Source organism: Gopherus evgoodei, chromosome 9 (assembly GCF_007399415.2).
Source record: "Gopherus evgoodei ecotype Sinaloan lineage chromosome 9, rGopEvg1_v1.p, whole genome shotgun sequence".
Lineage (NCBI taxonomy): Eukaryota > Metazoa > Chordata > Testudines > Testudinidae > Gopherus > Gopherus evgoodei.
This window is the reverse complement of record NC_044330.1, coordinates 8,298,952-8,356,658: the sequence shown is the minus strand read 5'-3', so window position 1 is coordinate 8,356,658 and position 57,707 is coordinate 8,298,952. Positions and strand designations below refer to the sequence as shown.

The 57,707-nt window shown below is 55.7% G+C and overlaps 2 protein-coding genes across 4 annotated transcripts; both read left to right on the top strand.

Moving 5' to 3' along the window:
• Positions 1-10,823: 10,823 nt before the first annotated feature.
• On the top strand, positions 10,824-33,279 carry ECE2 (endothelin converting enzyme 2). 2 transcript variants are annotated; one of them, XM_030576024.1, is made up of 19 exons: positions 10,825-10,928; positions 15,670-15,756; positions 16,855-16,999; positions 17,601-17,816; positions 18,904-19,028; positions 19,970-20,116; positions 20,739-20,804; positions 21,472-21,660; positions 23,637-23,779; positions 24,063-24,177; positions 25,117-25,227; positions 25,732-25,830; positions 26,240-26,317; positions 26,712-26,815; positions 27,746-27,856; positions 28,957-29,024; positions 30,648-30,838; positions 30,964-31,059; positions 31,652-33,279. In XM_030576024.1, the coding sequence occupies exons 1-19, from the start codon at positions 10,884-10,886 to the stop codon at positions 31,826-31,828; spliced, it is 2,313 nt and encodes a 770-aa protein (XP_030431884.1). In that variant the 5' UTR covers positions 10,825-10,883; the 3' UTR covers positions 31,829-33,279. The 2 variants fall into 2 exon arrangements, with proteins under 2 accessions (XP_030431885.1, XP_030431884.1); XM_030576025.1 differs by lacking the exons at positions 30,648-30,838; positions 30,964-31,059; positions 31,652-33,279 and adding an exon at positions 29,482-30,641 and having other exon boundaries at positions 10,824-10,928.
• A 4,683-nt stretch (positions 33,280-37,962) lies between these two features.
• LOC115657318 (mitochondrial ubiquitin ligase activator of nfkb 1-A-like) lies at positions 37,963-48,175 on the top strand. 2 transcript variants are annotated; one of them, XM_030575016.1, is made up of 5 exons: positions 37,963-38,047; positions 38,160-38,299; positions 39,315-39,402; positions 39,838-39,958; positions 40,339-48,175. In XM_030575016.1, the coding sequence occupies exons 2-5, from the start codon at positions 38,183-38,185 to the stop codon at positions 41,057-41,059; spliced, it is 1,047 nt and encodes a 348-aa protein (XP_030430876.1). In that variant the 5' UTR covers positions 37,963-38,047; positions 38,160-38,182; the 3' UTR covers positions 41,060-48,175. The 2 variants fall into 2 exon arrangements, with proteins under 2 accessions (XP_030430876.1, XP_030430874.1); XM_030575014.1 differs by lacking the exon at positions 37,963-38,047 and having other exon boundaries at positions 38,089-38,299.
• Positions 48,176-57,707: the final 9,532 nt, after the last annotated feature.

Here is a 57,707-nt window from a genome sequence, read left to right as displayed (position 1 = left end):
CTTAAAAAGAAGGCTCTTAATTAAAGAAAGAAAAGTAAAAATCATCTCTGTAAAATCAGGATGGAAAATAACTTTACAGGGTAATCAGAGTCATAGAGCCCACAGGAACCCCCTCTAGCCTTAGGTTCAAAGTTACAGCAAACAGAGATAAATCCTCTTAGCAAAAAGGAACATTTAGAAGTTGAGAAAACAAAGATAAAACTAATGTGCCCTGCCTGGCTGTTACTTACAAGTTTGGAATATGAGAGACTGGTTCAGAAAGATGTGGAGAGCAAACAACCCCAAAACAAGGAACACACAAACACAATACGTCCCCCCACCAAGATTTGAAATTATCTTGTCTCTTTATTGGTCCTTTGGGTCAGGTATCAGCCAGGTTACCTGAGCCTCTTAACCCTTTACAGGTAAAAGGATTTTGGTGTCTCTGGCCAGGAGGGATTGGATAGGATTGTACACAGAAGGGCTATTCCCTTTTCTTTATAGTTATGACAGTGCAGCATGGGGGCTCTTGAACTGCTGCCTCCCCATGTGCATTTACACTCCTAACAAATACCAACTCACACCCCAGACACATTGTGCACTTACACAGCTACACTCGCTGCTTTCACTTGTACATGCACGCATGCATTTGCACACTCACTCTTGCACATGCATCCTCACTGCTCACACGCGCACACTCACCCTGTCCCTGCAGGAGAAAATCCAGCAGGTGTTTGTAGCCCCCAGGAGGTATGAGCAACTCCTCAGTTCAGACACCAGCATGCAGAACATGTCTGGACCAAAAGCAGAGCCTAAGGAGGTAGGTCCCACCTGCCTCCAGTGCATGGCAGCTGGCTCCATGTTGGTCCTAATAGACAGGGATCGAGCCTCTCCGAGCCCCTAGGCTGTGTCTGAATGTGTTAGTGCGTGTGTGTGCATTGCAGGGTAACTGGGGTGGAGCAATAGACGGCACAATATCCCGATTTGGACACCCGAGCACCTTGTCACAAAGTACATCAGCAGAAAGGGCTACTTTTCTATGGCTGCGTAAGAGTTGATGGATCTCTGGAGATGCTTTCCCGACATCAGTGTCGGCAGCTCAGAGAAGGTGAATGATGCTGACATCTTTAAGCACTTAGGACTGTTCAGAAAGCTACAAGCAAGGACTTTCTTTCCTGACCAGTAGATCACCATTGGCAATGCTGAAATGCCAGTAGTGATTCTGGGGGACCCAGCCTACCGTTGGTTCTCTGGCTCATGAAGCCGTACATTGGACACCTTGGCAGCACCAAGGCGAGATTCAGCTACTGGCTTCGCAGGTGCAGAACAATGGCTTGAATGCGCTTTTGGTAGATTGAAGAGATGATGGCGCTGTTTACTCAGAAGATTGGATCTCGGTGGGAAAAACAGTTCAATGGTTATAACTGCCTGCGGTGTCCTGCAAAATGTCCATGAAGCAAAAGGGGAAGAGTTGCCTCCAGGGTGGAGGTGGAGTGGCTGTCTGCTGAGTTTGAACAGCCAGATACAAGGGCTATATGATGGGCTGCTCCACTTGCTCCTAGGATGGCGCCTTTTGCTGGTCATTCTGGGGAATAGCAACCCTTCCCACAATTGCATGCTCTCTGCAGCACCTTTCTCGCTCCACAAGCTTCTGCTGCCTCTTCGTGTCTCAGGCCTCAGACCAGGTCACTCTACGTGTTTCCCTCTTCCAGGGTACCAAAGCCTTCCTTCAACAGCACTGGGTAGCCTTCTCATTCACTGCCTTGTAGTGCCACTCCCTCAGTGGCAGGCAGGGACACCTGAGCCCATCCTCTTTGCCGGGGCTGGCTCAGGGACCCTCTGGCCAGGGACCCTCTGGCCTTCTAGATCCTACTGCCTTTCCCTGAGCCCCCCACTCCTCCCTTTCTGGCCCCCCCTCCCCCGCACTCTCTGGGTTTGCCAGCCCAAACACACCTCCCTCCTCCCAGGGAGCGACTGCAGACTGCCTCCCTGCAGCCCTCTTTCTCCTGCCAAATTCCCACCTTAACAGCCCCAGCCCAGCTGGTTCCTCCTCAGCGGGGCTTCCTCGCTCAGTTTGGGGATTGCTTAGCCTCCTGATTCCTCTCAGCTGTGGCCAACTCAGTTAATTAGCCCCTTTCTCAGTCTGCATTAACCCTTTCAGAACGAATGTGGGGTGAATACCCCATCACACGCCATCAGAAGAGCTCTGTGTGGAGCTCAGGGAGGCTTTGAAAGGACACTTTAATGGTCAGCCACAGTAAAGCATTGTGGTGGCCTGGGAGTTTGGCAGCCTGTTGGGAATTGCATGGGGCTTGGTACACATCTATGAGCATAACACTGACAATGCACCTATTCGTTTTATGATATGTGCTGTACACCAGTGGCCTCTCAACCTTTCCAGACAACTGTACCCCTTTCAGGAGGCTCATTTATCTTGAGTACCCCACGTTTCACCCCACTTAAAAGTGACTTTCTTACAAAATCAGACATAAAAATACAAGTGCCAGCATGCTACTACTGAAAAACTGCTGACTTTCTCATTTTTACCATATAACTATAACATAAATCAATTGGAACATAAATAGTGTACTTCCATTTCAGTGTATAGTATATAAGGCAGTATAAACAAGTCGGTGTCTGTAGAAAATTTTAGTTTGTACTGACTTCGCTAGGGCTTTTTATATCGCCTGTTATAAAACTAGTCAAATAGCTGGATGAGTTGATATACCCCTGGAAGACATCTGTGGGATGTCTGTGGGATGTCTACCCCCAGTTGAGAACCACTGCTGTACATCGTGATTATTACACTGTGTTTGTCACTGATCCTATGAGTTGTGTCACACTGTACAATAACTTAAGTGGATGCTTTCACTACCACTATGCATTCTGCACCACACGTTGGGAACTAATCAAGATGAATGATTTTCCAAACAGCAGAGTTTTATTAAGCAACAAAAGCACTTCAGAAAATGTGGTGCAATTTAAATGCAAATACATTAAAAATTAATCACTTGATGGTGCACAGCTTCAGAAGGGGAGGGAACCTCTCCCCGTTTTACCGACACATACATTAGCCATGGTTCTCACAGGTCAGCATCTGGGAAGCTGTGCTTGTCTCCCAGGGTGGAGCAGTAAGGGTAGGGATGTGGGCCCCACTGATGCCATGTGGAATGTTGGGGTGGGGTGCAGGAAGGTGCTATAATGGAGTTCTCCAGGGAGTGCAAAGGGAGAGAAACCCTTGATAGTTGAACCTGTAGGTCCCCAAGAGTCTGCAGCATCTGTGTTCGCTGCCAGAGAAGCCCCATTACGTCCTAGTGCATCTCCCTCTCCTTTTCCTGGACCTTTCTCCTGTGTGCTCTGTTCTTCTTCATACTGTCTGCAATATTCACCCTCCGGGTCCTGTGCTCATGGGCCGATGCAGCCCTGGCTGGCAGGATCTCACTGAACATGGCATCCTGAGGGCTCTTCTTCCTCCTCTGTACCTGGCTCAGGTATTCAGTGGGAGCGGAGGGGAAACCCCTCAAGGCTACAATGGCAACAGCTGCAGATAAAACACACAAAAGCAGCAGGTCAGCAGCTGATCGTTGGCCTCCCTGGCTTTCTGATATGCCTGCTGCAGTTCCTTGGCTTTCACGCGGCACTGCTGCTGGTCCCTGTTGTACCCTTTCTCCTGCATCATCCATCCAATCTGCTCAGAGGTGTCCACATTCCTACCACGGGTCCATAGCTGGGCTTGCACCCTCATCTCTCCACTGGCCCAGATCCAATATTTCCTGTCTACTCCAAGCTGGAGCGCATCTGGAGCATGTAGCTGGCATGGCTGGCTGGGCAGTTGCACACAACAATGGAGAGCTGCTAGGTGCTTGCCAAGCTGGACAATCAGGAAAAGGCATTTTAAAAAGATGTGAGGTTTTAAAGTGTGGGTGGGTCTTCCCATCTCCGTGACCCATGGGCAGTGGAGTTCACAATTGTGACCAGAGCAGTCAGTTTGGGCATTGTGGGACGGCTGCTAGAGGACAGTTAGGGTTGACATAAGTAACGTGGTGTCTGCACTCACACTGCATTGACCTCAGTACACCAACCATGGCTCAACACGGGCCAGGGAGGTGATGTTACTCCGTCAACATAATAGAGCACGTATGTTGGTGGGAGACAAAATTAAGTATGGACACATGCACAAGTAGGTTGACCCAAGGCAGCTTACATTGACCAAACTTTGTAGTGGAGAGCAGGCCAGAGACCATCCCCAAGCCGGAAGCCCCTGCATGCTTGTGTCCCAAATACAAGGGGACAGAGTGGAGTGATTTAAATGAAAGCAATTTAAATCACCAATTTTAATAATGATTTAAATCAGCAAACAGGAAACCGCGATTTAAATCATCAGTTTTAATCTTGTTTTGCATTTGTACTGTTTAGTTAGTTTCCCATAAAAAGAAAGATTCTTGTGGTTGGTAACCATTAAAATATGTTGACCCTCAACTAAATACAGGCTTTGACATGAAATCTGTTGCTAAGCATGAAGATACACTATATCTAAATACATTTATTTAAACAATGATAGACCTTAACATACACTTATTCAGATTCTTAATTTTTGCCGTTTCTATTGTTAGAAAATAGGGACTGACATATTTCTTATTTATTAGCTGGTAACTAATCGTTTACTTCTGATTTGTAGATGAAAACTGGAAGTCAATTAAAAGTGCAGAAAAACAGTGCTTTACATTTCTTTTGTGATTAGTTAAACAAAACGACCTCAAATGTTCTGTATACATTTTTTTCATATCAAAATATGTTTTGCACTTAAAACTAACCGTTTTATTATTAGCTGTAGCTAATGAACTGAACGGATAGTTTCTGATCCCTGCGTCCTTCAAGATTTTAGAACTAGTAGATCTCATTCTCTCACACCTAACTTTTATTAATAGAGTGGAAGAGGGAAACAAGCTTTTCTGCTTTTTCAACTCCCAATAGGTTTCTTAATGTTGAACGAACTAGACATCCTGAGCTCGTTAAATCACCTGAAATGCAGACAATATTTTCTCTGCACTTGCAGAAGTGACTACTGCTTTCCAAAGCTGGGTTAGCACTTCAACAAACTCTGGTTCCAGGTGCTTAGTCAGTGCCTTCCACTAGTTCAGTGGCTTGACTTTCTTTGAAACTTCAACAGCCACATGCTGCTTGGATAGTATTTATTTTATTTAAATGACTTTAATAGATTATACTAAATGTATGGTTTAATGGATGTCAGAATTTCAAATTTAATTTGACAATTGTTTATTTTTAAATAGAAAAATGTATTTAAATGAAATAACTAGATTTAAATTTAAATCTGATTTTTTAAATGACGTTTTATCCACCCTGCAAAGGAGGAGAAGGGGGAGCGGGAGAGATCCCCTCAAGGATCAGCAGTAGCAACAGCCCTCCTCCCCCCACCCCATGCCTGGCCCTGGGAGCAAGAGAGAGACACCTCCACTTAGGAAGGAACAATCAGTTTCACACATACAGAATGGGAAGAGACTGTCTAGGAAGGAGTATGGCAGAAAGGGATCTAGGGGTTATAGTGGACCACAAGCTTAATATGAGTCAACAGTGTGATACTGTTGCAAAAAAAGCAAACGTGATTCTGGGATGCATTAACAGGTGTGTTATAAACAAGACACGAGAAGTCATTCTTCCGCTTTACTCTGCACTGGTTAGGCCTCAACTGGAGTATTGTGTCCAGTTCTGGGCACCGCATTTCAAGAAAGATGTGGAGAAATTGGAGAGGGTCCAGAGAAGAGCAACAAGAATGATTAAAGATCTTGAGAACATGACCTATGAAGGAAGGCTGAAACAATTGGGTTTGTTTAGTTTGGAAAAGAGAAGACTGAGAGGAGACATGATAGCAGTTTTCAGGTATCTAAAAGGGTGTCATCAGGAGGAGGGAGAAAACTTGTTCACCTTAGCCTCCAATGATAGAACAAGAAGCAATGGGCTTAAACTGCAGCAAGGGAGATTTAGGCTGGACATTAGGAAAAAGTTCCTAACTGTCAGGGTAGTTAAACACTGGAACAGATTGCCTAGGGAAGTTGTGGAATCTCCATCTCTGGAGATATTTAAGAGTAGGTTAGATAAATCTCTATTAGGGATGGTCTAGACAGTATTTGGTCCTGCCATGAGGGCAGGGGACTGGACTCGATGACCTCTCGAGGCCCCTTCCAGTCCTAGAGTCTATGAGTCTATGAGCTCAGGCAACAAAGTGACCGGCCCGGGCTTTGCTGAGGCAGATGACAGAGGTAGAGGGGAACAAACCCCACATGTGTTGTAGAAGCCCTGAACCGGGCAGGTTGCTCCTGTGCCTGGCAGAGCCCTGTCCCTCGACACTGGCACTTCTCACCTCAATATGCTAGCATGGGATTGAACCAAGTGTCTGGGCTTGTGCATGTGATTGTATGTCTGTGAGACTATGTTAGTGTGATTCTGTGTTTGGGTGAGTGCGTGGGTCTGTGTGATTGTGTGTCTGTGTTGTTTGTGTGATTGTGTGTGATTCTGTGTGTTTGTGAGACTGTGTGATTGTGTATCTGTGTGCATGCAATTCTCTGTGTTCGTGAGACTGTCTGTGTGAATCAGTCTGTGCAGTTGTGTGTCTGTGCAACTTTGTGTATGTGATTGTGTGTGTGAGAGAGAGACTGGTCTGTATGATTATATGTGATTGTGTGTCTGTGTGATTCTATGTGTGATTGTATGTCTGATATTCTGTGTGTGACTATGCAGTCAGTGTGCCTGGGTGTCTCTGTATTTGATATTTTGTGTGTGTGTGAGACTCTGTGTGTGTGTGACTTTGTGACATATTGCAGTCAGTGTGCCCCTGTAATTTTGTGTGTGTGATTGTGCAATTGTGTGTGTGTGTGAGTATTTGTGTGTGTGTAAGAGAGATACTGGTCTGTTTGATTCTGTATGTGACGACTGTGTGCAGGGGCGGCTCCAGGCACCAGCATGCCAAGTGTGTTCCTGGGGCAGCAAGCCATGGGGGGCACTCTGCCGGTCACCGCGAGGGCGACAGGCAGGTTGCCTTCGAGGACTTGCCTGTGGAGGGTCCGCTGGTCCCGTGGCTTAGGCGGACCTCCCGCAGGAGTGCCACCGAATCTGCGGGACCAGGGACCTCCCGCAGGTAAGCCGCCAAAGGCATCCTGCCTTCCATGCTTGGGGCGACAAAATCCCTAGAACCGCCCCTGATTGTGTGTCTGTGCAATTCTCTGTATTATTGTGTGTCTGGCATTCTCTGTGTGCATGTGTGTGAGTGACTGTGTTGATAGATTGTGATCAGTGTGCCTGAGTGTCTGTGATTGTGTGTCTGGCATTCTATGTGTGTGTGACTCTGTGTGTCTGTGGCTCTGACAGATTGCGGTCTGTGTGCCAATGTGCCTGTGTAATTGTGTGTCTGGCATTCTCTGTGTGTGTGTGACAGATTGTGGTCTGTGTGATTGTGTGCCTGTGTGATATTGTGCGTGTGTGTCACTGCATGTGTGTGTGTGTGCGCATGTGACTGTGTGTGTGACAGCTTGCAGTCTGTGGGATTGGGTGTGTGTGTGTGTGTGTGATTCTGTATGTGTTACAGATTGGGGTGTGTGTGACAGATTGTGGCATGTGTGTGCGATTGTATGTGTGCGTGACAGATTGCAGGGGGGGTGACTGTGTGTGTGCCAGATTATGGGTGTGTGTGTGTGTTTCTGTGTGTGACAGATTGTGGTGTGTGTGTGTGAAAGACAGAGAGATACTCTGTGTGACAGATTGTGGTGTGTCTGTGTGTGACAGATTTTGGGTGTGTGTGTGATTGTGTGTGACAGATTGCAGTGTGTGTGTGTGCGCATGTGACTGGGTGCGAGACAGATATCGGGTGTGTGTGTGTGAGACAGATATCTGGGTGACATATTGTGGGGTGTGTGGGTGTGGGTGTGTGTGATTCTGTGTGTTACTGTGTGTGTGACAGATTGTGGTGTGTGTGTGACTCTATGTGTGACAGATATCGGTGTGTGCGTGACAGATTGCGGGGTGTGTGTGACTGTGTGTGTCACGGAGATCATATTGGTGTGTGTGACAGATATTGGTGTGTGTGTGACAGATATTGGGGGGGTGACAGATTGTGGTGTGTGTGAGACAGATTGAGGTGTATGTGTGTGACTGTGTGTGTGACAGATATCGGGGTGTGTGAGAAACAGATATCGGGGGGGGTGTGCGAGAGAGAGAGAGACAGACAGACTGCAAGTGTGTGTGTGACAGATTGTGGTGTGTGTGTCTGTGTGTGTGTGACAGATATCGGGGGTGTGTGTGTGTGTGACAGATTGTGGGATGTATGTGACAGATTGCAGTGTGTGTGTGTGAGACAGATATCGGTGTGTGTGTGTGACTGTGTGTGTGACAGATTGTGGGGGGTGACAGATTGTGGTGTGTGTGTCTGACAGATATCAGAGTGTGTGTGTGTGTGTGTGTGTGTGTGTGTGTGTGTGACAGATTGCGGGGTGTGTGTGACTGTGTGTGTGACAGATTGTGGGGTGTGTGTGTGCGACAGATTGCAGTGTGTGTGTGACTGTGTGTGACAGATTGTGGGGTGTGTGACTGTGTGTGTAACGGAGATCATATCGGCGCGTGTGAGATTGTGGTGTGTGTGTGTGTGTGTGTGACAGATTGTGGGATGTGTGTGACAGATTGCGATGTGTGTGTGCGTGTGACAGATTGCGGGATGTGTGTGACAGATTGTGGTGTGTGTGTGTGAGAGAGACAGATTGAGAGGTGTCTGTGTGCATGTGTGTGTGTGTGTGTGAGACAGATTGCGGTGTGTGTGTCACTGTGTGACAGATTGCGGGGGGTGTGTGTGTGTGTGACAGATTGTGGGGTGTGTGTGACTGTGTGTGTGACAGATTGTAGGGTGTGTGACTGTGTGTGTGACGGAGATCATATCGGTGTGTGTGAGATTGCGGGGTGTGTGTGACAGATTGCGGGATGTGTGTGACAGATTGCAGTGTATGTGTGTATGTGTGTGAGAGACAGATTGCGGTGTGTGTGTGACTGTGTGTGTGACGGAGATCATAGCGGTGTGTGTGAGATTGCAGTGTGTGTGTGAGAGACAGATTGTGGTGTGTGTGTGTGTGCAGATATCAGTGTGTGTGTGACAGATTGCGGGATGTGTGTGACAGATTGCGGTGTATGTGTGTGTGGACAGATTGCGGTGTGTGTGTGACTGTGTGTGTGACGGAGATCATAGCGGTGTGTGTGAGATTGCAGTGTGTGTGAGAGAGAGACAGATTGTAGAGTGTGTGTGTGTGCAGATATCAGTGTGTGTGTGACAGATTGCGATGTGTGTGTGACAGATTGCGGGATGTGTGTGACAGATTGTGGTGTGTGTGTGTGAGAGAGACAGATTGAGAGGTGTCTGTGTGCATGTGTGTGTGTGTGTGTGTGAGACAGATTGCGGTGTGTGTGTCACTGTGTGACAGATTGCGGGGTGTGTGTGTGACAGATTGTGGGGTGTGTGTGACTGTGTGTGTGACAGATTGCAGGGTGTGTGACTCTGTGTGTGACGGAGATCATATTGGTGTGTGTGAGATTGCGGGGTGTGTGTGACAGATTGCGGGATGTGTATGACAGATTGCGGTGTATGTGTGTGTGGACAGATTGCGGTGTGTGTGTGACTGTGTGTGTGATGGAGATCATAGCGGTGTGTGTGAGATTGCAGTGTGTGTGTGAGAGACAGATTGTGGTGTGTGTGTGTGTGTGCAGATATCAGTGTGTGTGTGACAGATTGCGGGATGTGTGTGTGGACAGATTGCGGTGTGTGTGTGACTGTGTGTGTGACGGAGATCATAGCGGTGTGTGTGAGATTGCAGTGTGTGTGTGAGAGAGAGACAGATTGTGGTGTGTGTGTGTGTGCAGATATCAGTGTGTGTGTGACAGATTGCGGGATGTGTGTGACAGATTGCGGTGTATGTGTGTGTGTGACAGATTGCGGTGTGTGTGTGACTGTGTGTGTGACGGAGATCATAGCAGTGTGTGTGAGATTGCAGTGTGTGTGTGAGAGACAGATTGTGGTGTGTGTGTGTGTGTGTGCAGATATCAGTGTGTGTGTGTGACAGATTGCGGGATGTGTGTGACAGATTGCGGTGTATGTGTGTGTGTGACAGATTGCAGTGTGTGTGTGACTGTGTGTGTGATGGAGATCATAGCAGTGTGTGTGAGATTGCAGTGTGTGTGTGAGAGAGAGACAGACTGTGGTGTATGTGTGTGTGCAGATATCAGTGTGTGTGACAGATTGCGGGATGTGTGTGACAGATTGCGGTGTGTGTGTGTGTGTGTGTGTGTGTGACAGACTGCGGGATGTGTGTGACAGATTGCGATGTGTGTGTGTGTGTGTGTGTGACAGACTGCGGGGGTGCGCCTTGTGTCTGTGCGCTCCTGAGTCACGGTGGCCGCGCGTGTGCCAGTGTCGCGCAGCGCGGCCGCGTCCCTGCGCCCGTGGCCAGGCTGTTGGTGAGTCCCGCGGAGCCGGAGGCGCCTCCATCCCCGCTGACCTTCGCCATCGGGCTCCGGGGCTCCTGGGCGTCCCGCCGCCGCAGCCCCCGGGCAGCAGCCGATGCCGCCCGCCCGCCCTGATGGACACACCCGCCGGTTCGCCCCAGTGACGGTCCCAGCTCGGAGCGCGGGGAGCCGCCTGCCCCTCGCCCCGCCGGCCCCCGCAGCCGGGGCCTCCGCTGCGCCCTTGCGGCTCCGGGAGCTGCCCTGAGCTGCGCGGCTCCTGCAAGGGAGGGGGCCGCCGGGTCCGAGCCCCCGAGCACCATGGCCAGCCCCGGGGCCGGCGCGGCGGCTGCAGCCCCGCTCGCCCCAGGCTGGGAGCGGAGCTAGGCGGCGGGGGCCGTGCCGGGAGCCCCATGATGTCCAGGATGAACGTAGCTCTCCAGGATCTCAGCAACAACGTGAGTAGCCGGGCTGGGGGCTCGGCCGGGGGCTGCAACCCGGGGCGCCTGGGGCTGGAACAGGGCGGGGCTGGGCAGCCAGCACCTGGCAATCCCGGAGCCATACTCAGGCCAAGCCCCTGGCTCCCGGGTCCTGGCTCCCTCCACACCCTGGCGACGACCCCCACGCCAGGCAAGACTATGGCAGCTGAGGGTCTCCAGAGGGACCCTTAAAACTCACTGTCTCCTGCTCCCCCGCGCAGAGCACGGGAGAGGGGGGTGCCGGAGCCCTGGGGAGCGCTAGGTGCCCTGTGCAGGGGTGCCAGGTGTCCCTGAAGCTCTGAGAGGGAGGCTGCTGCTGGGCTGACCTTGATACCATGCTGGGGGAGGGGTAGTCCATTGAGGGGTATAACCCTTCCCCAGACTGAGCCCACGGGGCGGGAGGGGATGAATGGGAGCCAGCCACGTGGTCTCGGCCCCCTCTGCAGCCTTCCCCAGAGTCCCAGCACACTGTGGGCTCCCTAGAGAAGGAACTCAGCCCTCCCAGGGCTCTAGGGAGGAGGCTGGGAGTTCATTTTTCCTGTTCAATGAGGGGTTAGAGTAAAGCCCTGGAGGTGCCCTCCAGTGGCTGGGGGTAGTGGAGGGGAAGGGCACCTTGTGACCACAGAGGTCAGGGCTGCCCCCATCCCCTAGCAGGACATTAGGTCCGGGGCTGGCCAACCCCTTCGCAGGGTGCCGCAGGGTTGGCAGAGAAGTCAGGGCTGAACCTAGGGCCTGCAGCGCTGCTTGGCCCTGCCTTCCTGCCTGGGTGCCTAGATCCTGTGGCTCACCCCGCCCGACACCTCGAGAGCCCTGAGCGTGCAGCTCAGCCACCCCACTTCTGAGTGCCCAGACCTGAGGCTGGGCCCCACCCAGAGGAGCTGGGGTCCTGCAGCATGGCTGTGCTGCCCCCTCTCCAAACGCCTGGATCCTGCAGCTTGGCCCCACCCCACTCACCCTGATCTGGTGACCCAGCCCAACCCCACTCCCTGAGTACCCTGGGGCTCTGCCTTGCCTGCTGTCCTGGCCTCATCCTGCTGTGCTCTGGACTTTGGAACCATCACTTGCTCGTCACTGCTGAGGGCTCAAGCTTCTCCATGGTGATACTCGGAGATGTCAGAAGCCCCAGGGTCTCTGGGCAGCACAGCTGGGATTTGGCACATCCTAGCACCCAGTCCCATGGGGAGCAGTTCACAGTCAGGCCCAGTGACCTGGATGGATACAATCCAGCTGCAGGGAGCTGGTTGGTGTTTCTTGCTCCAAAGGCCACTTCCCAGGGAACCTCTCTTGGACTCTGAGCACCAGAGACCCAGCTGCAGCATGGTCACCTGTAGCCCAGAAAGAGCACCTCTACTCTCGGATGACCTCCCTCCTCTCCTCTTACATCGCTTGCATCTCCAGAGGCATGGGGAGATGTCCCTGGGGGGCAGTGCAGGGAATGCCAAGGCCAAGAGCAATGCAACTGGAGGCTGGGGTCTGTATTGCCATGACAACATACACCTGGAGGGTCTCACTGTGTCAGGAGAGGGCCTTGGAAAGGAGAATGCCTGTGATGGGGTGTGTGGGGCCTGGGCTTCCCCCACAGGCCTGCGTGGCCAGGTGGTTACCAGAGTTGTGGGCAGGAGGCTGGAGGAGCCAGTGGGAGCTGCCCGTCTTCCTGCTAGGCAGGTTGTTGGGGCATTGTTTGGCAGAAAGGAGCAGGTCTCCGTTGTAGGGAGCTGTGTTTTCCCAGGCGCAGGGTCTCCCTGAGCTGGAGGGGTGGGTGGGGGGAATCCCTGGCTCAGACGAGGTTGCCAGCAGGATGCTGAGACATTTTCACAGATGCCAGCAGCTCCCAGGAATCCTTCCCCAACTGGGGAATTTCTGCCAAATGTTTTTTTTCTGAAGAGGCTCGTGCCTGTTTCCTGAGCTGGCAGCTTTTGTGCAAATCCTAGCACTCAGTGGCTAGCGGAGAGCGCTGCCTCTTGACCCTTTGTGACTCGGGCCCTGGTGCTCACACTCCGGGCGCAGCCCGAGCCACCCCTCACTGTGAAACTGGGCTCCCCAGTCTTAACTCTGATTTCCCCAAAACTCCCTTTCTAGCCCTCTTGGCTGTGAAGGAAACCTTGAAAACGGTAGCCAAGTATAAGCAACACAGCAGTGTTGGCCCAAGTCTGGAGACAGCCTCAAACAGGAGCGGAGACGGGTGAACTGTCCCCATTCAGCTCACGGCGTTAACCCTGAAACCTAATGACAATCTCAATGGAACTGTCATTAACTATTTAACCATTGGTCAATGAGCAAAATCAGCCGGCTTATGTGCTTAGCACATAATCCCAAACCCCCTCCCCAAGGGCCAGATGCCCAGCTGCTCAAACCCGCAAATTTTCCCCTCACCTACGAGGCCATCTAGCATGGGCAATGCCAAAGACGTCCCAAAGAAATGTCCAGCTAACCAGCCGAGGGGCCCATGCCCCTGCCCAGCGAAGTCATCTCGCTCACAGTCTTCATTTCTAATGGAAATGAAGCTTCACACTTGAGGCCTTGTCTGGACCAGGCTCAAAGCTGCATTAGTAAGGCCTGATCTACACTTGGGATTTGACTTGCCGCCCTCTGCCCCAGTGTAGACGTGCTAGCACGACCTAGCTACCATTGCTTGGGGAAGTGGTGTTCGGACTGTGATGGAACACCCCTTCTGCTGCTGTAGGATACACCATAGCTATACAGGGCTGGCGCAACCCATTAGGCGACCTAGGCGGTCACCTAGGGCACTAACATTTGGGGGGCGGCGACCGCAGCGGCCGGATGTTCGGCTGCCACGGTCGTCGGCAGTATTTCAGGGGTGGGACCTTCCGCTGCCTCTGTTGGGGGTGGCATTTTGGGGGTGGGACCTTCCGCCGCCTAGGGCGCGAAAAAGGCTGCCAGCGCTCCTGCCCCTATAGCTCCCCGCAGTGTAGACAAACCCTAACCCCATTGAAAATCTACTGTAGACAAGGCAGAGGTGATTGAAAGGGCCGACTCCCTAGTCTAGCCTTTTTTTAAACTTTGTTTGCCAGTCACTTGAGGGATCAACCTGGTGGAAAGACTGAATGTTTGTAGCCTGGAACAAACGTGTGGCAAGGGCCCACACCAGCCTCTGGAAGCGAGGGGCAGGGACACCTGGAAGGCAAGGCGTCCTGTCTACACTAGAGCGGGTTAGCTAACACTGCTGTCATCGCAGCTTTGCAACCCAGTCCAGACACAAGCCTTGCTTCCTACTAGCATATTGCACTGTCTTTAGTAGCCTGGCCCCCATCTCTCTGCAGCACGGGGTAGCATTAGGGCAGGGGTTCTCAAACTGGGGGTTGTGACCCTGCAGGGGATCACAAGCTGGTTACATGGGGGTCACAAGCTGTCAACTTTGTGGGGCTGGCAGCCCTGAGCCCCGATTAAATTAAATTACCCTCCCCCATTTTAAATTTCTAAGGGAGGGTCATGCTCAGAGGCTTGCGGCATGAAAGGGGGTCACCCATACACAAAGTTTGAAACCCCCAGTGTTAGGGGCTGCAGGGCTACTGCCCTCCACGATTTGGCTGTGGCCCATCTCTCACTACCCTCGCTTGGCTTTAGGGGGCACGGTGCTGCCTTCCTTGGCTATCCCTCATCTCCCACCTCAGCCTGGCGGTAGGGAGAGCTGCACTGGGTATACTCCCTGCCCCATCAGAAAGGAAAGCTCAGGATCAAGGATGATGCCTGAGTTATGGGGCACCAAGATAAATGGGAGAGCTGCGCTGAGGAGGGGGAGGGAGCAGGGCAGGTGGAGGGAGCTGGATGTGAAGGAGCTGGGCTGGATGGGAAGGGGGAAGGAGCTGGACTGGGGGAGTCTTCTCTCACCCAAGAGAATGTCTCTCCAAGGTCAGTGGAAGCCCATTGGGCTGGGCAGATATGGCTGCTACACTGAGGTGAGTTCCCCTCCTGAGCTCCATCCAGGCTGCTGGTGCCAGCCTGCCAAGGCAGCCCGTTCCAGATGTTGCATGGACTGACCACATCTACGTGGGAAGTCCCAGCGCCATGCAGAGAGGAGGCGGTGGCATTGCTAGGAAATGAAGCTGCAGGTTGCCTGGGAACCAAGGACTGTCTCCATGAGGCAATCTGACACCTGTCAGGAATGCTGATGTCAGAGCGGCTTCTGCAGAGGCAGCCATGGCAACCCACAGAGGGCGAAGGGATGTATATGTTGCTCGGGGGCAACTGCTGGTGCAGGAGGGGGCAAGAGCTTCCCCTTATCCACAGTACAAGCCTGGAAGCACTGCCTGGTCCTGCACTTGAGTCGTTCGGGGGCCCAGCAGGGAAGGAACATGACCCTGTAAAGTTGCAGGCAGAGGGAAATGCATTTGCCCACTCTTGGTTGGCATCACCAGGACCTGCACCCTGCGTGCACGGAGCCCCCGGGTTCCCCTGGAGATGATGCAGGCTCCCTGATTCTCAGAGCACAGGATCAGGGTTTTACGTAAAGGGAAGGCAGGCAAGTCCCACTGTGGTACACCAGCCAGGAGACGCCATAGAAATGGAGTGCTTCAACCTGAGCGAGATGAAATTGTCCTGCCGTTGACAGCTCCATGGCCCCTCAGCTGTGCCTCGTGTCTCTGGGCCCAGCGCCCCCTGCAGGACCCTGGCTCTGGGTCAGCTGGGACCAGCACCCCTTGCGGATCCTGGCACAGCCCTCTGCGATGTCATTCCTAGCCTGCTTTCTCTCTGTGTGCAGATGTCTGATTACAAACGAGCTACTTTCCAGGATGAGGAGGGGGCAGATGCGGCTGGGGATGGAAGCGCCTCTCCTGATAGTGTGGAGGTAGGCTCATGCTCCTGGAAGGGGCCCTGATGTGGAGCCTCTTTCAGACCAGGACAGGGCGCGGCTTCTTAGTGGCCAGGGCCAATGCGCTGTGAGGGAGGACACGGCCCGGCTTCTGGGCTGTTCTGGGTTCCCATGGGAGCCCCGCCAGCGCGTGTTCAGCAGCAGAGCTATTAATAAAAGCTGTCTCTAGAATCTCTGGGGCAAGATAACGAGCTGGTTACCGAGCACTGGACTGGAGAGGGAAGGAGGAGGAAAAGGGGCTGTCTCCAATGGGAACTAAAGCTGATTTTGCCACCTTTTCCCAAAAGCCACACACCCATGGCTCTACCAATGCCTCTGTCCTGCTCTGCATCCTCTCTTCATCCACTGTTCCAGTCCTGGGCTCCCCACACACAGCTCTGCCGCTGCCCCTTAGTCCTGCCCCACAACCCCCCTTGTCTCTCCTGGCCCGGGACTGCCTATCACATCAACTTGCATGGACCTGGGTGGCAGTTTTTAGAGGCGATTAACCTCCCCGCAAGCCCTTTGGGAGCCACAGCTTCTCTTTCCACCTGGATGGGCCCCAGTGCCAGCCTGGCTCCCAGGAATGTAGCTGCAAGGGAGGGCAGGCCTTGTGGGATCTCCAGGGGGCCAGATCCAGCTTTTCCCACTGGTTCTTCCTATCCCAGCCAGCTCATACAGATTGTGGCCAGAAGGGGGGAACTCTGACAATGCTTGCCCCCTGCTCTTCCCTCCCACCCTCCAGCAGGTGCCATCCAAGTCCAGCCACGGGCAGGAGCCGTTTGCAGTGCTGGATGGGATCTGCTCCCAACAGAATTACGGTACACTGGCGCTCAGGGCTGGAGAGGGGTCATGGCATCTCTTCACTCCCACGGCAATGGGGCAGCCCAGGGGAGGGTCTCAGGCAGGGCTACATGAGGGAAGGGTAGAGTGGTACTGTCAAGGGGGAAGGCCTCAAGGTCCCCCTGCAAAGCTGATTTGTGGCTATTTCTGATTGTGTGTTTGGGTTTAATCCACCAGGTGCCCCTTAATATGCTTGTCCCTTCTGTTTCCTCTCTCCCCCCCCCACACACTCCCTTTCTCTTTCCCTTCCAGGTGGGGTTCAGGAAAGGACCCCCTCCCTTGCTGAGCCGCCTGGGTTCACGGACCCAGCTGGAGCTGGCTCTCTGTGCCATCTGCCTCGTCATGGCTCTGCTGTTGCTGGGCTCTATGATTGCTCTGGGCATCCAATACAGCAAAGGTAGGAAGGGGGTGGGGCTCACACACCTTCGCTGCACCCCCCCCCCCCAGCTCATCTCCCTCCCTGCAGATCCAGCTTCTCATCAGGAACAGGCTGAAACAGCTGGGGCTACTCACTAGCGGAAAGATCCTGGGCCTGCCCCAGGGAGTTACAAAAGCCTCTGTGGTGTACAGGGAGGCTCCCCTGGGCTGGAATTATCCTGGGGAACAGGATTCACTGCCAGAGAGCAGGGGAAATACAGGGAAGAGATTCTCCTGGGACTGTCCAGCAGGAAATAAATACTAAATATTCTAAGGGACCACGTAGCCCCAGCCCAAGGCCTCACCATGCAGCTGAAGAAGGGTGCTGCTGCAGGACTCAGTCACCCATCTCCTGAGGACCGTGGGGGCCACCTCCTGCACCAGCAATCACATTCCCAGTGCCCCCTCTCACGGGCATCCAGGCACCAGTGCAAGAGTGGTCAACTGCAGAGTTGGGAAGCAGGGCTCCTGGGCTCTGTTCCAAGCTCTACCACCAACGTGCTGCAAGGCCCTGCCACTCTGTGCCTCGGTTTCCCTGCTTCTTGGCTCTGGGCCCTAATGGCTACATCTCTCCCACACAGACCCTTCCCACACCACGTGCCTAACGGAAGCCTGCATCACCGTGGCCAGTAAGATCTTGGAGGCCCTGGACCGGGAGACTAATCCCTGCGAGGACTTCTACCAGTACTCCTGCGGGGGTTGGATAAAGCGGAACCCGCTGCCCGATGGGCGCTCCAAGTGGAGCACCTTCAACAGCATCTGGGACCAGAACCAGGCCATCATGAAACATCTCTTAGGTGGGTGTAGCTCTGTGCTGGGGTGCCCCCTTGCGCACAGGCACAGAGAATCGGGGAGGGCGGCACTGGAGGAGGGCGCCTGGTGGGTTGTATGGACAAAATGTAGCCCAGGCTGGGCCAGGGAGAGACCTGGGTCGTCAGGGATCAGCTTCCCAGAGCCTGCCCTGGAAGGGGAGAATGCCCATATGGTCAGGGATGCAGGGGCTCCCCTCACACACACACACTGGGTGGGGTTAGGAGACATTCCAGACACGGCCGGACAGGCCCCTCAGCACAGAGGCTGGTGAGTCTCCTGCATTGGCTCCATTTGGCCAGTGGGCCCAGCCTGGCTGGTGCTGGTGACAGGGGTGGGGCGATAACCTATGTGGGCATTTGGCTGCTGGCATATATTGCTAGGTTACAGCTTCTTGGAAATAGCACAGGATAGACTGAGGTCTGTATACTGCATCAGCTTCCATGGTCTCTCTGCCTCAGAGAGGGTACACTGGCCAGCAGTGTCCCACATCGGAACTGGCCGGGGCACCCAGTGGTACACCATTTAGCAGTCTGTCCCATGCCAGCACTGGCTGGGGCACATGGTGGCCTGCCGGCCGGCAGCCTGCCCCATGCCGGCACTGGCCGGGGCACAGGGTGGCAAGCCAGCCGGCAGTCTGTCCCACGCTGGCACTAGCCAGGGGCACAGGGTGGCAAGCCAGCCGGCAGTCTGTCCCACGCTGGCACTAGCCAGGGGCACAGGGTGGCAAGCCAGCCGGCAGTCTGTCCCGTGCCGGCACTAGCCAGGGGTACACGGTGACAAACCAGGTGCACCTGAGCAGACCCTTGGGCAGCTGCAGCAGACAGTTCCCTGGTCCCATCACCGGTAAGGATCATGCCATATAACATGGGCGAACCTAACCCGCATGAGACTACATGGCGATACAGGAGGCTCCAGCAGGAGGGTGGGACGGGACCCAGGCATAAGGCACAGGACGTAGTCACAGGCACGAAGTTCTAGGAGACCAGGGCCTGTCTCCAAGGTCCCTCCCTGTATCAAAGCCCTCCTGTAAGGGAGGAAATGACTGAACCCATCTCGTTATCCACTCCACAGAGAACGCCACCTTCAACTCCAGCAGCGAGGCGGAGAGGAAGACCCAGCGCTACTACCTGTCCTGTCTGAAGGAGCAGAAAATCGGGGAGCTGGGCTCCCAGCCACTGATGGACCTGATTGAGAAGGTGGGTGCTGGGTGGGAGGGGAACCAGACCAAGGTGAGGTCTGGGCAGGAGCCCAGCTCGGGGAGGGAGGCTGCTCAGCACACTCGCCTCTCTGCAGGGGAAAAGTCTCTCCATTGGGAGACCATCCTGGAGAGGGGCCGAGCCCTGAGAGCCTTTGCCTGACTGAATGTCATTCCCACGTGGGCATGGCTCTGGGGTCCAGGTGAGACGAATTGCCAGGACTCAGCCCAGGCTGCCAGACACAGAGCGTTCACATCCCTTACAACCGAACAGTGCCAGCGGAGGAGCCATGTGCCGAGCTGCTCTCTTCCCTGGCAGGGGTCCCTCCAGGCCGGGGTGAGTCTCACTCGTAGGGGTGGGAGTTTGCACTGGCCAGCCTGAGCCCTATTTCCAGGGCTGTGATTCCTGTCTCCCCTACACCCCATTTGTTATATTTCCCATAGTGTAAGTGATGTGAGAATCACCCCCCTCTGAAGGGGACAGGTCACCAGGGCATTTCTGTGACTGGGGTAACACAGCAGGTTCACATTCAAAGCACAGCGCCCCCTTCTGATAGACAGGGGTGGTGTGCACGGAGCACAGACCAGGCCTCGTGGGAAGCACGGTGCCCCCTAGTGCTTGGCTGGGCACACAGGCAGGGTGTATAGGGCAGCTTCCCCAGGAACAGTAAGGGCTGGTGTGCATGGGGGTGGGGCACAGGCAGAGCTTGGAGGGACACACCTCCAGCAGCACCCCCTAGTGCCAGGCTGGGGACATATGGGAGCACACCAGCAGCACCCCACAGCAGCACAGCCCCCTAGTGCTGGGGTATAGTGCATGGATCACAGGCAGGGTGTAGAGGGTCTCTCCTGTGCTGGGGTGAAGGTGGAAGATTAAAGCCAGTGGAATTTGGTGACCCAGAAAAGCACAAGCCCAAATCCCTGCGTTCCTGTTTCCTGCAGATTGGCGGGTGGAATATTACTGGGCCCTGGAACCAGAGCAACTTCATGGAGGTTCTGAAGATGGTGTCAGGGACCTACAGGGCTGCCCCCTTTTTCACGGTCTATGTGGGCGCCGACTCCAAGAGTTCCAACAGCAACGTCATTCAGGTAGCCCGGTGACCCTGCCCCTGTGAGGACTTGGGAGGGGGCGCTGTGCCAGAACCTCACAACGAGCTCCCAGCATGCAATGGGCCAAAAGCAAACCTCTCCCCTTGCCCCTCGCTTGGAAACACCATCACCACAAAATGGGAGTGGAGGAGCCAGCCAGCCATGGGGGAGAAGGGCCCATAAAGAAACCTAGTCAAGGACAGAGGGAGCACAGGAGGCCAGAGGGGGCACAGGACTGTCATGGCTGGGCATTACTGACTCTGGGCTTAAGTGGCCCACTTCAGATGCCCAGCCCTCTGGCTGCCTGCCCCCTCCCACCTAGGGACACACTGAGAGGGGTTCAGTGGGGATAGTAACTGTTTTGGGGCCATATCACATACAGACCCCAGGAAGGCACCTCAGCCTCTTGCTTCTGGGGATATGAATGCCGCTTGGGGATTCCCCACAGGTCAGATTTGATGGCCCTGGTCTACTGCTGAGGTTTAGGGTTGTCCCAGTTCCTCCACCCCCACTGGTTCCTGGGAATAGCGGTGACTGGGTGTGGAGGCAGGGCGGCAGGCTTTGTGCTACGGAGCAGTGGTTGCGGTTGTGCCATCCAGGTTCATTTGTTCTCTGTCTCCAGGTGGATCAGTCAGGCCTTTTCCTCCCCTCCCGGGATTACTACCTGAACAAGACAGCCAATGAGAAGGTAGGGGGCTGGGTGGGGGCAGACCATGCACCCATCTCTTCCACAGAGCCGGCCTCATGAGAAGGCCCGAATTCACGCCTGACTTCTGGTCTGCATGGGTCTAGCTTCAGCTCCCAGCCACTGCCCTTTCTCTGCCAGCCCTACGAGCCTCTCATCAAATATTTGGTCCTCACATAGAGGGCTATGATCAGGCTGAAAGTACCTCTTTGTTAAGCTAAATAGGGTGGAGCTCCTGGAGTCTCTCACAATCAGGCAGGTTTTCTCATCTTCTAATCAGTCTCCTGGCTCTTCTCAGAACCCTCCCCACTGTGTGCCCCATCTCGGAGATAACCTAAGAGGCCTTTATGCTTTGAAATGCACATTCCCACCCCAACACCCTGGGTAGGTCCCACACCTTCCTGTGCTCCTGACGCAGATCCAGTCCAGCGGGTGGAATGTGCCTGACCCCAAATCACAAGGGGCTGAAGGAAAGGGACCCCCAAGTGTTGGGACCCTGGATTGGAGCCTGTGCTGGGACCCAATTGGCAGGACATCCTGGTGGGGGGAGGTTTGGGGATTTAAGAGCATGGGATCTGAGGGAGCTGAACTCCCCCATGGCCCATGACTGATTGTGTGGGGTTGTCCCTACCTAGGTGACTAACCCCACTGCCTCTCACTTGAGTGACAGGTGCTGGCTGCTTACCTGGACTATATGTTGGAGCTGGGGATGCTGCTGGGTGGGGAGAAGGTCTCCACCCAGGAGCAAATGGAGCAGGTGCTGGAGTTTGAGACCCTGCTGGCCAATATCACCGTCCCCCAGGACGAGAGGCGGGATGACGAGAAGATCTATCACAAGATGAGCATCGCAGAGCTGCAGGTGGGTCCTAGGGAAGGGGCCAGCCCGGTGCTGCTCAGGGAAAGGACAAGCATGGTGCTGCTGGAGGTGGGTGAAGGGCCGGGCCAGGTGGGCGAAGGAACCAGAATGGTGCTGCTATGTGCAGGGGCTGGGCTCTATCCTCTGGCAGGTAACCGGGGATCAGTAGCGGGAGGCTCCCATTTGCTGGGCGGGTCCCACCGTGGCCTGGAGCAGCTGTGAGAAAAATTCAGAATGAAAACAGAGAGAGGAATTCAATTGATCTGAGTTTTGTTACATTTCCAAGCTGCCTGGGCAGAGTGCGAGGGCCCAGCCCAGGCCACATGGGAAGTCAGTAGTCCCTTTCTGTGCCCCTTCTGCTTCCCCTGGGAGCCCCTGGCTGCTTTCCCCACACACTCCAGGCCTCTGTTTTGCTTGGCTCTTTGTTGTCCATCCCCCCCACCCGGGTTTCATTAGGATTCCAGCAGGGTTGCTGCTCAGCTGCCTGAGTGTCATTAATGCCGGAGGCCTGGCTGAGCAGCATCCTAAGCAGCCAGGAGCCAATGCTAGGCTGCCTCCACCATCCCCCAGGCGCAAAACGCTCACTCCCTGGGGCCAGCGGCGCAAGGGAGTGTCAGCATCCCCAAAGGCAGACAGAACGAGCAGCTTCTGGGGGAGAGTCTCCCTCCAGCTCAGTCGCTGATGCCCCTCAGTCCCGCTGCACCGTGCCCTGCTACCTCATTGGGGTCCCGCCCCACCACTGCCCCTCAGTCCCGCTGCACCATGCCCTGCTACCTCATTGGGGTCCCGCCCCACCACTGCCCCTCAGTCCCGCTGCACCGTGCCCTGCTACCTCACTGGGGTCCCGCCCCACCACTGCCCCTCAGTCCCGCTGCACCGTGCCCTGTTACCTCACTGGGGTCCCGCCCCACCACTGCCCCTCAGTCCCGCTGCACCGTGCCCTGTTACCTCACTGGGGTCCCGCCCCACCACTGCCCCTCAGTCCCGCTGCACCATGCCCTGTTACCTCACTGGGGTCCCGCCCCACCACTGCCCCTCAGTCCCGCTGCACCGTGCCCTGTTACCTCACTGGGGTCCCACCCCACCACTGCCCCTCAGTCCCGCTGCACCGTGCCCTGTTACCTCACTGGGGTCCCCCCCAGCTCTGCCTTTGCCCCCTAGTCCCACTGCACCGTGCCGTTACCCCACTGGGGTCCCCCCCAGCTCTGCCCTTGCCCCCTAGTCCCGCTGCACCGTGCCCTGTTACCCCACTGGGGTCCCCCCCCAGCTCTGCCCTTGCCCCCTAGTCCTGCTGCACCGTGCCCTGTTACCCCACTGGGGTCCCCCCAGCTCTGCTCCTGTCCCTCAGTATCGATGGCACTCTGCTATCCCAGCTCTGGGGTCCCCACACACCCAGCCCCGATCCGCAGCCTGCTGCTGTCCCACCTCTGGGCTCCACACACACAGCTCCACGAGTGCCCCTCAGTCCCAACCCACAGTCCCCTGCTATCTCAGCCCTGAATTCTGTTGTGCTGGGGAAGGGGATGCCAGGACCCTCCCCCCAGTTCTGAAGTTTCTGGCACTATAGAAAAGCCAGCCTTAGTCATGGTGCGATGGTCACCAAGCAACCAGTCACCATGGCAACAGGGAGAGATGCAATCCTGGCCAGTGGGAAGGGAGATCTCTTAGGAGGCTGAGGCAGGGGCCAGGGATGGGAGATTGGAGTGAGATGCAGGGGCAGGGCAGGGATGGGAGAGGATCAGGGGGCTGGGAGTGAGGCAGAGAAGTGATGGGGGGCTGGAGTGAACCTGAAGTGTTTCTCCAGGGACATGCATCCTCCCCCCACCTCAGTGAAACCCAGCCATCTGCCCTGGCTGCCTTGTGGGATGGGGTTCCCTCGCAGGGAGGGAGCCCCAGTTACCCAGAGCTGGGGAACCCACCCTCGGAGTTGGGGAGGAGCCACACATCCCCCCCCCCCTCACAGCTCCATGTGTTGGCAGGCTCTGGCCCCCGCCATCGACTGGCTGGATTACATGGCCTATGCCCTGGCCCCGCTGGAGCTGAGCGAGGCGGAGCCCGTGGTGGTATTTGGCCGCGAGTATCTGCAGCAGGTCTCTGAGCTCATCAACAGCACAGACAGAAGGTAAGAGCCTCAGCTGGAGGGAGGGGCTTCGGGGCCCTCTGTGTCTGAGGGGCTGGTGGGCACCAGCGAAATGACATCAGGGGTCACCTCGCCACACCCATTGGGAAGCAGAGGTCATGTCCATTGGGGCTGAGGGAGTATTTGTCAAGGGCAGTGCCTGTTGGGACATGGGGGTGTGTCTCAGGGTCATGCCAATCGGGGGTGGGGAATGGGGGGCAAATCTCAGGGTGGTTCCCATCAGGGCTGGGGTCTCAGGGAGTCAGTGTGGCTCTGTCATTTGCAGTATTTTGAACAATTACATGATCTGGAACCTGGTTCAGAAAACTGCCTCAAGCCTCGACCAGCGATTTGAGACAGCCCAGGAGAAGCTACTGGAGACCCTCTATGGCACCAAGAAGGTGAGGAGCTGCTGCACAGGGCACACCAGACCGAGCCACTGGCATCAGCCCTGAGGCCACTCTCTCTATGCACATGGGGGAATCCTGTGCCCTGTGGGTGTTACCACCTTATATGCCCCAGGGAAATCCCAGAGGATCCTCAGCCAGGCAGCCATGGCCTGGCCTGTCCCGGGGCATGGGAAAAGGAGGCACTGATGTGAGTGGAGAGGCTACTAAGGGGAAGATGCCTGTGCATCACACAGCCTCCATCCCTGGGTCAGAGTCAGAGCGCGCCCTGCTGGCTGCGAGCAGGGGAGGCTGGGTAATGGGGAAGAGCTGGGACAGCTGGGTGGTGATGGTGGGGTTAGTGAAATGCATGGGGGCTCTAGGGCGGGGAAGCGAGGTGCAGCACAGCAGGAGGGTGGAACTCAGGGCAGCGTAAGGCAGCACAACCGGCATCCTGTAGAGATGCCGACAGGCCTCAGTTTAGGGGATCCTTGCAGGCGGGAGCAGCTCAGCCCTTTGGCCCAGCCACCTGCGCGGGGACCAATGAACAGGAGGCTGTAGGCAGGGAAAGGACCAGGACCGAGCCCCTGAATGTGTGTGTCCCCCCAACACCCCAGGATGGCCTGGCAGAGCCTGAGAGGAGGCAGGCAGAGATCGGGAGGGGTTCCCTATCCAGATGAAGGCCCGTCTGCCTTGGAAGGAGACAAGGTGAAGGGACGTACCTGGGTTTAGGTACGAGCCCCAGGGCCCTTTGATGAAATGATGGGCAGGCCATACAGAGCAGAGAGGAGGGAGCCCTCTCCCTCTGCAGCAACACTTGGGCGGCCAGAAATTGTGTCCTCCTGTGTCAGGGTGTGAGCTCAGCCCAGGCCCCTGCCCTACAGCATGGCCAGCAAGGACACCTCACCAACCCTCTTCAGGTCTCACCCTGTCTGTCTCGCTCTCTCTCTGGAGTCCTGCACCCCTCGCTGGCAAACCTGCATCTCCAACACCGACGACACGCTGGGCTTCGCCCTGGGCTCCTTGTTCGTGAAAGCCACTTTCGACAGAGACAGCAAGGAGATTGTGAGTTTCCCTGCCCTGCCCCAAGCCCTCTGGCCTCCCTCATGCCAGCACTCCTGCAACCCCTCTTATCCCTACACTGCCCCTCAAACTTCCATACACCAGTTCTCTTGCAGCCCACCCTCCGATTCCTCTGCAGATCCCAATTTCTCTTATCTTCCCCTATTTCTTACCCCTCCCCAATTCCTTTGCAGCCCTTCAATTCACCAGCGGTGAGCACACCCCAGCTCGAGGTGCCTCTGTGCACCAAAGGGCAGGGGTACGCAGACCAGAGAGAAGGGAATTCCCTGCCCCACCAGTTTCCCAGGCGAGGGGAGTTCAGCCTGGCAGCATATGCTCTCCTGTTCCAAGCACTCCGCTCCGGGATCATGGGAGGAGCAGGGCAGTCCCCACAGAGGGGTTAGGACTGGGAGGCAGGGCTAGTGCTGCCTGACAGTCTCCAGGGGACGAGGGTGGGGGGTGCAGGCTGGCCATGTGGGAGGAACTGACTCTCCCGCTCCCCCATAGGCAGAAGAGATGATCAGCGAGATCCGGACGGCCTTTGAAGAATCCCTGGACCAGCTTGACTGGATGGACAGGACGACAAGACAGGCCGCTAAGGAGAAGGTGAGAGCCGCTCCACTGGCCTCCGATACCCCAGCAGGAGGGGGCCCAGCCCAACTCCTGCCCTGAGTTAGAGGGGAGACAATGTCAGAGCTGACTCCAAATAATCCCTCTCCAGGCAATGCCCCATGCAACTGTTGCGCAACTCCCCTCACATGATACATGAGGCAGGGGCATCCCTGGTCTCTGGGACATGAGTGTCCTGGTGGTGGGGGAAATCCCAGGCACGTAGTCCCACTGGCTCCCTGGCAGAGAACCCCAGCCCCATGCACCCCGGAGTAGCGATGCTTGCTCCTCTGTAACCCACGCACGCTTCCCCTGGGGCTGGGGCTGTACACAGGGAGCTCCCAGGTCTATCCCTCTGCTCACCCCGTTATGATCTCAGCTGCTGGCCTCGCCCCTCTCTCCACAGGCAGATGCCATTTACGACATGATCGGCTTCCCGGACTTCATCCTCGATAATAAGGAGCTGGACGACGTCTACGATGGGGTAGGTGGCCCTTGAGCATAGGGACCTGGGCCAAGAGTGGCCCTGGGATTGCAAGGGGCTCTCAGCTGCTTGTGCCAGGCACAGGGCAGGGATCCAGTGAACCAAGGGTCTGATTGGGGTGGGTGAGATTTTGCCCAGTACCCATCCTGCATGTCCCACCCAGGGTATGTGGGCCCACTGGTGGGGCTGTTCAGTAGGGATGGGATCCAGGCCTTCATTGCTATAGTAACCGAGTGCCTACAGTGATCTATCTACCCCCATGTCACCCTTTCACTGCCTGTGAGGTTGGGGGGAGCACACCCTAGCTCATCTCAGACCCTCCACCCCATACCCAGCCTGCAGGGTGGTAGGGTGCAGTCCTAGCCCATCTCAGCCTCTTGTGTTTCTTTCTCAGTATGAAGTCTCTGAAGACTCCTTTTTCCAGAACATGCTCAACTTCTACAATTTCTCTGCCAAGGTCATGGCCGACCAGCTGCGGAAACCCCCGAACCGGGACCAGTAAGGAGCTGCTGCAGCATGGGCACCTTCCCACCCACAGCAGCAGGGAGCTGGGTGGAGGGGCAAGGCAGGGCCCCATATGAAGAGTGCATGACCAGGAGGCCTGGGGGCTACTTTTGGGGCATGGCTGGTGCTGTCAGTCTGCTGCTAGGGAGGATAAAGGCAGATCCTGCCCCATTCTGCTGCCTCCCTCACTTCCAGGGTGGAGCTGGAGCCTGTGGACACTACCGATCCCAGCATGCAGAGCTTTACCGGGAACCTACTGGCTGGCTACACTGCATGCTGGGAGATGTAGTCTCCACAGACTGCACCTTTAGGAAAGCGAAGGCAGCAGCTGCAGTTTGCTCCTTCCATCCAAGGTGGGGACTCCCAGCTCACTTGAGAAGCATTTGGCCTGAACAGTCCCACTGGAAGACTCTCCCCCAGGCAACCCCACTCTTGGCACCAACACAGCCGTGCATCCTTTCACAAACACCCATGCACTTGTTCACGCCCCACAATGTGGGCACATGCCAGGGCCTGCCTGGCTCTGACTGTATCAGACACACACTGGCAGCCACCTGCCCCCTCTGTAATAGAAAAAGACCAGCCAAGACCCCAGAGAAGGGGGCCGATGTCCTGCTGTGATCCTAGCCAGCCTCTGGCTCATTCACCCCAGCCCCAGTCCCTGGGACAGACCTCACCTCTCAGACAGATGATTGACTGCTACAAAGGTGCAAGGCTCAACCAGCTCCCAGCACTTCAGCCGAGCGTTTCTGGCCAGACCAAACGCGCCATAAGGCTGTTTCTGGGGCTCTTAACACTGAGTTTGGAGAGAAGCTTCCCCGTGTATGGCTGGCTGCTCCTCCTGCTGGGGCCTGCCCTGGTCCTTTGCTAGCAGGATGCCAGGTGGAGGGGCAGATGCTGCCTAACACGTTTGACCCTCCCTAGGTGGAGCATGACTCCGCAGACCGTCAACGCCTATTACTTGCCCACCAAGAACGGGATCGTCTTTCCAGCTGGGATCCTGCAGGCTCCTTTCTACGCCCGCAACCACCCCAAGTGCGTCTGGTGCTCTGGGCTCTCGCTGGGTCATGCCTGTGTGCGTAGCAGGAAGCGGCTGAGTAAGGAGAGGGCATGAGACCCACTGGCAGCTGTAGATCCCTGGGCATACTCAGATCTGGGCAACCCCCGCTCTCATCCGGGGGCAGCACCTGGTCCCAGGAGCAAGGAGTGGAGCTTCCAGGGCAGAGACGCTCTGGGTCTGAGCTGCTGCCATCTAAGCACTAACGGAGGATTCCCCAATCCCTGCCGTCCCAAACCCACCCCCGATCAGAGAGGATCCCAGTGGGGTTGGCACTCACTACTGCCCTCTGCTATTTCCTCAGGCTCTTAGGAAGCAGCCTTGCCCACAGCGGCTGTGGGCTCAGGATGGGGTGAGGGGTCACAGGAAGACACTTGGCCCAGCGTAATGAGCATCTCTGCCTGCTCACTGCCCTTCTCACCCTCAAGAGAGGGCAGGCCCTGCATCAGCCCTTCCTCCAGGGAGTCAGAGAAGGGGGCAGCCTTAGCACTAGTGCTGTGGAAGAGGCCCAGCAAGCGGCACCATCCCAGCAGGGTGGCCAATGGTTGACCCATGGTGTTCCACAGGCTGCACTGTTCTAGCCCCAGGGCCAGGCCCATTGCTAGGACTGGCAGCCTTCCCCACAGGCCAGTCTTTGGTGTTAACGAGGGCAGCTAAAGGCAGATCAATTTTATATGCATTGGGTGCCAACCTTGGGCTCCCAGCAAGCTGGCACTGCCGTCCTTGGCTTGGCAGAGTTTATGCTTTGTCCAGTAGTGACGCTAACAGACTCTAGGTAAGGATCTACTCCAAGCCTGACCTGCTAGTGCAATGCATTGTTACGGGCAGTCATCCTGAGCAGGTTTCCTAGCTAGACACGTACTTCAATGGAGGTGAGACTCCACTGACTGGGCATCCAGGCCACTGGCACTCTGCACTGATTGCTCATCGAAAGGGCACTAGGGAGCACTGGAACGCAGCATGGGGCTGACTCACAGTGCTGCATGAGTAGCGATCAGGGAGGCTCCAATACCACCGAGATACGGACCATGGTAAGAGCTTAGACAATAAACTAGGGTTTCTTCTTGGCTTCACCTAGGGCCCTCAACTTTGGCGGCATCGGAGTAGTGATGGGGCATGAGCTCACGCATGCATTCGATGACCAAGGTAGGACCCAGCTGGCCTGTCAGGCTCCCCTCTTGGCTCCCTGGTCTCACGTGCACACCCTGCCATTCCAAGAATGCACCAGGGCCACTATTGGAAAGGATGCTTGGTTCAGGGACACCATAACCAAACAGTCCTTATACTGGATAGAGAGGTGACACTATCCCCCCCATTCCCCTCGGCACAGTGCTCCCAGGTCCTCTTCATCGCAGCCTCATCCAGTCCTCTGCACCATGGAGCTGCCCAGCACCTCTGTACATATCCCGCAAAGACTCCTGACATCGCTCTCCTCTGGGCCACTAGTGGCCGTGCCATCCATTCCATCCTGTGCTTCCCCACATCATCTTCTTGCAGCACGGCCAACACCTCTTGCCCACGTTAGCTTCTTCACAGCTCTCAAGATGTCCTTTCCCTTTGGCTGGCTCTCCTCCCCATTTTGTTTGTCCTCCTGTCTCCCCAGGTGACACCTGCAGGCATCTCCCCAGGCTTCTCTGTGCAGCTTTCGCTTCTGCTCCATCTGCTTGGTGAGGATCCATGTCTCTGCATCTCGAGCCATGGCTAGTGGCTGGCGATTCCCAGTCCCCCCCCTCCTTGTGGCTATTGGGGATCTTCCCCCTTCTCCAGCTGGACTCGTGTTTGTTTTGTTTGCATCCTCTCTCTGCATGCTGTGCAGTGTTGCTAGGCCACAGCCAATGGTGGAACCCAAAAGGCAGCTTTGGGGTGATTGGAGCCTCCATGCCAAGACTCACTCCCTGGTGGTCTGGTTGAGAAGCAGGTGGAGTTCCCATACTTACAGGGGTACAGAGAGCACCACCATCAGGGTAGGAGGCCTGCGGGCTCAGAGCATTGAGAACAGGCATGGAGACTTTCACCTCAAGGCTGCTGGGTCATAGCCAGCCCTGGGTGGCAGGGAAAGAGCAAGTCATCCAGGACTCTTTGGTGGCTGAAGTGAAGCAAGCTGAGATCCTGGCCAGTTCCTGCCAGACAGAGAAGCCACCAGCACCAACTGACCCCACAAGTGAAGAAGCCGAGGACCAAGCAGGCCACGAAGTGTGATCTCTTCTAAAGGGGTCCCAGCAGGTCAAGGAAAGCTCATACGGCTGCTGCCCAGGCAGCTCCTGCTGGAGAGATGAGGCTGTCAGTCTCCAAGACTGCACAGCCACCATCCTGGCCGCGGAAGATCCTGGAAGATGATCCTGTCCTTTCCCTGTTGCTCACTCGCAAAGGCACCATGAGTAGGGAGGAATCCTGAAGCCCATAGAGCAGGTGCTCCATCCCCACCCTGAGCTTGACTAGTCTGTGCCTCTGATTTTTAACCTTTTCATGTCCCTCTTCATTTCAGCAGCCCCTCCCCTGCCAGACACCCCCACTCATGGAGGCAGCAGGCTTAAGATCCCCTGTCAAGCCATCACATGGACCCTTGTAACTTACCTTAGCCTTTGGGCTGCTTGCAACATCTTTCTTACTGGGAGCCACTTGGGATGGAACTGAGACTGTGCTGGGGATCGTAGCTCAGTTCCCTAGCGAGCCGCTTGAGAAGGCACCAGAGACAGGTGCAGGAGACAGAACTGTTGCTGCTGGTAGCTCCTCCTCCGGCCATTCATCATGCACCGGGCTGTCTTCCAGGTCGAGAATACGACAAGGAGGGGAACTTGCGTCCCTGGTGGCAGAACTCCTCCCTGGAGGCCTTTAAGAACCGGACTGAGTGCATGATGGAACAGTATAGCAAGTACATGGTGAACGGAGAGCACGTCAACGGCAAGCAGACCCTGGGCGAGAACATTGCAGACAACGGGGGCCTGAAGACAGCATACAACGTGAGTAACCCAGCGAGCCTGCCCCTAAGGCCAGGGTTCAATTCCCATTGCCCCCCCTGATTCTGAGGGGAGCATCACTCTCTGTTTGCTGCTGTTTCACGGCATGCCGTCTTGGTTCCCTGCAGGCCTACAAAGCCTGGCTGCAGAAGAATGGAGAGGAGAAGCACCTGCCTGCCGTGGGGCTCACCAACAACCAGCTCTTCTTTGTAGGATTTGCACAGGTACAGATCTAGAATGGGAAAAGAGCTTCTCTGCTGATGCCCCTCAATCTCAACCTGCAGCCCCCCTGCTACTCCAGTCCTAGGCTTCCCCACACACAGCTCTGCTGATGTCCCTCTCTGCTGTTGACCGGCAATCCCCTGCTATTCCAGCTGTGGACTCACACACACACACCCCCACACACTTCCCCAACAACTCTGTCAGTGCCCCTCAGTGCTAATCTACAGCTCCATACTATTCCATTTTGGGAACAACGGGCCATGGTTTTTAAAGACCCGAGCCTGCAGTATTGAGATCCAAGAGAAGAGAACCAATTGATCTCCTCAGTGAGGTCAAATGGGAACATCCTGGCCCAGCAGAGCCATACCAAGGGTCAGGCCCACTCCATCTTCCCCGAGCGCCATTCACCACCTCCCCAACGGGGCATCCTTGGGGTGACTGCTGCACTAGGAGGTACACTCCCTGTCTCAGTGCAGGGCAGCCTTGGCCCATGGGGCCCAAGGCAGGAAACTAGTTGAGGAGAGGGTGCAGGAGCGAGGCTGGGTGTTGGGCTGTGCCTCGCTAATCCTGGTCCTTGTTGTGTCCCTCGCACAGGTGTGGTGCTCTGTGCGCACACCGGAAAGCTCGCACGAGGGGCTGGTCACCGATCCACACAGTCCAGACAAGTTCCGGGTCATCGGCACCCTCAGCAACTCCAGGGATTTTGTCGAGCACTTTAAGTGCCCGGTGGGCTCGCCCATGAACCCCGGCAAGCACTGTGAGGTGTGGTAGATAGGGGCCGCAGGGCAAGGAGGCACGCAGCCAGGGAGAGGGAGAGAGAATCTGTACATACACAACCAAGCAACTTCCCCAGAACATAGGCAGGCAGGAGCAGCCACGTAGAGTCCCAAAGCCATGCCCCCTCCCTCCCAGCCTCTCGGATGGGGACACGTGGGGAGCATCTCTGAGAATAGCCAGTGGCCTGAGCTTCTCTGCTCGGCTTGTCCTGTGCAGGCTCCTCCCATCTCAGACAGAGCTCCACGAGGGAGTGCAGGAGCCAAGTTTTCCTGCACCACCTGCTAGGTGGAGCCTGGAACCCAGCCCACCTGCCTTGGTCATGCTCCAGCCTCGTACCATTGACCTCATCCCCACTATCAGCACCTGCCACCACTGCACACTGCAAGGCATGTCAGCCCAGGGTCTCCTGCCTGAGCCCCACTCCAGCCAATCAATCAGCTCCGCCTTCCCCAGCAGAGGGTCATGAGGACCTGCCCACCCAAGCAGGGCACGGGGTGAGAGCCTTCAGTGGCTCACTTTGGGCAACACGAGCCTTTTCCTTACAACCCCAGCCTATGGGTCTAGTCTGGGTACAGCCCCTCCAACGAGAGCAATGCTGGGAGTGCTGGCGTCGGCAGGGCCTGGGCGACACAGCCGCCATGTGATCTAACTCTGCAAGAGCAGGTTGAGATGCCCAATGGCGCCGGCAGTGACCCCACCAGGGGGCAGCAGTGGCACTGCAGCAAGGAAGAGGGTGGGCGCTGAAGAAAAAGGCTAGAGTAGACGAGACCAGTTCTGGGAACACTGGGTGGGATGGGGCAGAGATCCTCCAGGGTCTGGTGTCATCCCAGGGATGGGCATGGCCAGGGTAGGAAGGACAGCACCCACCGCAGCACAGTGCCACCGTTGCCAGGCTGGGATGCAGGGAGACGGGACCCCTCCAGGACACAAAGGGCAGTACTGCAGCTCCCCTACTGCCGCTCTGGCACAGGGAGATGAGGCATAATTTGGGTTTGAAGGGTAGCAGCCCAGCACCCTCTAGCGCCAGGCTGGCAGGGGGAGAATTTTTTAATCTTTTTAAACCCAATGGAACAGCAGCAGTTAACCCCGTGAGGGTCCCTTCTGACTATGGGATCTTCCCCAGGATTAGTCCTGAAACAAGCGCCTGTTCTAAAACTTCGATCCCCTGCCAGCTTCCCTCCCACTAACCCAGCTGTGTGCCAGGGCAGGCTTTTTCTGGATCGTTTGAGTGGGATCAGACAATGCTGGGAGCTTCAGACCGTGAGCTGCTCTTGCTTCTGGGGCATTTTCTTAACCTTCTTAGGCTCATTGTAATCCAAAACCAGCTTGGCATAGAAACTCCTTTTGCTTGAATTGGTTGGTTACAGTGGGGACTGGTGCCTTGGACTAGCTTGGGGTGGTTCTTGATGGATTTATTTAACGATTAAAAGCAGTTACCACTTTCACCCTGGGCTCCGTTCTTAACTCTGCACGGTCCCAGGGGAGATGGGGATAAGCCCCAGGCAAGGTAGGATCCAAGGGGAGGGGTGGATTCTGTGGGGAGTGGGACCACACAGACTGGCGGTGGGGCGGAGTCTGGGGAGTGCAGCATGCGAGGTCCTTGGGAGATCCTGACACTGAACACTTCTTACATTGTAAAAAACGTAAGGAAATTCCCGGGGAGTCGGGCTGGGGCAGGAGGACTTTGTTAAACTGGAGTTAAGACTGGAAAAATCCAGCAGTGACTTTTGTGAACGGTCTCCAAAAACACCAATCTTGAACAGGCTGGAAATTAGGTTACATGGAAAGAAAGAAGACCGCAACTGTACAAGTGAGGTCATTCAACCAACCCTAACCCCGCCCCAGTATGGGGCACCATCAGCCCCTCGGCTTCCTATATTCACTCCATCTAACTAGTGTTAGGGGAGTGACACAGGCAGGGCTGAATCTCAGAGTGACAGGGCAATTCCTATCCCCCACAAGGGGAAGCTGCTCCCTAAGGGAGATGGGTGGCACTAACCCCAGTTGGAGTCACGCAGATTTGCTAGAGAGATGGGCCCCCCCATTTCCCTAGCAGGTCTGTACCCCTCCCCTCCTCATAATAAAGCAATGGAAGCCCCTCTACCCCTGCTGATGGAGTCCGTTCTCCCACAAGCACCCCCATTCAGGTAAGGGCCAGGCCCCCGCATACAGCAGGGTCCCAGCACTGAGCCCCCATGCACCTGAGCACATGGTAGCATGGGGACATGCACCCCCCAAACCAGCATGTCTCCCACCACAGCCACCAAGAGTTGGGTTCCATTTCATGCTGGTTTATTTACAATTTTCAAGGGCATCTAGCAGTGATGTAAAGAGCCAGAGCGACAGCCCAGGAGAGCAGGGCAGCACGTAGCCACAGAACAGGTCCTGCCAGGGCACTGCCTCACGCTGCCCCCTGCACTCCCAAGGGGAGAGCCATCTCCACTCGCTCATTGGCCAACAAAGAGCCAATTACTGCCCACTGTAGCTGGACCCTCCATTCATTTCACATGGGGCTGCTGGATGGTATCACCTCTGGCATTACTGAGCCAGGCCAGACTGGAGCCCTGACCTCAAGGTAAAAGGCTCCCTGTCCCACCCAGGCCATCCCACAGTGTAAGGGCTGCAGGAGTAAGGCCCTAAGGAAACTGGGGAGTGAAGTAGGATCCCAGGAGCTGCAGCAAATAGAAGGCCTTCCCCTGCCCCGTTCCACGCCTTGCAGGCATGCTGGAATGAAGGCCAATACTGTGGCATCACCAGCTGGAATTGGGCAGGCCGCATAGCCACTGTGGGAGCAACAGCTCCAGCAGCTCTGCATCCCCTGGACGAGTTACCAAGGCTCTCCAAGACACGTGCTTCGGAGCAATTCCCCAGGCAGGGCTCTTTCACGTGGGTCCACTGCAGCATAGCACCAAAGTGCCAGCCAGGCCCTGAACTGAGAAGCAGCAGCGCCAGGATCTGGAGGCCCAGGCAGCGAAGAGCCAGATGGGAAGGACTCAATCCTATCTTTGGCCAACCACAGCAGACTTTGAAGCTGAGGCAGGAAATCAGTCATCCCTAAGCTCTCAGAAACACCTGCTTCCCCTACCAGCGTTGCAACCCATAGAACCTGAGAGGCCTGGCTTGGGGGTGCGGGTTGGAGAGGTTATTTTTACATGTAAACGAGCTAGTGAGTGACTGGTGAATTTCTCAGATGCTAGGAGGAAATGAAAGGAAAGCTCTGAAAACTCCATCTCACCCTCCAGATTTCATCTTCTCCAACTCCCCGACAGGCTCAGCGCTGAGGGCTGGGCTTCCTGCAGAAGGGAGGGACAGAGGCCTCCCCGTATGCCAGCTTCTTTGGGTATGAACACACCTGGGCCTATAACCCAACCCCTACCTTCCTCTCCCCAGGCACCACTTGTATAGGAACAACCTCACTGCTTCTCCATTCTGCAGATACTTGCTGCGGTTAACTCAACTGATTGGCACCTGGGCATGCCTAAACAGGCGTGAGCCTCGTGTGATAGTCCAAGCCCCTAGGGTCAGGGCAGCGTGGCCTAGTGGCCAGAGTCTATGGCACCACCCTTTGGCACAGGACAGCCCCAGTAGGAGGGCCCAGGCCCACCCTACTCCACCAGGCCCCAACCCAGGACCCTAACAGTGGCGTAGCACTTGCCAGTGACTCAGCGGGGGGGGGTGTCCTACCGAAACACGCTGAGTTCTCCCGGAGTGGGAGGTACCACTCCATCACCCTCCCTGGGTCACTTCCTACCAGAGTCTGTGTTGGGGTTTCCCATGAGATGTTGGGTCCTCTATGTTCAGCAGGGCTAGTCATTTCCAGGGTTTCCTCCAGTCCCCAGGGTGCAGGCAGGTCATGGACAGCTTTGATTCCCAGTGCAGAGGCTGTGGCTGATCCACTGCAGGAGCTTCCCACACAAATCCTTCCCCTACAGCCTCCAGCCTAGAATGAGCTGGTCTCCCTCCCTTTATACTACTGGAGCACTTGGAGCATGCCCAATCTTACCAGGGAGGCGGGACTTCAACTGTCAATACCATGGGCTTAACCCTGTCTGGTGTGGGGTAAGCAGACCCTGTCACATCTCCCCTCTGCAAAGCCCTACCCAAGCTACCGGTCGTGCTGCACTCCATGTCTTGCTTAGGACTGCTGGGGGCACATCCCATGGCTCTGAGCCCTGCAGCGAGCTGAGCGGCTCCGTGATTCCTTCCCAGGTAATTGGGGGAGAACTTGTCTGTCCTGGGGAGACTGGGAGAACTGTGGGAAGGCACTGGGGGACTATCAGCACTCCAGTGGGGTAGCCTGCACTCATGCCAATACCCCAGAATAGGCCAGCTAGGTGAGAGGGTTGTGCGTGTGGACAGGAGCGAGGTTGGGGCAACACCTCAGGAAGAGCCTGAGTTCACTCTGCAGTGGAGACAAGCCCTGTGCTTCTGTTATTCCCCTTCTGCTCCCAGTCATGAGTCACTTGCTCAAGGGCAGGAGGTCATGGGCAGGTTTCACTCACACCAAAGCCTGCTGAGAAATGCCAGTCTCCAGAGAGCAGCTCAGTTCCTTCACATGCAATCCCTAGATTTGCCATGTTAGCCACCAACTCAATTTCTCCTTGGCCAAAATACAATATCATGCAAAGGTGTGATGCACTGCCTACCCAGGCGTAGAGCCTGCCCTGGCCCCCTTTCAACAGACACCTTCATCTCTGATCTTTGGCTGCCAAACCGAGTTCCTATCTCTTGCAATTATACAAGATTTGCAACATTTGGTGATTTCCTTAAAACCCCAGCACCTGGAGTCATGGGATGATGTTAGGATTTCAATTTCAAAGATAATTTCTAGCCCTTCCTAGTTGCACAGAAAAACTGGAAAATGTGTCCCCAAAAGGCTCCAACCCCCACCCCCATTTATATATTTATTAAAATCTCATGATTTTGGGGGTCCTGACTCTTGATTTTTTTTTTTTTTTAACAACTTGGCTGGGCTATGCTGCAGCGTGACATCCTCTGGGCCTGAATTTCAAAGATGGTGAGCATCCACATTCCACTGGCTCCACTGTAGAATCTGGGCCTCAGGTGCATCAGCCTGTGCACCCAAACACTGGCATAATTTATGTAATTAGGAAGCAAATGTATCTATGTTGAGCTAATGCAGCTATGTCTGTTTAAGTACAGGATCTCCAACCATCTCTTCCCCCCTGCCCCTTCCCATGTTGCTCATTTTAGACTGTAAATGCACCTTTTGGTGTTACCACAAGGTAGCAGTGATAGAAGGCATGCTCCTGGCCCAATCAGGAAGAGCCCTGACTGTGCTGTCATTCAATGCCAGCAGGGCACTGCTCTAATAAATGGCATTCCTCCTCTCAGGCCTCCCCACTCCTTCTGTGTTAAACCAGTTCTTTGGTGGGCATTGGAATAAAAACATCCTGTCGTTTGTATAAGTGACTTAAGACCAGGGCATACAAGCTGTCCTTCTGACAAACCAATATGCCCAGGTTCCCTGAGCAACCCTACAATAACACATCACCACACAGGCAGCCAGGTACAACCCAACAGTAACCAGCCAGTATAAGCTGCACAACTCTGAGCCTCCCCAACGATAACACTAATACAGTATCAGTACCAGTACTTCTCAGCCAACTTACCACAACAAACCCGCCTGGGGAGCGACCCTACAATAACAACCCAACATGTGAGTGCAGCAGGGGAGAAGTTTGCATGTCAGGGATATGAACAGCGTGCAAGTCTGAACCTCCCCTGCCCCTTGGGGCCCAGGACCAGCTCCTCGCGCCCCTGTATTAAGAACGGGGCTGCTGCAGGACCGTACCGAGGACCGACGCCCCGCGTCGCCTCCCCCAACTCTAGGGCCGTGGCCAGCGCGTTCGCCGCAGTGCCTCACGGGAGCCGTAGTCCCTGGAGCGGCGCCGCATGCCCTGAGCCCGACGTTTCTCCTCCCCTCTAACGCCCCTTTGGGGGTCTGCGCGGCGCAAGGCTCGACGGGATTAGTAGTTCCGAGCATTCCTAGGGCGCGGAGCGGTGCAAGCTGGGAGCTGTAGTTCCACGAGCTCTCGGCACCGCGGCGGCGGCCCCTAGGAGCCGAGCGCGGCCGGACTCCATCTCCCAGGGGGCAGCGCAGCGGGGCTCTGGCTCCCTGTCGATCCTGGACTCTTGGGCCCTTGGAGCCCTAATGGGCGCTGGAAGCGGGGCGGTTCCTTCCAGGCCCGGGTGAGTCTCCCCGCAAGGGGCCCGGGGGCGCCCCCGCCCGCCCTCGCTCCGGGCCCAGCCCCACGTGGGAGCCCCGGGCTAACGGGCAGCCCCCCATGTGCTCTCCTTGCAGTCGCGGCTCCCCTGCCCGGCACCATGGACGCCCTGCCCGTCACCTCCGGGGAGCTGCTGGCCCTGGCCTCCAGCCTGGCCTTCTCCGGCCTCTTCTATTACCTGTACAGGAAGAAGGCCAAGGCGCTGGCTCGGATCCAGGTACCTGGGGCCCCGGCCCGCGCCCCAAACGCTGCCCAGCCCAGGGCCCCCGTAACAGGTGTCCAGGTGCCCAGACAGGGCAAGGGGGGGGACCGTGCTCCTTGCCCCGCAGAGCTCAGCCACGGGGCCTACAGATCCCAGCCTGCAGCGCTCCACCTCCAGGGACAGCAGCCAGCGCAGTCCTGGCTCTGGCCGTGCTGTTTGCACCCCCGTGCCGAGAATCCCCCCGGTTGCTCTGCGTCGCTGTCACTTGCACACCTCGGTGGCCTTTGCCTGGCTTGGCGCACACCTGTATTCTTATAGAACTTGGTGTTGAGTTGAGCTGGCCTGGCTGGCCGGCCACTGCATGCTGGGACCTGTAGTTTCTGAAGTGCGTACGGCCTGCTGGGCATGATAGTCCCGCTGGGCCGGGTCTCCCTGTTAAAATAGAAGGATGGACCAATCATACAGTGGGATTTGGCAGGTCACATCTGCCCTGATTGCTCAATCAAGACCCCTCTGCAGTTTTGCTTGCAGGATTCCTCACTATCCACCTGCACATCTGGGAAAGGAGTCTGTGCCACACTATGCTTCACTGGCTATGCCTGGCACAGGCCCACTGCACAGGGATGGGTCTGATGTGCCCACTCCTGTGGGAATCATATGGGCAGAGATGCTGCCAGTGGCTATCCGCAGCAGAGCCACTCAAGCGCTAGAGCTGGATGGTGGCTGTCAGCTTCATTGAAAGATGGGACTCCAGTAAGGGGCCCTATTCCCCTGCAACATGCCCTAATCATCCTGTCCCCAGGGACTGATTAGTGCCACCTTTCCACAGCCTGCAGAGTAACGTAGATTAAGTCACAGTGCAAAACCTGGGGCCAAAGACATTCCAGGCAAGAGGGAGGTACACAGTCTGGAGGTGGGGCACAATCAGGCATAGGCAGAGTGGGTATTTCCCCACAACGAAGCTGAGTAGCAGCTCATTGAGATTGAAATGGCTGAGGCTCACTCTCATTTCTGACTTCTCCTTCTGCAGGAGGCCCCGAAGCTTCAGGTAGACGATGGTCTGCCTGACCTGCTGTCTGCCACCAGTGGTCAGTGCCTGCATTATGTTGCCTTGGAAGGTAAGATCCCTGCACACTTATCTAGCTTGGTGCACTGGGGCCCATCTCTCAGCAACTCTCACAGCAGCAGCATGCCGTCTCCTGGTGTGTTTGGCATCTCCATTCTAGTAACTGGGGAATTACAGTCACTGAAAGGGCCAGTCTGCAGAGCAACATGTGGATGGCCATTCAGAAACGCCTCCTAGGATGTCCTCCCTGGATCCCAGAGGGGAGATGGCCTCTTGCTGAATCAGCTGAATTTTTGGAGGGGGAGGGTGCTTCTAGTTAAGCAGCTATAGCTCTCCCAACACACTAGTCAAACCTAGTCTCCTCCAGGGCTGTGCTGAATTATACCCCAGGGACCCCAGGGGAATTCTAGACAGCTCTGGGAGCTGGAGCTGCTCCATGAACCAGGGTTTGCCTCACAAGATCACACCCCCTCCACATTATCCATAGGGATTGTCCTGCCAGCAAAAGCAGCTCTATCCAGCCAGCACCACGAGGAGCTGCAGGGAGTGATCCAGAAACTAGTTCTGAAGGAGCATCGACTGATCTGGAACAGCCTAGCCCGGAGTTGGTGAGTGGTCATTGGGGCAGACCCAGGAGGGAGGGATGGGAACAGTTGGGAAGAGAGGGATGCCAGCGGCAGGCAGTTTGGGGGAGCATGCAGGGCCAGCAGATCTGCGGTGCATGGCAGAGCTGCACCTACGGCAGATTCCCTTCTTGCAGTGGAGGCAGTATCCTCTGCAGGCCTGGGTTGATTTGGATTCGTTCTGCCTGGGCTGGGGACTCGGCTACATCAGAGGCCCACAGACTGTGCCCCAGGGCCACTCACTAGTTGGGTAAGATAGGAGAGCAAGGTTAGCCTGTGGAGTGAGGGCAGACCAGGGATCTAGGGCCTTTGGAGGCCTGCTTGTGAGCCACCGGCTCAGCTGCTGTGCTCTTGATTGGTTGCAGGAATGAAAGTGAGCGGGTGGTTTCGGAGCAGGTGTACACGGTGCCCTTTGTCCTGGCATCTCCCAGTGCTGAAGCAGTGACACGGGTGAGTGTAGAGAGCCCTCTACGGGCTGTCCAGCTGCCCCTGGAGACCGTGTATGAGCGCTTCCAGCACCCAACCCACGGCTTCAAAGACATGATCAGTCACTACCTGAGCGGGGAGAAGCCCAAGGGCCTCTTGGAGACAGAGGAGATGCTGCGAGTGGGGGCAAGCCTGACTGGCATCGGGGAGCTGGCCATGCACCCAGATGGGACTCTCCACCTGCAGCCCCCAGCTGATGGGTCCAGCTACTTTCTGCACCTGGGGGACTGGCAGACGCTGCTGGCGGAGATGGAGTCAGTGAGCAGCTTCTGGAAGGGGGCAGCAGTGCTGTGTGGCTTGACAGGCGTGGCGGTGATCCTGTACGCCCTCTGCCAGGCCTATCAGCAGCGCCGGCACAAGCAGGAGGAGCAGCAGCGGGAGTTTGAGGCCCTGTGGGGCAACGGGGACATTGCAACTGAGTCTGGGGAGGATGTGTTGGAGGACGCCTGCATCATCTGCCTGACACGGCCCCGCGAGTGCGTCCTGCTGTGCTGTGGCCATGTCTGTTGCTGCTTCCGCTGCTACGAGGCTCTGCCTAGCCACACCTGCCCCATCTGCAGGAGTCCTATAGACAGGGTAGTGCCCCTCTACCAGGCCTGAGGGGGAGAAGGGGCTTCAAATGGTACCAGGGCAAGAGCAGTGGAGTCCCTGGCACTAGGCAGCACCACTGTGCCCATAAAACCCCAGCAGCTTGGGGGGCAGTGTGTGAACCACAAGTGTGTGGTGACTTGGGATGTGAGCTCACAACCCTAGGGTGGGTGGGGGGAAATGCTGCAAGCACTACCTCCTAGGCTGGGTTTGAGGGTGTGCTCGTGATCCCCCTCTTCAGTGCTGGTCACATGGTGATTGGAGTATGTGGCCTGAATTAGCATCACTCAGCACGATGCTCTTGCTGAGTTTCCCTCTCTCACCAAACCTCATAGTGTGTCTGTTCCCAGCAGTCCTAGCTCTGCTAGGAGAGTCTGGTGGGAACTAATTTCCTCCAAATCTCTTCCTGGGTCCGGCCTTCTCAGTGCTGACCCCAGGAAGAGGTTGACTGGAGCCTAGCAGGCCTGCGGTGCAATGCTCCCTCAGTGGCTGGGGATGCAGTTCGGACACAGTGGTTTTGCTCCTGCGAAGGGGTCAGATTTTACACTAGAGTTTATTTTTCTAGCACGTCTTTGTCACTGCTGTCCAGCTAACATGCTGGGGAGAGGCTGGCAGAAGCTGGGGGTGGAGACAGGAGGTTCAGGGTAGTTTGGGGCTGTGGGCTTGAGGGCAGAGAGAGCCCAGCTGAGGGGGCAGCATGCATTGCACAACCGAACAGCCAGGGTTGGTGCCTTCTGTGCCTGATTTCCTCTGACTAGGCCCATGCAGCGTGTTACACAGGCAGCAGCAGTTTGTGGTGTTTGTGTGGGGCGGGGGGGATGTTTGTCTTTCCCTCACGATTTCCTGCGTGAGGGCATCGAATTGAAGAGGTTTCCCCTGTGAGTGAGGCCAGCAGCTGGGGCCCTGTGCCCCCCTCACCATCCAACTCTTAAACCCCCTTTACACCCACATGTGGGAGTTTGAGGCAGTGCCACAGCTGAAGCATGGGAGGGTGGCTTGCAGCAGCCCTGGCTCCCGACTGCCCCCAGCTGTTGGATCCCAGGAGGAGAACAGCCCTCTGCTCCCCTGCTTAAGCCGGAGGACTAGAGGAGCCACAGTGGAGGCCCTCCCCAAGGATTGGGGTGGGTTATGTTTGGCCTCTCAATTAAAGTGCAGGTGGAAGTCTGCCTGCAAGACTTGGGCTGCCTGGCTGGAGCACTGTCTTCCTGCCCAGCTCCCAGGACGAGCCTTAGCTGCAAGGGGGACTCACTGAATCAATGTTGGTCATTATTTATAAAGAGACGGATCAGAGGCTGGGCTTGTGTCTTTCTTTAAGCCACACACTAGTAAAAGAATGAGCTAACTTTTAAGAGGGGTAGGAGGGACATAGCTGCTGTGTGGATCACCTAGAGAGGCCCCCGGGGGAGAAATGCTCTACCACAGTGCAGGACTGCAGGGCTTTCACAGGATCGCTCTCTCAGGAGGCAAGTTACTCATTACATATCTTTGTACTCACCCCGCCCCACTTACTAGCTGGTTTTCAATACTCCAGCCCCACAGGTAGAAAACAATTCAGCAGCCCCAAGCAACATAGGAATGCAGATGAAACCCCAGCCGGGAGGGGAGATCCCCGCAGGTACTTACCGGCAGGGAAGGAGATGCAGCATGTTACAAAATGGCTACTTTAGGGGTGCGTTAATTTGGCTCACCCATATTTAAAGGGCCAGCCCCAGAAAGACATGCTGGGAAAACAGCTCCTCTAAAAGGTGACCCTGCACAGAGGAAACTTAGGACATGTCTTTACAGCATAGTTACCCTGAGTGCTTAGTGCCTGGGTTAGCCTAGCCCAGCTGTGAGCATCCCCACAACAAAGCTCTTCCCCATAGTACTGCAGCCTCAGTGTTTCCCCACTCACCTGTGTGTGGCTGGGGGCAGAGCCCCTGGGGCTTTGCGCTGAGATGCTCCAGGATTCTGGTCCAGCGAACAGCAGGAGACCTTGGCTGTTCTTGGGGGATGTTTGTTGGCAGGCACTGGAGGACATCAATACGAGTCATTTTGCCTGCAGCCTCACTGCAAAGTGGGCAGGTTCCAGCCCAGGTTAAACCAGGGCCCTGGGCTCTAACCCCCCCTGCTCCCCAGCTGGGTAAACACCTGGGCACAAAGCCCCACCAACCCTGGGTCAGGTGGGTTTTTTTGTGGGAGTGGTGTTGGGCTAAAACTCAAGTCAGAGCCTGGGATCTCTGGTGCTGACTTACCCTTAGCAGAGAGCAGGTAGTCACTGAGGATGGTGCTGCTGGGAAAGCTTGTTGCTGTTCCATCACACTCCTTCTCCAGCCCTTCCTTTGCATAGTGATGATATTTCCTTGGGCCCCCTCCCTCTATAGAAGCTCCCCTTCCCCAGGTGGTCTGTCCCCCAGGGGCTGGGGGGTCCCAAGAGCTCCCCACTCAGTGGCTGCGCAGATGGAGCGATGAGTCAGGTGCAAGAGGCCAGGAAGTTCACCAGCGGGTTCTGGCTCTTATGTCCTGGGCCTGTGTCGGTACTGCTGGGCCCTGCTTGTTACTAGCCGCCTACTCAGTCACCTCACAGCGGTGAGTCTCAAAACCCCACAGCGCCTGCAACTGCAAACATCCTCTGGGCACCTGAGGCTGGAACGTAGCTGCCTCCCTGGGCAGTACGGAGGGAGAGGGTGACTCCTGCGGCCACAAACCCCATGTTCCCGGCTCGGTGGGGGCAGCATAGAATGGACTCCCACCCTCTCCTGTAGGAGGCTTAGCACAGGAGCAATTGGAAATTGGACCTGTCCCAAGCACTGGGGTGTGCTGGGACTGAATGATGGGTAGGGGGCTGGTGCAGTGAACATAGATCTCAACTGCTACTCCCAGCAGGGACACTTATGTGCCTTCTCCCGCCCCGTGCATGGGATCAGGCTGAGGGCCTGCAGGAATGAATGAACATTTTTGCTCTGCAATGCACTAATGGCAGCCTCGATTGCGGAAGCACTCCTGACTGCCTCCGGCAGGGGGCGGGAGGGGACAGCGTTTGCAGAGGGATGGCAGGAGGCGAGGTGCAGTGGGCCTAGGGTTGGATTCATAGGGACGTGGTCTTCAGCCACTGCAGAGGCAGAGGAAAAAAAAAAAGACAGAATCTGAGGATGGGCCCCTTGAGTGTAGGGCAAGCCCCACGAGACAGAACTGCTCACCTACAGCAGGGCTGCGGCCGTGAGCCCCTCTCTAAAGGTGCCGGCCACTCGATTGATCCTTCATTGTGAGCAGCCAGGTCCTGTCCCATTGTGGGCCCCTAGAGCAGGGGAACCCCACTGATCCCCCCGCCCACGGCCCTGGGGCCTGCCTGCAGAGAGTTCCTATAGCAAGGGAGAGCAGGGCTGTGGGTGCATGGGGTGGGGCGTCCCATTGCTGAGGCAGGCGGAGAAGTAGCAGCTCCCTCCCCTGTCCTGACTGGGGGGCATGACCCCTCTGCCATGGAGCATGGCCAGCCTGCTGGCCGCTTGCCCCATCTCCCTGCTAGCAAGCAGCAATGGGACAAAAGCCACGTGGGCCAGCAGCGGGGCCCAGCCCTGCGGCCATTGAAGGAGGTGATGGAACTGGAGCAAGGTTTGGAAAAGCCAAGCTGGCTCTTCCTGTCACTATGGCAACCTCACACCAGCCTTCTCCACTGCTGTTCCTGCTCTCACACTCTGGTTGCCTTGGAAACCCATCCCAGCGTGTTTGGCATCTCTGGAGCTCATCGTTTATTTTCATAACACAGAGGCACCGGAGGGGGTGGGGGATGGGCCAGCCAGGGCCCCCAGCTCAATGACAGCAGGGTCAGCCACAGCACCCAGCTGCAGAGCATGTGAGGAGGCACCAAGGTGCCGTTACGGAGCCACAGCCTGGTGTTGGCCCTGAGAGGGCAGTGGCTGCTCCTGGGGCCAGTTCCTCACAACTGGTGATTTGTTTCTCAAAGCCCCAGCTCCCAGAGTCACATGAGCAGGGGAGGATCTCAGCTTTTAAGTTACTAGGCTCCCCTCCCCACCCCGAGGAGGGACAAGGGGGCAGAAAAAAAATCTTGAAAACATGATGCCGAACTGGGAAGGCAATGAAAAGAGCCCAACATTGCTTATTGATTTAAAGTCTGATGGGTTGTTTTTTGGGGGGCAATCTGGTCATTTGTTCAGGCCTGATTTTTTTTTTAAATGCAGGGGGCTGGTAGGCCGGGTTTAGAATGCTGTAAATCATTTGTGAAAAGCTGTTGCAACAGACCCCTGAAAATAGCCCAAGGACTCATGTGGCACCTACCTGAGTCTATAGGGTTCCCTGGATAGATCCAGCTTCTTGGACAAACCATTAGTCAGTCACTGTTTCATTCTCTCCTCTCACTGCAAAGGCCTATGGGTAATTGCATGTAGCCACCTGAATTGCAACACAAATGTTTAGTAAGATCAAAAGAACCTCCCAGGTCTTCCCCCCCAGCCCTTTGTAGAGGGAAACCCTCCCCAGCATGGCCCCTCCACCCCCAACAGTCCTGCCCAGCCCCCAGCCAGGCAAAGGCTTCCCCAGTACTGCCCCAAGACTGGAATGAACACCCCCCACCCCCCAAACTGTGCACCATCACAAGAGTCACCATCTCCTGCTCTAAGTGCATGGTGCATTTCTTTGACCTGCCTTCTCTAACAAACCTATAAGGGAAGGGGAGAGTGTGTGTGAGATATAACAACACTCTACTGCCCTAACTTCTCTTCCTGGGGAGAGGATGAGGGAACAAACACACTGATGTTAGTCAATGCATGACCAGCAGGTATAGATACTACGGTGATAAGCACGGCATAAGAACTTGTATAGAACAGAATAGACTCAGCCCTGCTCATGCCCTTGCAGGGTGAAGGCCTCTTTACTGGAAGATTTAGGCTGTTACTGGCTGCACCTGGGCAGCATCAGTGACCAAGAAGCCCTCTCAACCTCATCCCATCATGGGTGCCCCTACCAGGATGACCTCGCTTCCTTTCAGGCCAGTTGCTACAAGGCCCTCTACCAACAAGGTAGTGGCTTTGACTTCAGAGGGTGCAGAACACAGATTATGCAGCTGAGAACATGGAACCAGTGCCCTGAGAGGTGAAGTCCCCAGAAAGCCCCAGCGGCCAGTTGAGTTCAGTCAGTGATTGAGCTTCAGAGGCAGCAGAGGGTGAAAACGGCCCTCGCTCCTGGATCCTTGACGCCACACAAGGCCAAGCCATGAGCTATCACTCCACCATAGGGCACCTTCTAGTCCCAGCAGTGTATACAGGACAGACCTCAGCCAGGTCTGTTTTATCCTCCAGTTTAATAACTGGGGCACTGTGGAGTGGGGAGGAGAGGAGACCCAGTTCCCTTGGGAGTTAAATCTCTTCTCAGCATTAGCCTCCCAGCGTGATGTATTTCAGGAAGGAGACAAACACCAGATGGAGGAAGAGTTGTTTGCCAGGAATGTGCTCCCAGTGTGCAGAGAACAGTTGGTGTGAGCGAGTGAGGGAGGGAGGGAGGCAGCAGAGCCTCTATGGCGGCCCACCTTGTTTGTGTCCTTTCAGTGCCGGAGTTCAGTTCAGCAAGCAGATAGGGAGGGGATGGGCAGCGAATTCCCCTTGTGAGTGCTCCAGCACCTCTCCCAAAGGACACATGGCCTCCAGCCCCAGCTCCCTCTACACCATCTGCTCCGGTCACCTCATTGGATTGCTGGTCCATGGAACCAGGCAGCCCACTTCTGAGCAGAGACTGAATCAGACTGTTCATAGGAGCTAGGGCTGGAGAGTCCACCGTTGGTCCTTCCAATTCAGGATCCCACCTCCTGCCTCTCAGATCAGAGCACTGGTCGGTCCCTTCTGATTTCCTGCCTCTGCCAATGGCCACTTGCCTTAGCAGGAGGTGGAAGCACCTGGTTGGTGGTGGGGCTGGGCAGGATCTACCAGCCTGCAGATGGGCAGGAGAAGGCAGCACCCAGGCAGGAGACTGCTCAGAGTTGCTGGAGGCACCACAGGAGGTTCTGTAGCAGTGAACTCACTGAGCATGGCCTGTGAGGAGCCTAAGGCATGGGAGGGGGGCAGGATTCAGTCCAGGGCATCATCCAACACAGAGTTCTGCTCCAATTCCAGCTGCCGGTCCCTCCGCTCGCGCTCTCAGCCCATTCCCAGCTGGACTTGGGGCTGCCTTCTCCCTGACAGGCTGCAGCCGCCTGGGACTGATTCCCGGCGGAAAGAGGAGGGAGTAGCATCTAAAAGGAATGACAAGCCAGGGAAGCCACTGTGACTGTGGCCAAGGGCAGCATCCCAGTGGGATCCCCCACCTTCCTGCTGTCTCACCAGCGTCCTCCTGTTTCCCACCTCAGGGAATTTATCACTCTCGCCCCTTGGCACTCTGCCCCAGTCACCTCCTCTCATGCCTTATCCCACGGACCGGGGAGGACAAAAGCCCCTTGCCTGAGGCTGACACCCCCGTGCTCCACACACACAGCTGTACATGCAGGCCTGCTTGCTCACCCCCTCCCCCCGGATATACGCAGCCGGGCCTGCTTGTCCATACCCACCAAGAAGGGCCCTGTGACTCAAGGACTTACAAAAGGAAGGGAAAGGGGGCCCTTTTTGGCTTCTTTGCAATGCCTGAAAGCGGAGCTGCTTGTCTGTAAGGGGGTCTTGCCCTTTTGGTGCCTTAGAAAGCGTTGGCAAGACTGGACTGTTTTCCCAGAAATCCCTGGAGTTTCCCAAACGATTCCCTGCACTGGGTCATTGCAGCTACCAAGGAAGAGATGCCTGAGGAAAGGAGAGAGGGAGGGGCTTGAATTGAAAGGGCTTTGGAATGCTTTGTGTTTTTGCTGATGCAGATTTAACTCTGAGGCCCTACAACTAGTCCAGAATGCTCAGTTTGTTGAAGGTTCAGCAGCACCTCCCGATGCAAGCAGAGATGAGGTGGGGGGATGCAACCATCCTGCTGTTGCCAAGGTCAGAGATGAGCAAAACTGCCCTCCCCCTGCTTAGGGCCGCCTTACCCTCTCTCCAGCAGAAAGCTGCAAAATGAGGCACAAGGCCCTGTGATGATTCCTGCAATATCTTTGAAAAACCCAACTGAATTACGTTGAAGTGTCTTTGGAGTCTGTTGTATTAAAAATGCAATGTTTGTGTGTGATTGTTGGATTGTTTGCAACTTGGGGGGGGGCGCCAGGGGAAGCCGGGTCGAGGTAAACCTTGGGAAGTGTTCTGAGCTTCAAAGGACTTCATTGAACAATGCCACAAGTAGAGATAAGTGGGAATCTCTAAGGGGAGGTGAATGCAAATGTACCTCCCTCCAGCCCTGAGGAAAGGATCTTTGTCTGCTGATCACCTGTAACATGTGGACCAGATCAAAGGCCCCAGCTGTACAAAGAATGAACTATTTGTGAGCAGTCGTGTTCTGAGCAAAAGCAGTTGCAAACTTGTAATCACAGAAAAAATCCACATGAGATCAGAAGGTCCGATCACCGGCCAGAGCCCTTCTTGGGGTTGCAGATGATCTCCAGTAAGCTTATTAGCACACGGGTAGGTTCTTTTACTGCTTTTAATATGTTTTCTCTGTAACATTTTCACCTTAAGAAAAAAGTGCTAGATTAAAAGAGCTGCCTGGTAACGTGTAACTGGGCAATTACGCTGTTTCTTGCCCCTGAAGAGAAAGCAGAGCACAGAGGCTGGCCATGCAGGCAGTCTGGTCTGCTGGGAATAACACAGTGTAGGTAGGGATCTGTGTAGCCTGGGGAAAGCCCTAGTCAGGGGCAGAGACCCATGTCTCTCTCCCTTGAGAGAGGGGCCAGCTAAGGAGCTGGGAGGCTAGAGTGGATGCCCTTGCTGGACCACGGGGGGCACAAGTCATTTTATAAAGGTTGAAAAAGCTCCAGATCCACATTTCTGAGTCATCCAAGGGAAGGAATCCTCCAAAATAAAACCAGGAGAGAGCCCTGCATTGGAGGGCACCATCACAGCACGCCCTCCCACCCTCGTTAATTAACAGACTTTCATGACCCTGCTGAGTTTAAGTTCACCCTGTCCACTAGGAGAAACTACACTGCATTCACAAAAGGCTGGATGGCACAGATGTTTCCCCAGCTTCTGGCAGGACTCAGGCCTGAAGGTTCTGCCCCCAGCCAGACACTGAGGGCTTGTCTACATCAGAAAGTTGCAGCGCTGGTGAGGGAGTTACAGCGCTGCAACTTTGAAGGTGTACACATCTGCAGGGCACCACCAGCGCTGCAACTCCCTGTTTGCAGCGCTGGCCGTACTCCCGTTTTGTCTCGGGTGTAGAGGATCCAGCGCTGGTGATCCAGCGCTGGTAATCCAATGTAGACAGTTACCAGCGCTTTTCTTGACCTCCGTGGAAGGAGGAAGCCTCTGGTAATCAAGCTGGTTTCCTTTCCCGGTTTGCTCTCTCGGTCCCGGAGCCAGCCAGCAAACCGCAGGGAAGGAGACCTGCTTGCTCGGGGTTCCGGGACCGAGAGAGCAAACCGGGAACGCCGCGGTTTGCTCTCTCGGTCCCGGAGCCACCCAGCAAACCGCAGGGAAGGAGACCTGCTTGCTCGGGGTTCCGGGACCGAGAGAGCAAACCGGGAACGCCGCGGTTTGCTCTCTCGGTCCCGGAGCCACCCAGCAAACCGCAGGGAAGGAGACCTGCTTGCTCGGGGTTCCGGGACCGAGAGAGCAAACCGCGGCGAAGCTGGTTTCCTTTCCCGGTTTGCTCTCTCGGTCCCGGAACCCCGAGCAAGCAGGTCTCCTTCCCTGCGGTTTGCTGGGTGGCTCCGGGACCGAGAGAGCAAACCGCGGCGTTCCCGGTTTGCTCTCTCGGTCCCGGAACCCCGAGCAAGCAGGTCTCCTTCCCTGCGGTTTGCTGGGTGGCTCCGGGACCGAGAGAGCAAACCGCGGCGTTCCCGGTTTGCTCTCTCGGTCCCGGAACCCCGAGCAAGCAGGTCTCCTTCCCTGCGGTTTGCTGGCTGGCTCCGGGACCGAGAGAGCAAACCGCGGCGTTCCCGGTTTGCTCTCTCGGTCCCGGAACCCCGAGCAAGCAGGTCTCCTTCCCTGCGGTTTGCTGGCTGGCTCCGGGACCGAGAGAGCAAACCGCGGCGAAGCTGGTTTCCTTTCCCGGTTTGCTCTCTCGTCCCGGAACCCCCCTTGAAGCCGCCCAACAGCGCTGCAGTGTGGCCACATCTAACACCACTTGCAGCGCTGGTTGCTGTAAGTGTGGCCACTCTGCAGCGCTGGCCCTATACAGCTGTACTAATACAGCTGTAACAACCAGCGCTGCAAAATTTTAGATGTAGACATGGCCTGACATAGCTATAGGCACAGAAATAGGAAACCCCACTGGTCCCAGCTGCCTACTCCAGGCACAGCCAAACCCAGACAGGCAGGTGATTTCTGGTCATGGGGGTTATTCATGGTAACAGCTATGCCTATGTTTGAAGGGCTGGACAACAGAGCCCCTGGGCGAGTGGGGAGGGGGACTGGGTGGGAGGGGGGTATTGAGAGGTACAGGTGGATGTTTATAGAAGTTGGAAGGGTGTGAAAATATGGGGCAGGTGATGGAGAGGGAGAAGGGATGGATTGGGGAGGGAGGAAGGGATGCTAGCAGCGGGGCTGTGCGTTGGGAGGGGATGTGGATGTGTGAGATTTGGCAGAGACATGGCCTGGCAATGGCAGGGCCAGGGGCACAAAGGATGGGAAATCAACCGCACAAGGATTTATAACCCTCTAGCATAAGACTCTGTCCCAGCTAGCCCCTACCTCTGCTATGAGAACCCCAAACTGGCTCCTGTTCTGTGAGATGGACAAGGAGTTCTGGGACAAGCTGGGATTGGTCCAGATCAATTTAAAGCATAGAAGCTGGGGAGGGGGGATCTGTTACCCCCCAACCCTCCCCTCCCACATCCAGTTGACACTTCCTCTCATGCAAATCAAATCATCTTTCTTGGCCTGACAAGCTCAACACGTGCTGCCTGTTTGTAAATCAGGACAGGCTGAGTCAGAGACATCTGCTCAGGGTGGGGTTTCACTGGGTATGTGGGGGTCAAACCCTGCTGTGACTCCACCCTGCAGGGGCAGGTGATGGCACAGCCCGGGGCCAGACAGGGAGTGCTGGGTCTGGCAGTATCTTGGGTGATGCACGGCTTTCCTTCCTCACTCTTCTCATTTCCAAACAGCACATGGTGTGAGCTGCCCTGGGTACCTTGGCCAGAAAGAATGGCCTTTTCCCTGTCATGCAGGATGCAGGTTGGCTCTTCTGCAGAGCTGCAGGGGTAGGATTTTTGCTGAGGTTTTGTTCCCCGTGGGGGGCAAGAGGGGAGCTTGGTATGAAGCCCAGATACTGTTCCCTCTAGTGGGAGGGATCCTGCCCGAGGAGCAGTTCTACCAGGATCTGATGGGGGAAGGCAGCTCAGTACTCTGCCTTCAAGGGGGTTTATAGGCATGCAGAAGCTCCCTAACAGGTTTATGGTGAGGGCTAGTGTTGCTTCTACGCTGGGTCCTGCTGAGCTTGGCCTGATAGAGCCAGGCTGTTGGCTTGGCCTTGGGGCACCCTTCGGACCTACATGCGCTAGTCCATCTTGAGAAGATGCAGGGAAGCTGGGTAGAAGATGTGGATTCAGGATGTGGCTGATGAATCTGGTCCCTGCCTCACTCCCCTTCCCTGATGGAAAGGGCCTCTCCATGCAGCACCCATCTTCCTCCTGCAGGGAAGGCTGTCAATGAGCCATCTTTTGCTCTGATCCCAATCGAGGTGGGAGGCCCCATCTGGAAAACAAGGCGCCGGGGGGGGGCAGGCGAGGGCGAGCTCAGAGCATTGCTCTCAGAAGAGGTTGCAGAGGTTGGCTATTGGCCATGCAAGGTGACAACCTTCTGCTGCTGCACAGCCTCTTGGCAATGCTGGGCAACGTGCGGACACCTCTGTAGCTGTCCCCATGTGTACCAGAGGACCCTGTCCCTCTGGAGACATCTTGGGGATGTGCCCAGCCGGGAGGAGCAAGCTTCCCAGGCAGGGGCAGAGGGTCGTCTCACCAGCTCACATGGCCCAAGGATTGGCTGGAGTGGAGCTTCTGCTCACTTGTGGGCAGGCTGCATTTGCAGAGGGCTATTGCCAGCCTTCTTTCTCCCACACACAGGAGGATACACATCCTCCACTCGACAGGGAAACCGTTACACTGACCCTGGGGTTCGGCAGCCCTCAGGGGCCTGGCAGAGGGGTGGCGTGTCCTCCTGGCTTAAATATTCTGTGGCCATGGTGGCTCAGGAACTGGGGAGGACATCTGTGTGCACACAGGAAGGCATTTATCTGAAACCCTGCCACCATCCACCCTCCATGTTGTGACAGCTCCATCCCATCCCCCCCTGCTCTGACTGACAGACCCTCTGCCCCCGCACAGACCCTCTTCAGTCTGGCAACTCCCCCTCTCGCTAACATTTCCATCTGTTACTATGGCGATGATAGTTATGGCGACAGACAGAAGATTGCAGCCTATTCAGATGAACAAACAGGAGCAGGTGAGAATCTTTGCACAGAAATCATCCCATGGGATCAGGGGCCTGCAAGGGCTGCTCTGCCTGGACCCTGGAGGTCACCTCCACAGCCACAGGGAGGGGAAGGGACAGCCAGGGCCCCAGGGAGGGATGCTTTGACACTCTAGGTCTTCTTTTCTTTCCTTACCAGCTCCCAGTGAGCCCCAAGGGGCCACTTGGGCTGGTTGCCTCTCCTAGAGGCAATGTTAGGAGCCTAAGGAGGCAAAGCTCTCAGCAGGCAGGAGGCTGCAGCGGTAGTTACTATCTGTATGACAGTGGCCATCCAGAGACTCCAGTGAAGATCAGAGCCCCAAGGGCACTAGCTCTGCAGGATCATGGCCCCTGTCATGCCAAGTGCCGCACACGCAGCAGGAAGAGACAGTCCCTGGTGCACAGAGTTTACAAACCAGTTAGAGACAAGGGAAGGCCCTGGCAGATCCAGCCATTCTGTAATTAGTTGGACACACTAAATAAAGGACTCAACCAAGAAACAGAGAACTGAGGGACTCCCTGAAAGAACCCCTGGCTCCAAACATCCACTCCTAACTCTTCTCTCACCTACACTTGGCATTCTCCCTTGCTCCCCATTCCACCACTGGGGGTGCTCTGTCCTTCAACCCGATCCAAACCCAAGAGGACCCAAGGACACATCAGGTTCAGGTCAGAAAACTACCCCGACTTTTTCAGGCTCTGCTGACCTCCTGCCAGGTGGGCTATGTAGCCACAGCTGGGTGCTCCGCCCTTGCCCGTTGGCTGCGCTGTGCATGCTACAGCACAGGAGTGCCAAGCAGTCACAGCACCTGTCACTCCACAGCACTCACACAAGGCAGCTGGCAGGAACAGGGCCTGCAGCCACCAGCACGTATAGCTGCCTCCATGCAGGAACTGGTGGTGGCACAGACTCGGGTTCCCAGGGAAAGGTCAAGGTCAAAGCCAGAAAACAACTTGACCTTCTTGGGCTTGGGTCAGGTTGGCTGGGCTTAGGTCCAGTTTGAGCTTAAAAATTAGGCCCGAGCAGCCTCACGAGGTAGGGAGTGGCCAGATAAGACAAGCCCTCCACAAAACATGACCAAAGCTCCAGAGGGCTGCCTCCGAGAAATCACGTAACCCACCTGCATTCCAGCCTGGTCCTGCCACTGTGCAATGCTCCATCTCAGTCTGAGCGGTCAGCACTCCTGCCCGCTGGGCCATGTGGTCCCCACCAGCTTCACCTCCACATTAAAGAGGAGTATGGCCATGATCTACTCTAGATAAAGCAAATATGACCCTTGGGCTTCTGGTGGATTGCCAAGCAGGCCCTCAGCTGAGCAAAGTTAGCGAGCCCCTGTTCTGGGTGAAGGGAAACTGTCTCCATGTTCTCTGGTTCATACACTCCCCTGCTCCCAAAGTGGGCCTTGGGAGACCAAGTTTTCCTTGAGGGAAACCAAGATACTTACATGCTGTTTTGGTCATTGTTTTTTTCAGCTCCTGGGCACTGTGAAAGGGTGGAGCACCTCCCCAGGACGGGGCATGGGATAGTGCTTTTCTCCCCATCGGGCACCCCCTGCCAATGGTTGTTCTGGTCTGCTGGTGGTGAGCCGCTTCCCCTGACACAGCCCTGCAGACAGCTCATGATTTAAGTCCACCCCTTCTCAGTTAATAATGTCCAAACTCAAAGAAACAAAAACTTTTCTATCCTTCCCAGCATCAGTCCTCTGCAAACTCTTCCTCCCCCTGAGTTCCTCCTCATTCTGTCCCAGAGCTCTGCCTCCCTGGGGGCTAGACTCCTCCCAAGCCACAGACCCTCTGGGATTCTTCCCTGGAGCCTCTTCACTTCTAGGCCTGCTTTAGGAGTCTCCTTCTCCCAGCTGCCCTCTCCCTTCAGGGACAGTCTCAGAATATAAGCTACTTCCTGCAGGCCCCTCCATTGCTCCTTTCCCCTTGAGCTTGGGCCTTCTCCCAAAGCCCCATTTGCCCTGCCTGTCCCTTCTTTCAGGGTTTATTTCCCTTTTCAAAGCCCTCACCCAGTCCTGTTCTTCCCTCAGGGCCCTTTGTCCAGGGATGTTCCTTTCCCCTGCAGCCTCCCTGACCCTTTTCCGTAGTTTCCTTTCAAGTGATCCTGCCAAGGCATGTTTTCCACATAGGCCACCCCCTCCTCTATAGCCTGAAACCCTAAGTCTCCTAGTCCCCCTCCAACTGGGCCTTATCTCAAATTGGTCCTGGCTCCTCCTCCAGGTGTAATTGGCTGCACTTGTTGAGCTGCTCTTAACCCCTTAAGTGCTTGAGTCAGTGGGAGGAAGGTTAAACCCCATCACAGACATGTTCTAGCCACTGGCCACCTGTGTCAGAGTCTGTGACAGCAGAGCACGGACTGATATTGGCAAGCTCATGTCAGTGATGGCAACTAAAGTTCAGGAGACTGGACTCATTCGCCCAGAACAGGAGAGGTGGAGATGATTTATCAGAGGGCATCACCCTGGGAGAGGGAGAGATCCAGTGTAGAAAGGGAAGTTTATGCCCCTGGGGATGAATTTAAAGCCCAGGAGAGTCTATCTGGGAATGAACGGTAAAGAGGGAACCTGGGCAGAACCTGTGTTCTGTTTGTCTCCCACAGCTCCAGGGCACAAGGGCTCCTGGCGTCTCCCTTCCGTGGAGCCTGGGGTGAGGATGTTATACAGCAGGTGTGAACTACCCGCAGGGAGAGAAGGGGCTGGGCTGCCAGGGAACAATCACCACATGTCCACAGAGCTCTGTCGTCCCCACACCCCGATTCTAGGATGACCAGGGGTTTCGGTCCATAAGATGCGTCCTTATCCAGCCCTTCCTCTATCTCTGCATCCCGGCGGGCAAGAGGCAGCTCAGGCTCCAGGCAGGGAGAGGCCATTTGGTCGTATAGGTTCCCTCACATGGTTCCACCAGTGGGCCCTCGCTCTGCCCTGATGGTGCCACTTTCTGCTAAGAGGAAAGCCAGTCAGTCCTGGGGCTCCCGGTCCCATTCCCCCAGCCAACCCCAACCCTGACCTGGTTTAAGCATATCCCCCTCGCTCCAGTTTCTCCTCTCCTGTCACTGCCTCCTGTTGGAGTGACGAAGGCCCCTGCTCCCTCCTCATCGCTACCAGGGGTAGGACCCAGCAGGTCAGCTGTGGAAGGCAGAGTTGGCTGCTGCCAGCAGAGTTTGCTCAGAGCACTACAGATGGATGGCTCAGCATATGTGTGTCACCAAGAGCACCGAAGGCGCAGGGCAGTGACATTGGAGGTCGCACGCTTACTCGAGCAGCTTTGGGAAGGGCAGCGGGGGGCATCCCCAGTGGAGTCACTTGCTCTGGAATCTACCAGTGTCCTTGGCCCTGCCAGGGTTTTCCCTAACACTCAGGGCTGGGGGATTGGGGGGTGTTACACCATTTTTATTACTGAATCAAAGGAGGAAAAAAGTTAATGCCCTCCCCCCGCACCCCTGCAGAAAATCAGACAACTCATGACAGCGGTGTCCCCCAGCCCTGGCTGCTTTCCAATTGTAGCAGGCAGGTCTGATGACCAGCTGGCCCAGTGGTCAGCTCATGGCCTTACCATGTCTCCTGGTCTAGTCTTCCCAGAGGAGGCCCTGACTGCAGCCTCAGTGACCTACTCTTGCTCCAGTTACTCCCCCAGAGCTTGGTCACTACAAGGACAGGGGAGGGGGGGTAAGGTATGGGGACCGAGGTTACAAGCAACACTCCAAATAGCTTAGCAACCCTCCATGCTCCCTTTAAACATCAGCCCTTTGCTCACCTTTCTTCATTTGCTTTCCAGCCATTCAACTCCCTTCCCACCCCAGCCCCAGGAACCTCCTAACCCCTTGAGCAAGAAGTGCCCATGGGCCAGAACTACAAGGGCAAAACATCTGCGCAGTTAACAGATGATGCAGGATTAGTTCTGACCCCAATGGGAGCAGGGAGCTGAAACTCATGACTGACAGCTGGGATTTCTGGTTTGAGTTTCGGAAAAGGCCTCGGTGCTCTTAGGGACAAAGGTAACTGGAGTCATCGGTGCAAAACTACAGAATGGGGAGTAACTGGCGAGGCAGCAGTGCTGCTGCAAAGGATCGGGAGGTTCTAGAGGATCACAAATTGAATATGAGTCAACAGTGTGATGCACTTGTGCAAAAGGTTAATAGCATTCTGGGGTTTATTAATAGGAGTGTTGTACGTAAGACACAGAACGTAATTGTCCTGCTCTACTCCACACTGATGTGACCTCAGCTGGAGCCCTGCATCCAGGCCCGGGCACCACATGTTTGGAAAGATGTGGGCAAATTGGAGAGGTCAGAGGAGACCAATAAAAATGATAGGAAAGGTATAGAAAATCTGACCTATGAGGAAAGGTTAAAAAACTGGGCGTGTTTAGTCTAGAGAAGAGAAGGCTGAGGGAGGACCTGATAACAGTCTTCAAATATGTTCAGGGCTGATATAAAGAGGACTGCGATCAATTGTTCTCCATGTCCACTGAAGGTAGGACAAGAAGCAATGGGCTTAGTCTGCAGCAAGGGAGATTTAGGTTAGATAGTAGGAAAAACTTTCTAACTCTAAGAGTAGTTATCCTCTGGAAAAGACTTCCAAGGGAGGTTGTGGTATCCCCATAGACACATAGACTTTAAGGTCAGAAGGGATCAGTGGGATCTTCTAATCTGACCTCCTGCACATTGCCAGCCACAGACGCTCACCCACCCACTCTGACCTCTGGCTGAGTCACGGAAGTCCTCAGGTCATTGATTTAAAGACTTTAAGTTACAGAGAATCCATCACAGGCTGAAGAAACACCTGTCAGGGATGGTCTTGGTTTGCTTGGTCCTGCCTCAGCACAGGGGGTTGGACTGGATGGCTTCTCACAGTCCCTTCCAGACTACGTTTCTCTGATTCTGTATCACTGCAGCTGCAGCAAGAAATGGTGTGTGAAAAGATCCAAACATCTTCCCAGAAGGACCAATTACAGGGCCTTGGAAGGCCCAGCAGACTTTGGTCTATAGTGCAGCCCAGGTCAGCAATGACTGACTGGTGTTCCCATCCGATAGCTGGGTTAGGTGTCTGCCAAGTGACAAAGCTGGTGGGTTCTGTGTCCAGTTCCTTTTGGGACATGTACCATCACTGCTGTTGGCCCCTGTTCGTTTGTTTGGATTTAGAAAAACATTACAA

What these genes read in the sequence shown, in the direction of transcription:
- ECE2 (XM_030576024.1), top strand. Translation starts at nt 10,884, where the DNA reads ATGATGTCCAGGATGAACGTAGCTCTCCAGGATCTCAGCAACAAC. An exon ending in TCCAGGATCTCAGCAACAAC is followed by an intron (nt 10,929 to 15,669) that starts GTGAGTAGCCGG and finishes CTCTGTGTGCAG; the next exon opens with ATGTCTGATTACAAACGAGC. An exon ending in AAACCCCCGAACCGGGACCA is followed by an intron (nt 26,816 to 27,745) that starts GTAAGGAGCTGC and finishes GACCCTCCCTAG; the next exon opens with GTGGAGCATGACTCCGCAGA.
- LOC115657318 (XM_030575016.1), top strand. Translation starts at nt 38,183, where the DNA reads ATGGACGCCCTGCCCGTCACCTCCGGGGAGCTGCTGGCCCTGGCCTCC. An exon ending in GCATTATGTTGCCTTGGAAG is followed by an intron (nt 39,403 to 39,837) that starts GTAAGATCCCTG and finishes CATTATCCATAG; the next exon opens with GGATTGTCCTGCCAGCAAAA. An exon ending in AACAGCCTAGCCCGGAGTTG is followed by an intron (nt 39,959 to 40,338) that starts GTGAGTGGTCAT and finishes GATTGGTTGCAG; the next exon opens with GAATGAAAGTGAGCGGGTGG.